General features: G+C 41.9%; 2 protein-coding genes across 2 annotated transcripts; both read right to left on the bottom strand.

Annotated features, from left to right (window-relative positions):
• Positions 1-19,100: 19,100 nt before the first annotated feature.
• LOC137544835 (keratin, type II cytoskeletal cochleal-like) lies at positions 19,101-39,833 on the bottom strand. The gene is made up of 10 exons (XM_068265927.1): positions 39,354-39,833; positions 39,010-39,230; positions 37,945-38,005; positions 34,585-34,680; positions 32,611-32,775; positions 29,790-29,915; positions 27,695-27,915; positions 24,763-24,797; positions 22,250-22,336; positions 19,101-19,884 (listed from the first exon to the last, which is right to left on the bottom strand). The coding sequence occupies exons 1-10, from the start codon at positions 39,831-39,833 to the stop codon at positions 19,712-19,714; spliced, it is 1,665 nt and encodes a 554-aa protein (XP_068122028.1). The 3' UTR covers positions 19,101-19,711.
• Positions 39,834-51,561: 11,728 nt separating this feature from the next.
• Positions 51,562-66,582, bottom strand: LOC137545707 (keratin, type II cytoskeletal 4-like). The gene is made up of 9 exons (XM_068267241.1): positions 66,094-66,582; positions 63,236-63,453; positions 61,722-61,782; positions 60,359-60,454; positions 59,322-59,486; positions 56,928-57,053; positions 54,129-54,349; positions 53,184-53,218; positions 51,562-53,097 (listed from the first exon to the last, which is right to left on the bottom strand). The coding sequence occupies exons 1-9, from the start codon at positions 66,571-66,573 to the stop codon at positions 52,742-52,744; spliced, it is 1,758 nt and encodes a 585-aa protein (XP_068123342.1). The 5' UTR covers positions 66,574-66,582; the 3' UTR covers positions 51,562-52,741.
• Positions 66,583-72,089: the final 5,507 nt, after the last annotated feature.

Raw genomic sequence — 72,089 nt, 5'->3', positions numbered from 1 at the left:
ACAACAAAAACATTCAACTTACTTTGTAAATGTTTAAAGATAACCTAAACTGAGAGGGATATGGATGTTTCCTTTTAAACAATACCAGTTGCCTGCCAGTCCTGCCAATCTCTTTGCTGCAGTAGTATCTGGATCACACACCTGAAACCAGCATGCAGCTAATCCACTCTGACTTCAGTCAGAGCACCTGATCTGCATGCTTGTTGAGGGGCTGTAGCTAAAATTATTAGAAACACAGGATCAGCAGGAGAGTCAAGCAACTGGTATAATTTTAAAAGGAAAAATTCATATCCTTTTCAGTTTAGTTCCCTTTAAATATAAAGGAAAAACATGGGATACTTATAGTCATTTTTAGGAGTAGGAGGATAAATATAATTGTTTATCTCATCAGTTCATTTTCACCTCAGGTTCACTTTAACCACTTGAGGACCACAGTCTTTCTACCCCTTAAGGACCGGCCACTTTTTTTCCATTCAGACCACTGCAGCTTTCACGGTTTATTGCTCGCTCATACAACCTACCACCTAAATGAATTTTGGCTCCTTTTCTTGTCACTAATAAAGCTTTCTTTTGGTGCTATTTGATTGCTCCTGCGATTTTTACTTTTTATTATATTCATCAAAAAAGACATGAATTTTGGCAAAAAAATGATTTTTTTAACTTTCTGTGCTGACAATTTTCAAATAAAGTAAAATTTCTGTATACATGCAGCGCGAAAAATGTGGACAAACATGTTTTTGATTTAAAAAAAAAAACATTCAGTGTATATTTATTGGTTTGGGTAAAAGTTATAGCGTTTACAAACTATGGTGCAAAAAGTGAATTTTGCCATTTTCAAGCATCTATGACTTTTCTGACCCCCTGTCATGTTTCATGAGGGGCTAGAATTCCAGGATAGTATAAATACCCCCCAAATGACCCCATTTTGGAAAGAAGACATCCCAAAGTATTCACTGAGAGGCATAGTGAGTTCATAGAAGATATTATTTTTTGTCACAAGTAAGCGGAAAATGACACTTTGTGACAAAAAAAAAGAAAAAAAAAAAAGAATCCATTTCTTCTAACTTGCGACAAAAAAAAATGAAATCTGCCACGGACTCACCATGCCCCTCTCTGAATACCTTGAAGTGTCTACTTTCCAAAATGGGGTCATTTGTGGGGTGTGTTTACTGTCCTCGCATTTTGGGGGGTGCTAATTTGTAAGCACCCCTGTAAAGCCTAAAGGTGCTCATTGGACTTTGGGCCCCTTAGCGCAGTTAGGCTGCAAAAAAGTGCCACACATGTGGTATTGCCATACTCAAGAGAAGTAGTAGAATGTGTTTTGGGGTGTATTTTTACACATACCCATGCTGGGTGGGAGAAATATCTCTGTAAATGACAATTTTTTCATTTTTTTTACACACAATTGTCCATTTACAGAGTTATTTCTCCCACCCAGCATGGGTATGTGTAAAAATACACCCCAAAACACATTGTACTACTTCTCCCGAGTACGGCGATACCACAGGTGTGGCACTTTTTTGCACCCTAACTGCGCTAAAGGGCCCAAAGTCCAATGAGTACCTTTAGGATTTCACAAGTCATTTTGCGGAATTTGATTTCCAGACTACTCCTCACGGTTTAGGGCCCCTAAAATGCCAGGGCAGTATAGGAACCCCACAAATGACCCCATTTTAGAAAGAAGACACCCCAAGGTATTCCGTTAGGAGTATGGTGAGTTCATAGAAGATTTTATTTTTTGTCAAAAGTTAGCGAAAAATTAATTTTTATTGTTTTTTTCACAAAGTGTCATTTTCCACTAACTTGTGACAAAAAATAAAATCTTCTATGAACTCACCATACTCCTAACGGAATACCTTGAGGTGTCTTCTTTCTAAAATGGGGTCATTTGTGGGGTTCCTATACTGCCCTGGCATTTTAGGGGCCCTAAACCGTGAGGAGTAGTCTGGAAATCAAATTCCACAAAATGACCTGTGAAATCCTAAAGGTACTCATTGGACTTTGGGCCCTTTAGCGCAGTTAGGGTGCAAAAAAGTGCCACACATGTGGTATCGCCGTACTCGGGAGAAGTAGTACAATGTGTTTTGGGGTGTATTTTTATACATACCCATGCTGGGTGGGAGAAATAACTCTGTAAATGGACAATTGTGTGTAAAAAAAATCAAAAGATTGTCATTTACAGAGGTATTTCTCCCACCCAGCATGGGTATGTGTAAAAATACACCCCAAAACACATTGTACTACTTCTCCCGAGTATGGCAATACCACATGTGTGGCACTTTTTTGCACCCTAACTGCGCTAAAGGGCCCAAAGTCCAATGAGTACCTTTAGGATTTCACAGGTCCTTTTGCTAAATTTGATTTCCAGACTACTCCTCACGGTTTAGGGCCCCTAAAATGCCAGTTCAGTATAGGAACCCCACAAATGACCCCATTTTAGAAAGAAGACACCCCAAGGTATTCCGTTAGGAGTATGGTGAGTTCATAGAAGATTTTATTTTTTGTCACAAGTTAGTGGAAAATGACACTTTGTGAAAAAAACAATAAAAATCAATTTTCCGCTAACTTTTGACAAAAAATAAAATCTTCTATGAACTCACCATACTCCTAACGGAATACCTTTGGGTGTCTTCTTTCTAGAATGGGATCATTTGTGGGGTTACTATACTGCCCTGGCATTTTAGGGGCCCTAAACCGTGAGGAGTAGTCTTGAAACCAAATGTCGCAAAATGACCTGTGAAATCCTAAAGGTACTCATTGGACTTTGGGCCCCTTAGCGTACTTAGGGTGTAAAAAAGTGCCACACATGTGGTACCGCCGTACTCAGGAGAAGTAGTATAATGTGTTTTGGGGTATATTTTTACACATACCCATGCTAAGTGGGAGAAATATCTCTGTAAATGACAATTGTTTGATTTGTTTTACACACAATTGACCATTTACATAGAAATTTCTCCCACCCAGCATGGGTATGTGTAAAAATACACCCCAAAACACATTGTACTACTTCTCCCGAGTATGGCAATACCACATGTGTGGCACTTTTTTGCACCCTAACTGCGCTAAAGGGCCCAAAGTCCAATGAGTACCTTTAGGATTTCACAGGTCCTTTTGCTAAATTTGATTTCCAGACTACTCCTCACGGTTTAGGGCCCCTAAAATGCCAGTTCAGTATAGGAACCCCACAAATGACCCCATTTTAGAAAGAAGACACCCCAAGGTATTCCGTTAGGAGTATGGTGAGTTCATAGAAGATTTTATTTTTTGTCACAAGTTAGTGGAAAATGACACTTTGTGAAAAAAACAATAAAAATCAATTTTCCGCTAACTTTTGACAAAAAATAAAATCTTCTATGAACTCACCATACTCCTAACGGAATACCTTTGGGTGTCTTCTTTCTAGAATGGGATCATTTGTGGGGTTACTATACTGCCCTGGCATTTTAGGGGCCCTAAACCGTGAGGAGTAGTCTTGAAACCAAATGTCGCAAAATGACCTGTGAAATCCTAAAGGTACTCATTGGACTTTGGGCCCCTTAGCGTACTTAGGGTGTAAAAAAGTGCCACACATGTGGTACCGCCGTACTCAGGAGAAGTAGTATAATGTGTTTTGGGGTATATTTTTACACATACCCATGCTAAGTGGGAGAAATATCTCTGTAAATGACAATTGTTTGATTTGTTTTACACACAATTGACCATTTACATAGAAATTTCTCCCACCCAGCATGGGTATGTGTAAAAATACACCCCAAAACACATTATACTACTTTTCCTGAGTACGGCGGTACCACATGTGTGACACTTTTTTGCAGCCTAGGTGCGCTAAGGGGCCCAACGTCCTATTCACGGGTCATTTTGAGGCATTTGTTTTCTAGACTACTCCTCGCGGTTTAGGACCCCTAAAATGCCAGGGCAGTATAGGAACCCCACAAGTGACCCCATTTTAGAAAGAAGACACCCCAAGGTATTCTGTTAGGTGTATGGCGAGTTCATAGAAGATTTTATTTTTTGTCACAAGTTAGTGAAAAATGACACTTTGTGAAAAAAACCCAATAAAAATCAATTTCCGCTAACTTTTGACAAAAAATTAAATCTTCTATGAACTCGTCATACACCTAACAGAATACCTTGGGGTGTCTTTTTTTCTAAAATGGGGTCACTTGTGGGGTTCCTATACCGCCCTGGCATTTTACGAGCCCAAAACCGTGAGTAGTCTGGAAACCAAATGTCTCAAAATGACTGTTCAGGGGTATAAGCATCTGCAAATTTTGATGACAGGTGGTCTATGAGGGGGCGAATTTTGTGGAACCGGTCATAAGCAGGGTGGCCTTTTAGATGACAGGTTGTATTGGGCCTGATCTGATGGATAGGAGTGCTAGGGGGGTGACAGGAGGTGATTGATGGGTGTCTCAGGGGGTGGTTAGAGGGGAAAATAGATGCAATCAATGCACTGGGGAGGTGATCGGAAGGGGGTCTGAGGGGGATCTGAGGGTTTGGCCGAGTGATCAGGAGCCCACACGGGGCAAATTAGGGCCTGATCTGATGGGTAGGTGTGCTAGGGGGTGACAGGAGGTGATTGATGGGTGTCTCAAGGTGTGATTAGAGGGGGGAATAGATGCAAGCAATGCACTGGCGAGGTGATCAGGGCTGGGGTCTGAGGGCATTCTGAGGGTGTGGGCGGGTGATTGAGTGCCCTAGGGGCAGATAGGGGTCTAATCTGATAGGTAGCAGTGACAGGGGGTGATTGATGGGTAATTAGTGGGTGTTTAGGGTAGAGAACAGATGTGAACACTGCACTTGGGAGGTGATCGGACGTCGGATCTGCGGGCGATCTATTGGTGTGGGTGGGTGATCAGATTGCCCGCAAGGGGCAGGTTAGGGGCTGATTGATGGGTGGCAGTGACAGCGGGTGATTGATGGGTGGCAGTGACAGGGGGTGATTGATAGGTGATTGACAGGTGATCAGTGGGTTATTACAGGGAAGGACAGATGTAAATAATGCCCTGGCGAATTGATAAGGGGGGGTCTGAGGGCAATCTGAGCGTGTAGGCGGGTGATTGGGTGCCCGCAAGGGGCAGATTAGGGTCTGATCTGATGGGTAACAGTGACAGGTGGTGATAGGGGGTGATTGATGGGTAATTAGTGGGTGTTTAGAGGAGAGAATAGATGGAAACACTGCGCTTGGGTGGTGATCTGATGTCGGATCTGCGGGCGATCTATTGGTGTGGGTGGGTGATCAGTTTGCCCGCAAGGGGCAGGTTAGGGGCTGATTGATGGGTGGCAGTGACAGGGGTGATTGATGGGTGGCAGTGACAGGGGGTGATTGATGGGTGATTGACAGGTGATTGACAGGTGATCAGTGGGTTATTACAGGGAAGGACAGATGTAAATAATGCCCTGGCGAATTGATAAGGGGGGGTCTGAGGGCAATCTGAGCTTGTAGGCGGGTGATTGGGTGCCCGCAAGGGGCAGATTAGGGTCTGATCTGATGGGTAACAGTGACAGGTGGTGATAGGGGGTGATTGATGGGTGATTGATGGGTAATTAGTGAGTGTTTAGAGGAGAGAATAGATGGAAACACTGCGCTTGGGTGGTGATCTGATGTCGGATCTGCGGGCGATCTATTGGTGTGGGTGGGTGATCAGTTTGCCCGCAAGGGGCAGGTTAGGGGCTGATTGTTGGGTGGCAGTGACAGGGGGTGATTGATGGGTGATAGGTGATTGGCAGGTGATTGACAGGTGATCAGTGGGTTATTACAGGGAAGGACAGATGTAATTAATGCACTGGTGAATTGATAAGGGGGGGGGGGGTCTGAGGGCAATCTGAGCGTGTGGGCGGGTGATTGGGTGCCCGCAAGGGGCAGCTTAGGGTCTGATCTGATAGGTAACAGTGACAGGTGGTGATAGGGGGTGATTGATGGGTGATTGATGGGTAATTAGTGGGTGTTTAGAGAAGATAACAGATGTAAACAATACATTTGGGAGGTAATCTGACGGCGGGTTTGCGGGCGATCTAATGGTGTGGGTGGGTGATCAGATTGCCCGCAAGGGGCAGGTTAGGGGCTGATTGATGGGTGGCAGTGACAGGGGGTGACAGGGGGTGATTGATGGGTGATAGGTGATTGGCAGGTGATTGACAGGTGATCAGTGGGTTATTACAGGGAAGAACAGATGTAATTAATGCACTGGCGAATTGATAAGGGGGGGTCAGAGGGCAATCTGAGCGTGTTGGCGGGTGATTGGGTGCCCGCAAGGGGCAGATTAGGGTCTGATCTGATAGGTAAAAGTGACAGGTGGTGATAGGGGGTGATTGATGGGTGATTGATGGGTAATTAGTGGGTGTTTAGAGGAGAGAATAGATGTAAACAATGGATTTGGGAGGTGATCTGATGTCGGATCTGCGGGCGATCTATTGGTGTGGGTGGGTGATCAGATTGCCCGCAAGGGGCAGGTTAGGGGCTGATTGTTGGGTGGCATTGACAGGAGGTGATTGATGGGTGATTGATGGGTGATTGACAGGTGATTGACAGGTTATCAGGGAAGATAGATGCATACAGTACACAGGGGGGGGGGTCTGGGGGGGGGTCTGGGGAGAATCTGAGGGGGGGGGTGATCAGGAGGGGGCAGGGGGCAGGGGGGGGGGATAAAAAAAAAATAGCGTTGACAGATAGTGACAGGGAGTGATTGATGGGTGATTAGGGTAGTGATTGGGTGCAAACAGGGGTCTGGGGGGTGGGCAGGGGGGGGTCTGAGGGGTGCTGTGGGCGATCAGTGGGCGGGGGGGGGCAGATCAGTGTGTTTGGGTGCAGACTAGGGTGGCTGCAGCCTGCCCTGGTGGTCCCTCGGACACTGGGACCACCAGGGCAGGAGGCAGCCTGTATAATACACTTTGTATACATTACAAAGTGTATTATACACTTTGTAGCGGCGATCGCGGGGTTAACATCCCGCCGGCGCTTCCGTATGGCCGGCGGGATGTTACGGCGGGTGGGCGGAGCCAGTTGCCGGGGGAAGCGCGCGTCATCAATGAGGCGATCGCTCCCCCGGCATGCCTAAAGGACGCGCCGCCTGAAGGCGTATTGCGGTCCTTTAGGCGTCCACTTTGCCGCCGCCCATGGGCTGTGGGCGGTCGGCAAGTGGTTAATATCATTCCTAATATCAATGGTATTTTTTAAATTCACTGTAATTTGTGATTGATCAGATGTTTTATCTAATCGAATGTCTAATTGGGTCAAAAAATTATCTCTCCTTATTGGTTTATCTCATGCATTAGCTCTCCTTGCAATTAAGGTGAAAAATAAATAAGCTTTGTGAATCAACCCCCATATATCTTGCCTGACTTTACTGTTTTGTTTTTTTTTTTGTTGTTGTTTTTTACCCTTATCATCGTTTCATAGAAAAAGCTTTGCTTCCTATTAAAATGTATTTTTTTTAATAGACTGTTTTCCTGTGTAACAGTATTATGAGTCCCTGTTATCAGTATGTGGACCTCAGGCAATGAATTAGTTCCCCCTCCCAACACAGCACAGTTAGTCATAATCTGGATATGGTATGTGCAAGTCACATAAGGTAATCAACAGAAATAACATTGCTGTGAGCGAGGCTTTAAATTCTGACTAATGACTTCCACAGAACCCCATTTTTAAATCTAATAACGAATTAACTAATAACTGAAAAAGTAATAGGGCTAATTAGTATGAGGTCTCACCAATATGGATGGTCAATGAAATGTAAATAATTTTGAGTTGATGCAGGATTATGCAAATATTGTATGCACATGTATGCAGCTTGAAAATGGTCCAATCAAATTCCACCTTGGCAGGCTTCAATTGGTCCATTTTCAAGCTGCATACATTTCCATACAGAATTTGCATAATCCTGCTTCAACTCAGAATTAGCTGCATCTCATTGACCAAACCAATTTACCAACAGGCTTGCTTTTGCAAACCAAATTCAAGTCTTATTTAAAGGATACTTGCACTGCCACTGAGAGGAACATTGAGCTACTATAGGTATCTATACTATCTAACAAGCATGCATCCAACAGAGTCGAAATACCAGATCAGCATACTCGTTCTGGGTCATTTATTTACAAACTCTTAGAGGCAAAAGATCAGTGCAAGAGCCAGGTATGTAGAATTTCTTAAAGAGTCTGCATTTGGTACATGTAACAAGTACAGTTTGGAGCATGTAACATTAACCACTTCAGTACCAGAATTCTCTGGCCGCTTAAGGACCACAGACTTCTGGGTAAAAAAAAACAGAGCTCACTGGCATCACGGCACACGGACCCATCTCTCTCACTATTCACACCGCTCTCCCATTGCTGAAGCCCACTCACTCTGCTGTCAAAATGACAGCAGAGCTCCCTGACCCAATCTCAGGACCCGATTTCATTGGCTCCTGACCCTGTGATCACTGTGAGCCATTGTGATTGGCACATAGTTATCACAGGATCACAAGCCAATGAAATCGTCTCCTGGCTGGCTCACCAAGCTATGCTGTCATACCAACAGCAGAGCGAGTGGGATGCAGCAGCGGAAGAGCAGTGCAATCGGCAGTAGCATGCAGTGCGGTAATTGAAATGTATGCCCTGGCAGGGATAACACGTCCTACACAGGGCGTAGATTTCAATAGCCCAGTACGGAAGCAGTAAATATCAGTATGGGCAGTGTAATGTAAATTTGCAAGAAAAAAATGTTTTGTTATTATTTTATACAGCAAAATCATCTTCCATGGCACTATACAGATTAATAAAGACATACAAAAGTGGTGAACAAATATTACTGGTATTATAACTGTTATTATTATCTTTATTCTTTGCTTAAAACAAAAACATTTTTTGGCTTTATTCCAAGAGGAAATATACATATATACACAGCATGCTTAAAATATAGCACAATGGCCCGAATGCAATTAACGTTTTTCTCCTTAGTTTTCTCCTAGGTGATATTTTTAAAATTATCAATAAAATGCATTTTAGCAAAAGAACACTCAAAATCATGTTGATAGTACTCTCTTAACAATTTTTTGGTACTATTTCGATTACAAAGTGCTGAAAAGTTATTTTAAATAGAATATGAAAATGTATCACATAGGAGAAATCTCAGGAGAAAAAGTGAATTGCATATGGGCCAATGTCTTGAAGAACTCCAGGCTTTATAGGCATCTATGTCAAACACGTAAGTTAGCTCCTTAATGGGATGGAAGAAGCACAGATGAAAGAAGCCAAATAATGCATAAAATAAAATAATTGGTCTCTATTGCAAGTGAAAGGCCTTGCATAGCTGTGATTACGCACATATCTGTTGATGAATGACTCTAGTTATTACAATAATATATCACTAACATTCTTCAGGGTATTTATATCAGCAGCATTCATAACAAAAGCAAAAGTTGATATGGAATGTAAAATGTAGTTATATCCTAATGAGATGTTTTGCAAATCATTTGACTAACTGAAAATAGTACACATACAAAATATCAAATGTTTGAATTGTTTTATGAAAACTTTATAGCGGTACTCATTTTAAATTTGTTGCTAGCAACATATTTCTAAGAAGCAACACAGAGAAAGAAAAAGGTGACGCACACCAATTCTGATCCTGATTCACCAGGGTTAGAGTCAACACTTTTTACAATAATAATGTTAATAATAATGTTATCAGCTTCCTAGCCACTCAAAATAATAACAATAATAACAAAGCTCTAAGATTAGGCATCTCATAAATGTGGAATAATGCTAATGGTCTTACAAGAAGATGACGCAACTTGTGATAGTGCCTGACACGTTTCAAAGTCTTTGAACAGCTTCCTCAGAAGCATTTGACACTGTTGATAATATTCTCTCAACACTGGAGATCAAGGGCCTAGCACATTCCTGGATCAACTCTTACCTGTCTGGACATTCGTTCACTTTCTCCTATTCCAATAACAACTCCTCTCCGTGCCAGCTGTCTGTTGGAGTACCGCAAGACTTCGTCCTTGGACCCCTCCTTTTCTCTATTTACACTCATGGCCTGGAACAAATAATAAGCACTTCTGGTTTTTAATATCACCTCTATGCCGATGACACCTAAAATTTATTTTTCAGCCCCTAACCTCTCCACACTACTATCTAAAGTCCCCCACTGTCTATCCACTGTACCTACATTCATGTCATCCCGTTTCCTTAAACTTAACATGAGCAAAATAGAGATTGTGATATTTTCACCTTCTCTCTCTGTTCCACCTCCTATAGTCACCATCAATGTAGATAATTACCCAAAGGATCCAGTTTAAACTCCTAACACTATGATACAAAGCTATACAAGCTGTCGCCTTTATACATTTCATCATTAATCTCCCCATATCTCCCCACCCATAACCTTCTCTCCTCCCAAAAGATCCTTTTGTCCTCTAGCTTGGTCACCTTCTCTCACTCTCGCATCCTGGACTTCTCACAAGTTGCCCCTCTCCTTTTGGAACTCTCTCCCAACAGCATGTCAGTCATGCTCCAAGCCTGTAAATCTTCAAACAAACTCTCAGAACTCATATTTTCAGACAAGCCTATACGTTTCTATAGTTAGCATTAAAGATTCACTGCCTCACCCACTAACCTCTGTGTCTACTTCCCTATTGTTTCCACCCCACTACCCTCTAGACTGTAAGCTCACAAGGGGCAGGGACCTCCTCTGATTTTGCTGCAATTTACCATATTATTGTGTACCAATTTTAATGATATCTCAAGCCACACATTAACTATGTGTGTATTTGTACTTGTATTTCTGGATGTCATGACTATACAGTTTCTTGAACTTCTCATGTATATACGTTCCACAATATTTGTTTTGTACTATGTACAGCGCTATGGAAGATGTTGGTGCTCTATAAATAAAAAAAATAACAACAATAATTTGCAGCATGGTACACAACAACATATATATGACCTGGTGTAAGGAAAGATTGGGTTCCGTAAGGTCAAGAAAGTGCAGGGTCAATGTTTCACACCCCTATTTGTCTTTATAAAATGCCTGCTGTACCTCCTCATCCTCAATTTTGTCACATCAGGGCTGTATACCATATATGTTGTTGTGTTCTTTGCTGTACATTAGATTTCAGAACAACATATGCTGCTATCCAGATCATGACGTTTTGGGCATCCGAGGAAGCAGCTCAATGGACCGTAAAACATGTGTCAGGCACTACCACCCTTATGAGATGTCCCATGCTAGGGCTTTCATCATTGTGATTATTTTAAGTGGTTATGCAACAGATAACATTATTATTGTGATCAGTGTTTTAAAATGATATTATACAGATCAACACCACACTCATTGCATGATCAGCCCCCAAGCGCAAATGTGGTTGTTGCACTATGAGCTGTCATATGATCAGGTTAATGTACACTATTTACCATGCTTCCTGTACACATGCTTCATGTACAATTGGTTTACGGCCAGAGGGTATGAAAAAGACAATCTTGATCAGGCTTTAGTAAAGGTAAGGAATACTAAAAGAAGAGAGCTTTTGATGCCCACAGAAAAAAGTGAGAAAAATAATTTTGCAATGGTTTTTGATTATACCCCAATGTCTGAAAAATTAAATGAAATCATAAAGCGTAATTGGCAGATTCTTGAGCAAGATGTAGGTTTAGATCCCAGAGTGACACAATTTCCCACAATGGCCTTTAGAAAGGGATCAACATTGGGTTCCATGTTGACTGATAGCGAGTATATACCACCCGTAGGTCAAGGTTGGTGGAGTGGGAGCAAAATAGTGGGCACTTTTCCCTGTGGACACTGTCCTACATGTCCACATATTATTAAAACAAAAAATGTGCAGCTAGGCTCGGTTCAATTCTCCATTAGGGACTTTATCACTTGCGGAATCGAGTTTGTGGTCTATGCTCTCCTGTGTCCCTGCTCTTTTTTCTACATTGGAAAAACTACCCGCCCTATGCGGGAAAGGCTTGTTGAACACATTAGATTTGTCCGTAAGGGACGTGGGGGAGTGCCCAGATTGGTACAACATTTTGCAGAAGTACATGGGGGAGATCCCTCCTATTTGAAGATGGTTGGACTGATGGCCGTTGTAACCCCAAGGAGAGGGGGAGATCAAGATCGACTCCTGTCTCAAAGGGAGTCTTTCTGGATCTCGAAACCAGATGCTTTGGGTCCCCTTGGTTTTAATGACTGGAACGAACTAAGTGTGTTCTTAGAGAGATAGATTCAATCTGATGCCTTGCTCCCCCTTAGGAATTTCTCTGGTATGGGTTTTCCCTATGTATAAGATCTAAACAATCGAATTCCCTTCAGTGATAAATATGAATCATAAGATTAGTATAGGTGTATAGGCAATTCTATATTTTAAGAACTCCTCCTCTCTCTTTTCATATGGGTAATGTGGTTTGTTTGTATTTTCACTGACTTCAATGATTGCTTACGTAATGGGAAGTGTAGGCGTTAATTACTTTTATAATGGATGCTGAGTACGATATTGGTCCAGTTATGAGCTGCACTCCGAGCGCCTGGATCCCCCATCACTGTAAGTGGAGGCTCCCCCCCTTTTAGCAACCAGATCGGGATGCCTAGCGTCAGTCTCCTGTTTAAGTAGGACGGCGCTGGCAACTTGATTTCGGATAGTTTACCCGTTCCCTATGGTAATGCTGACGTCCGCAGCGGCGTCCTAGGCAGCCGGGATTGGTGGCTTAAAATGGGCGGAAGCGAAAGTGCGCACGCTTGTGACGCACACGCAGCCAACCAAGGAGCCCTCACATCATTGGTCGGACAAACAGATGGGCGTGTAGGATTGCCGTTATTAGTTCACGCCCCTCTCTTTGCAGCGTTGTTGGATTACCTCAGTGCCATTGAGACGAACCTTCCGTGATCAAGCACCTGAGGGTGTGAAACAATTGTTGGAAGATGGTGGTTCTGTGTGTGTGGAGATATCCTGGATGTGTGAAGTACTCAATTGGTTTTACCATTGTGACAATTGCTACTACTGTTTTTTACACTGCTGTGCAATAAATGTTTGCTGAAATGCACTGGTGCCAACATCTTTGATTTGAAAGACTTCCTGTACAAATTGTTTGGAGAGGGCTGACGTATGGGGAAAATGGTGGGAAGTAGGGAAAATGGCGGCTGCATATACTAGCAAGGGAGAAAATGGTCACTAATTTCTTACATGGAGGAAAAGGTGGCTACATTTATTTTGTGGGGTGGCTACCCTTCTTGGAAATGGTGGCTACTCTTATTTTTTGACCAAAATGGTGGCAACACTAGTTATGAGGGGAAAAAAATGTTGTTTGTGGTTAACAGAAAAGAAAGAAAACAGAACAGAAAAGCTGGCTACACTTGGGGAGAAATAGTGGCTACTTTTTTATTTGGGGAAATGGTGTATCTCTCAAATGGGGTAGCATATTGTACATGTGTTATATAAGGAAAATGATTCATGTATTATAAGGGGAAGATGATGGGTTATATGAAGGAAATGATGGCTGCATGTTATAATCCTAACATTAGTATAGCGCTTTTCTCCTGTTGGACTCAAAGCACTCAAGAACTGCAGCAACTAATGGCGTGCTCAAAGGACCACCCTGCAATGTTAGGGAGTCTTGCCCAAAGACTTCTTACTGAATAGGTACTGACCCTAGCCAAGATTCAAACCCTGGTCTCCCATGTCAAAGGTAGAGCCCTTGGCCAGTACACTATCCAGCCAGGAAGAACATGGTTACATGTGTTATAATGCAGGGAATACACTTGCAGGGGCGTTTTTCTCTGTGACTCTCAGGTCTCTCCCACAGTGCATTTGTTTTTGCGATTGTGTTTACCCCTAACTTTTTCATGTTTGTTCTGCGATTTTGCATATGTGTCGGGATACATTGTTGTTGCGAATGTGCGCAACGTGTGGGGGAAAAAAAACAGAAAGCTATATGATTTTAAAACACGCAAAAGAATGTGATTGCAAAACAAAAATGAATAGTAATGATGTGTTTTCTGAGCATAGCCTTTGTTTCAATAGCCAGTGGAGCTATACAAGTTTCTAGCAAGTGTGTTCCCTGCCTAAGGGGGAATCTGAAGGCAAAATGTGTTCTATGTGATAATAACAATTACATGAGTTTTACAGGAGAAATTATGTCTGCACGTTACATAGAATTAATGATGGCTTAAGGTTTATGGAGGAAATTAAGACTACACTTGTTACATGGGAAAATGGTGGTTAAACGTGTAAATGGGGTAAATGATAGCAGCATATTACATGGAGAAACAAAATACATGTTTTACATGTGAAAAATGATGACTACACCTACACATGTCATGTTATGTGCAGTTGGTGATGACTACATGTTGGATGGGAAAATTAGGGCTACAACATTGTATTGTTACATGTGGGAAAAATGGCTACATGACTCATTTACAGGAAATTAAGCCTTCATATGTTATATGGGTGAATGAGTGCTATATTTTATATTACCTTTTATACTTACGTATAAGCCTAATTTTTCAGCACAAAAAATGCACTGAAAAGTTACCCCCTCGGCTTATACGCGAGTCAGTGGAGCAGCACGGATGAGGATCATATTTTGTTACTGTCAGAGGAGCGTAAGGATCGTGCACCAGTGATCGTGCACTGCTCTTGCCAGTAGAGTGCGCTGCTCAAGACTACCTGTGTCCCCTAGCTTGTGGAGCGGAGCATGCAAGCAACGTGTCAGCGGTGCAATGATCAGGGATTCTTTTTGTGTGGCAATTTCTGTATCTCATATCTGTGACTCCATCTAGTGGTGTCTTTAGACACAGCTGTATCAACCTTGGGGTACATCTGATTATGGGGAAGGGGGCTGACTTGTACTGGGGCAGATCTGGCTACTGTGGAAGGGGCTATACTGGGGAATTGGCTTATACAAGAGTCAATCATGTTTTCCTGGATTCTGAGGGAAAAGTGGGTACCTCAGCTTATATAGGGGTTGACTTTTATGCAAGTATATACGGTATGTTGAATTGCTAAAACTAGAATGTGGGCTAAGGGTGTTATATTTTCAAATGATGCTTTCACGTGCTATAAAGGGAAATGTCAACTACACATGTTGTATGTGGGAGCTTAGGTTAAAACTAATTTATGTTCTGATGGCCATATGGTCAAATGGGTGGTGCATAGACCGCAATTATTATGCCAGCGTCTATATGGTAATTTGAGTGCCGGAGCTACCAAACTCCAGTGCTAGTGGCTATGGCCGGTGCTCGCAGCAGTGACATCAGAATTCAGACCAAGGGTTAGCATCAGTGGCCATATTTACCTGTTTTGAGGTGCTTACATGGTAATTTAGGCACCGGAGTTGCCAAAATGAAACTATGGCACTAGTGGCTATAGGCAGAGGCTATTTTAGATTTTTACTGCTTACTGTAAGTGATAGGAACATAGGAGAAAAGTAATTTATAGCACATTTTCACTTGGGTGAAAACTACGTCTTAAACACATGTATTTTTCACTTTACAATTTTTCATGATAGTGGTCCTTTAACATAGCAAGGGAGAGGAAAAAAGCTTGTGTCATCTGCCCCACACTACACAGCAAAGAAATCCCTTCACAGAACAGACCACAAAAGACCAAGAGACATGTCGACAGATTCTATTTTGATGTCTCTGATCTTAGTGTTCCAGTTGGTGTTCTATAGATGGCAATGAACGCTGTAGTGGGAACCCAGCCTTACTCTATGATGAACAATGTTTTCATTAGCAGAAATGCCACTTTAATCAATATTAAAAAAGGATGATAAGCAAGTGGAATATAGTAAATAGTGATGAATTACAATACTAAATAAATACCGTATTTTTCGGAATATAAGACGCACTTTTTCTCCCCCAAAAGTGGGGAGAAAAAGTCCCTGCGTCTTATAGTCCGAAGGTAGCAAAAAAAGTAGTATACATATTGCAAAAAAACCATAAAGCGTTGCTTACTATTTCCCTCTGAGGGTCTCTGGTGGCGTAGAGGAAACCAAACGCACAATAATCTGCTACATTACACCGCTGCCCATGCCGCCAACCATCCGCCTCGATACCGCCAATGTGGCCGCCCGCAATGATCCCCGTGTTTCTTCTATGCCTGCTTTCAGAAACTGCAGCGGCTGTCCTCCATGTATCCCGGCCAGGGCTGATTGCAGTGGATGTCCTCATCGGCGGGGGGGCAGGGCTAATTGCAGCGGCTGTCCTCCATGTATCGCGGTGGGGGGCCAGGGCTAATTGCAGCGGATGTCCTCCTCGGCGGGGGGCCAGGGCTAATTCCAGCGGATGTCCTCCTCGGCGGGGGGCTAATTGCAGCGAATGTCGTCATTGGTGGGGGGCCAGGGCTAATTGCAGCGGCTGTAATTTTGTAAGTTCCTGCGCAGCGGCGGGGGGCGTGACAAAAGACGGGAGATTGTAGCGGTAGTTATGACTACCGATGCCTCAGTACTTCCTTCCACGCATGAGCGTCGCACGTCATGACGCTAGTAAACAAGGAAGTACTGAGGCATCGGTAGTCATAACTACCTCTACAATCTCCCGTCTTTTGTCACGCCCCCCGCCGTTGCGCAGGAACGTACAAAATGACAGCCACTGCAATTAGCCCTGGCCCCCCGCCGATGAGGACATTCGCTGCAATTAGCCCCCCGCCGAGGAGGACATCCGCTGCAATTAGCCCTGGCCCCCCGCCGATGAGGACATTCGCTGCAATTAGCACTGGCCCCCTGCCGCGATACATGGAGGACATTCACTGCAATTAGCCCTGGCTCCCCACCACAATACATGGAGGACAGCCGCTGAAATTAGTCCTGGATCGCTCCTCTTCTGGCCCCTCACCACAATACATGGATGAGGACAGCTGCTGTAGGATGCCTGGATCGTGCCACTGCTTCCTTGCCACATCAAAGTCATCACAGCTCACATCAGAGGGACAGCTGGATAGGTGAGATCATACAAGTTGTAGGGTTTAGTTATTGTAACTGGTGATATAGATCGCTAAGCTGCGCTCACCATAAGTTCCTATTGTAATTGGTAGGGAGGCAGGGGTTAGTTTACTGTAGGGTGTAGTGTCACTAGTGGGGCAGCAGAGGTGGATTAGTGTAGTGTAGTAACTGGTGGGGAAATCATGGACTAGTGTAATGTAGTGTAGTGTAATGTAGTGTAGTGTGGTGTAGTGTAGTGCAAGGTTACTGGTGGGGCGTCAGGCTTTAGTGTAGGGTACTTAGTTTAGCTGGTTGGGGCAGCAGGGGTAAGTGTAGCTGGGCACTGAAGCTTAGTTATTGTAGCTGGAGGGGACATCTTGGGGGGAAAAAGGTCTACAAGACTCCCTTGTACCATGGATGCACCCAGGTTTAGTATATTTTTTTTCCCCCAGTTTTTTGTCCTCTAAACCTGGGTGCGTCTTATAGTCCGGAGCGTCTTATAGTCCGAAAAATACGGTACATAAAAACACTTATTAACAATTTTATTTCTGTGTATTTATAAAGCGCTGGCGTGACATCTTCTTTAGCACTTAACAGAGTTCATAATTTTATTACTAATGTTGGTGTTCAAATTTGTCACAGCGAAGCCAGAACACCCGAATACTCCCGACTGCCCATGTTCAGCAATGAACAAGAGGACAGGTTTAGAAGGAGTTCACTGATTGTGTTGACATGCAAGTCAGTGAACTCCTCCTGACCCTGTCAGCTTGTGCGGTGCTGCACAGTGGTAATCAAGAGTTTTCAGGTGTTCTGAATTATCCTATGCCGAAATCGAACACCAATACTACTTATTACCAACTGTCCCTCGGATGAGTCCAAACCCTACCATAGTCCAAAAATAAATAACAATAATATTTAGCACATCCTGAAGTCATCCTTTGATTATTATTATTATTATTATGAACACAGTTAAATGGAAAAAGAAAAAACATACAAACACACACATATACTAGTGCAGTGCAACACAGTTTATTTAATGACACGTATACAATAACAAGACTATGTTTGTATAGCAAATAGAATATAGGATACAGGACACGCTGTTGATCTAGATCCTAGGTTCTCAAAGTGTGGTACGCGTACCCCAGGAGGTACTTCTGATAGTTCTAGGGGGTACTCGGGCTTGATATACTTAACCAAAAATAAACAAATTTAGAGTTTTAGAAGATGATAAATCTTATTTAAACAAGACAAACTTAGTGTTTTAGCTAATTATATCAGATTATATTAAATATACTGTATATTTGTCAAGGGGTACTTAGGATAATGTTTACTATGCCAGGGTGTACTTGGTGAATACAGGGTTTTAAAAGGGGTACGTACGAACCAATAAAATGTTGAGAAACACTTATCTAGATAATCCTTAAGGCCTTTTAGTTTATCAAAGCTAAAGAACAGATTGCCATATCAGACAGAGATCTCCCTTACGTATATTATTAAAGATTTATAGGAAATACATTACCGTAATTATTTTATTAATTTCATTTTATAGTAGTAGCAGTAGAGTATTGTACCATGCTAGCTATCAGCAAAAGCAAGATGTTTTGAATCAAGATGATACCATTAATTAGCTAACTTAACTCAGCCACTTAAAGAGAGTCTGAAGCGAGAATAGATCTCGCTTCAGACCTCATAGCTAGCAGGGGCATGCGTGCCCCTGCTAAAACGCCGCTATAGCGCGGCTTAATGGGGGTCCCTGTCCCCCCAAACCCCCTCCGAGCAGCGGGGGAGCGCTTCCTGGTTGGGGCAGGGCTAACCGCCGCAGCCCTGCCCCATGCGCGTCTGTCAGACGCGTACCTCCGCCTCTCCCCCGCCCCTCTCAGTCTTCCTTCACTGAGAGGGGCGGGGGAGAGGCGGCGATGCGCGTCTGATAGACGCGACTGGAGGCAGGGCTGCAGCCGTTAGCCCTGCCTCCAGGAAGATCAGCTCCAGCGACCTTTTTCCGACCCAGGTTTGCGGGGGGTGGGTTGGGGGTGAAGGGACCCCCGTTAAGCCGCGGGATAGCGGCGTTTTAGCAGGGGCACACGTGCCCCTGCTATATATAAGACCTGAAGCGAGATTTAGTCTCGCTTCAGTGTCTCTTTAAAGAACTACTCCAGTGGAAAAAAAAGTAAGCAGCTAAAATCTGACACAACTGACAGAATTTGGACTAGTCCATCACCTCATCTCCTCATGGGGGATTCTCAGGGTTGTCTTTGTTTTTCAACAGCATTTTCTGAACGGATGTTTAACTGCCAAAACAGTAAGATACTCCCTACTCACTTGCACACTATTTTGGCAGTAAGGCCCCATTTACACTTCATTAGTTAGTCTGCATTTTTTTTTTCTCCATAGCGGTGCATTGTGAAAGATTTGAGTTTAAATGCGTTAAGTGTGAAAGGTGCCATAGGAAAACATGGGCATTACTTTGAAAATCAGTTGTCCTTTCAGTTATACCTGAGAGCAACTGATTATGTGTAAAACGGGCCTTAGACTTAGCAACTTCTATTCAGAAAATGCTTTTGAAATAAAAAAAAAAAAAACAGATAATTTCTCTTAAGGAGATGAACTGTTCGAAAACCTATCGGTTCTGTCAGATTTTAACTGCTTGCTTTTTTTTCACTGGCGTGGTCCCTGTAAAGTTGGCCAACATTTTATCATCCTGATTCAAAACGTCTTAATTTTATAGGAATGCTTTCTGTAATGTTTAAAGTAATAGAACAGGTGGATAAAATAAAAGCTTGGCCTTGCTGTAATTTGTTATATTGTCCTAATAGCTCTTTGGGTTGTATAGTTTGGTGGCTATTGGGTTAGTAGTGTATGCCACTTTGGCAATCTTATTGTCTCCTGCAGCACTGCCTCCTCTGCTGCCGACGCTGCACTTTCCTGTTCCACAAACAGAAGACCCAGAGACTCCAGCCTTCCCCAGGCTGCCGAAACCAGCTGTAATAAAATGCACACAGTCAGTGTGTACAGTCTAAACAAACATTACAATTAAAAAACAACAATGATAAAAGAGTCCTAAAAGTACATAAATGGTAGGTAGTGGTGTATCAATAGAGGATGTAGAGGTAGCAACTGGGTCAGGGACCCTGATTTTGAGCAGGGCAGGTGCTGCCATTCAGGCAAAAAAAGGCAATTGCCTCTGGGCCCCAAAATGGCTGCAGGGGCCCCTCACTGCTGGATCCCCCCAAGTGGTCTCCCCCCTGATGGTCCGCTGTAAATGTAGCTGCACAGTAATCACTCACCTGTCCCAGTGCTGCTCCGTCCATGCTGTCTCCAGCCATGCTGCCCGCCTCTTCTCTATGACCCGATGCAGGTTACATGTAATATGAGCTGGAGACAGCACCAATGGAGCAGCTCTGGGACAGATAAGTGATTAATCTGCAGCTACATGTGCAGGGGCCCAGTATGCTCAGCATGAAGGGCAGCTTTTAACACTTCCAGCCCATGTAAATGCTGCCATGGGCATGCAAGAGGAAAAACAGGAGTGAATAGGAGGCTTTGGGTTCATATTTTGGGGTAAAGATGAATTTTATGGCTTGTGGACAAGATAAGTGATGATTTTTTTTTAGGGGGAGGGGGGGCGGTGTTATAAAACTATGTTGTTGGTTTTTTTGTTTTTTAGTTTACACACTACTTCAGCAGGTTTTTTTAAAGGCTATAGTTTAATTTCTGGATCATTATTGATTTATGCCAAACTTACTTCTACAGCCACCCATCTATCTATCTACTTTACAGGGATGTCGAACTCCAGTCCTCAAGGGCCGCAGTTCTTACACATTTTTTGCACGGCTCTAATTAAATTCTGGGACTGGATCAGGAAAGGTATGGTTCATCAAGTAGAACACATTTCTCCATTTCTCAGTCCATCCTAAACACTGGCATGGATGCGGCCCTTGAGGGCTGGAGTTCGACGTTGGTGATCTACTAGGATTCTTGAAATAAAAGTTGGTTTGTTTGGCATCTCTCTTTCAAAAACTCATGCTTGTTTTTGTTTAGTACAGTGTTTCTCAAACCTGTCCTCGTGACTCCCCAACGGTGCATGTTTTGCAGGCAACCTCACCTATGAACAGATGTGGTAATTAGTGTCTCAGCTACATGGAATCCACCTAGCTGAGACACTGATTACCCCACCTGTGCATAGGTGAGTTTGCCTGCAAAACATGCACCGTTGGGGAGTCACGAGGACAGGTTTGAGAAATGCTAGATTAGGATATTCTTTAGTAACACATTCCATTATATGTTCCCTTGTTAGCAGCCCCTCACTTGTTTCCTACAGAAGACATTAAACTAGGTCTGTACAAGAAATAAAAATTGAACATTTTCCGGAACAAGTGGATAAACGGGCATGTCAACGGATTCCATTGATATGAGATCTGATGAGACATGTCCATCAAAATCTCATCTTGCACGGCTTTTTCTAACACCACATATGTTATGTATGCCAATGGACGCAGTAAATAATTTATATAAATTAACTACATACAATCTCACTAGTGCTGTTAATGTAAAAATGGGACATGACAAAAATATCTAAAATCTACCTGCACACCCAATTAGGTCTTTCTATCTGTTCTTTGTCAAAAAGAATGCTAAAGCCGACACTAACATATACATTGATAGACACAGCGGATTTGTTATTGTGGATAGGTGGAAATACCGATTTCCGATTCTGGGAAAATTCCGATTTCTGTCAATGACTATTACCAATTCTGGGGATTTCTGTTTTCTGATTTGGAATTCTAATGTCTGATTTTTTTGGGTCATTTTTGGCGTTCTCTGATTGGTCCAATGCTTCCGAGTTCTGTGACTGGGCTAAAATTACCGAGTTGTGGTAATGCGGTGTTTCAGCAGAATCCCATTTTTGTTTTCTGAATTTCCAATCGGAAATGCTTACATCCAATTGGAAATGCAGAAATTTCATTTCCGCAGAATTTGGATCAGCATCCCTATTCGTTACATCTGCACATACTGTATAAGTTGCATAGTGTATAGTGTGGACCTAGCTAAACATTTCTGTGACTATTGCTTGAAGATCTTGAACCCTGTATAAATACTGATATTATATTTTGAAAATATGTAAAACTGGATGACTCTTTTTCGTAATGAAGGGAATATATAAAGACTATTAATAAGCAAACAATTCTCCTAATAAGCAAATTTTCTTCCGATGCAGAAAAACCAAGACGGTATTTGTATTAACCAGCAGCTATAGACTTTGCATACTAGAAGAATTGGCTCACCACTAGTAAAGATGAATGTAAGGGAAGGAGATAAGCTCTCAGCAGAGCATGTGCATTCCTACCTGCTGTGGCGCTGCCTCTGCTGCTTGTGGCACTGCACGATCCTGAACCCACAGAACTGGCAACCTTCCCGGCACTGCTAAAAACAGCTATACAAATGACATAAGAAATTACTAATTATGAAGTACGTATTCCAAATAAACCTTAAAATAACAAATATATACAGTTACACTGATAAAATTAAGATCTATACTGTATATGTTTTAGAATCTCTTCTGTTACTGGCTCCCTTTAAAGTGGAATCCAACATTCTGTGATAACAATGCATGTCCATTAAAAATCTTCTATTCTTCTTACTGCCATTCCATCTTCTTCCCACTGCCACTGATGGTGGGAGGGACTGGCTGCAGCAGGGCTAAAAAAGACAGTGCTTTTAGCCCCGCAGCCTGCACCTCCCACATCCCTACCCTCACATTGGTACGAAGGGAAGGGTAGAAGTACCCGAATAGCATGGGACACCTAGCTATACTCATGTTGTTACGAATGGTGTGCATGGGCAGGTCACAGAAACCTCAAAGGAAGCTTCCACAGCCATAATAGTGGAAAGTGGTCGGCATGATGATCCATATTTCCGCTGTGTTGGAGGAGAGGCCAATAACATCAAGGGACAGCTGTAGGTATTTATCATGAATGACCATTTAGGTTGTGTACATACATTGAATGTAATCCTTATGTTTAGAGCTAGGAACTCAAGCACAGAGATTCTCCAAAGGAGTTCCTAGGAAATACGTACAAGGCTAGTTAATGATTCTTCATGACAATGCTAAACGTAGTGTGAAAAAATAATTTGTGAGGCTTGATCTTTAAAATTCCATACGTTTTTGCTACCATAGTGTTTTGTTTTATATATTATGGCAGTGCTGTCCAACTTCATGGGCAGGGGGTGTGTCTATCAACAGATTTTTCAGCTGGAGGGGGCAGAGCATCAATGTCCTGGCTCCAGGGGGTGGAGCCAAGTGCAAACTTAAGGTGGGCCTGCCAGAGAAGGGGGCCTGACACAAAAAAAGTAAGTGTGGCCCAGGGGCTTCATCCGTCCCGCAAATCGTCAGTTGGACAGCCCTGTACTATGGTATGTATAACTTAAGCCTGTCTTCCTAAAATAGAAGGTACAGTTTCAGGTACAGTTGTATTTCTTCTACACAAATTCCCTTAGAGGACAATGTATGCAGATGAATGTTTTAAGCTATAGAGGAAGCAAAAGTTTCTAATCATTAAGTTTAGTTCTATTTATTTATATTTTATTTAGTCAGAAATATGAGCTATACTCATTGGATCTTTTGAACCTAGGAACTGTTTTACTACTGTTTAGTGAAGATAAGTCTATGCAAGGCTTGATTTATACTTTTTCCACTCCTAGGCCATCTTTGTTGCTGCTCCCTATCCATCTATAACAGTGCTCCTCCCATTCCATGTGCAGCCCCTCTTCTGTGCGTAATATATATTTACATCAGTCTCTCTCTTTCATGTACAGCTCCCTGGAGCAGCACCTCTCCTTGTCTATATGCTGCTCTCCATTTGCAGCCTCCACTTTCAACTTGTAGGCTTCTCTTGCATATTCAGCAGAATCCTGTGAAGGTCCGGGCCTTTGTGGCCTTTACAGAAATCTGGCCCTGAGTCTTAGCTGCACTTGCCTTCTGTGATAGAAGCTTGTAAAACTACAGCAGTAAAGCAAGACCTCTCTCTGCTTACTAAACCTTCCTGTGAAGACGGAAGGTGGGGCATCAAAAGTGAGAACATGTGTGACAGTTTATACATTCCTAATTAAAAAAAATACAGTATATATATATATATATATATATATATATATATATATATATATATATATATATATATATATATAAATGATATAGCAAGAAGCATAATAAATAAAGTATTCAAGTAAAACATTGGGCTTGATTCACTAAGACAAATCGCATGCCTTATCAGAGTTAACACACCTTATCAAAGTTAACACGTCTTATCAGAATTAACCTGCCTTATCAGAGTTAACACACCTTATCACACCTTATCACAGTAGCATAGCTAGCGCTACGAATGTATGCCTGCTAATTAGCAATGATGAGAGCTCCACTCGTCCTGCCCTGAGCCCCTGCGGGTCCAATCACTTTAAAGGACATTATTCCCGCCTTTGATTGGCCCACTAGGCTGCCTGTCACATGACAGGAAACTTGACAGGCAGCCTATTGGGTCAATCAAAGTGCGAGGATAATGTCCTTTAAAGTGATTGGACCCGCAGGGGCTCAGGTCAGGACTAGTGGAGCTCTCGTCATTGTCAATTAGCAGGCATATGTTTGTAGCGCTCGCTATGCTACTGTAATAAGGCGTGTTAACTCTGATAAAGCATGTTAACTCTGAAAAGGTGTGTTAGCTTTGACAAGGCATGTTAACTCTGATAAGGCATGCTATTTGTCTTAGTAAATCAAGCCCATTATATTTAAGCACTTGCTCACCTGTTAAAATTAATAATTTATACCAAGGATTGCATTTTCTGCTAGGTCACAAAACATTAACTTACAGATTGTAACATTGTTGTCAACCTCTCCATGCATCCTGAAAAAAAAAAAAAAAAAAAAAACAGAACCAAAGATGTTAGCAAAACCGACAAATAATATAAAATAGTAATAGAAAAAAAACATCTATATGCAATATCTAACTTACAGAGGCCAGCAGTGATGTCTGTTGAATTGAACACGCAGCTTCACAATGCCCTGGGAAGGTGAGTTGTTGTGCCCCCTGACAGCAGAAGGGGGGAAAAATGGCAGCCTATGCCCCCCCCCTCCCAAAGCAATCAGTAGTTGGGGGGAGGAGCCTGTTACATATTCCTGCATTTTAGGCATTGCAAAAGGAAATGGTAAATGTGATGGCTCAGCTCCAATCAGGCTGAAGACCACCATGTCCAGCCTGCATGGTGAGACTATCTATCTCTCATGGATTTCGCTAGTTAGTACCTGTATAATTTTTAGTTAGTTAGTACCTGTATAATTATGTATCTTAAACTCAGTTCGCCAGCACACCAGCATGTAGTTTCCGCACTTTTATTATGCAATTATTCCACAGTTAGTTTTGAAGTAACTGTGGAATAATTGCACAATAAAAGTGCAGAGTATTTGGAACTACATGCTGGCGTGCTGGTGAACTGTGCTTAAGACTGTTATAGAAGTAACTTTGCCATAGTCACCTCACCAAGCACCCAGAACTTGATGGTGTGCCTGCCTCATTTGTAAACTATATAATTATGTAGCAACAAAAGGCAATAGGCTCCAGAATTCCAACCAACGACCAGCAGCATCCTACCCCCCCCCCCCCCACTCATGCCCCCAACATGGCAGAGATTAGATGGTAGGCTCCTCTGATGACAGTGAAGTGATGGCAAGAATAACATCATAAGCTCCTCTGAGGACAGTTAGTGACATGATGGCAGGGATTTTAATGTAAGCTTCTTGGTGGGCAGCACATTTGATGGTGAGTGACAGGCAGCTCAGAGATTGCTGTGTCTGTTCGCTGCCCCTTCCTCCCCCAAGTGCAAGATCCGGCTGTTAGTAGTCACCCACCACTATGTGCAAACTCAATGTAGCAGAATGAATGTTCAGCAGGCTAACTGCTATTACCACCCCATTGCCCACAGCCCGCTCCTAGCTTTCCTGGTGCCCTGGGCCATGGCCTATGTGGCCTTGCCTAAAATCAGGCCAGATACAACTGGGTTAAGAAGCTGTCTCTGTTGACAGTTGTTTCCACACCTCCTCAGGACAACAGGGCCTAATTGCCCACACCACCCCCATCCCTAATTGCCCTTAAAGAGGAAGTCCAGTGAAAATAATGTAATAAAAAAAGTGCTTCATTTTTACAATAATTATGCATAAATGATTTAGTCAGTGTTTGCCCATTGTAAAATATTTTAAAACTCTGATTTATATTCTGACATTTATAACATGGTGACATTTTTACTGCTGGCAAGTGATGTAGCTGCTGCTTGCTGTTTTGGCAGTTGGAAACAGCTGTAAACATCTATTTCCCACAATGCAACAGGGTTCACAGACAGGAAACTGCCAAGAGTACGTACTGAGAATTTCTTTGTGGGAGGGGTTTCACCACAATATCAGCCATACAGTTCCCCCTGATGGTATGTTTGTGAAAAGGAATAGATTTTTCATGTAAAAGGGGGTATCAGCTACTGATTGGGATAAAGTTCAATTCTTAGTCAGAGTTTCGCTTTAAACACAACTGGGAAGTGAGGCACTCCACCCATGATGGGGAGGCTAGTAGGCATAGTACAATTACACAGAGCAAAGAAAAAAAAACTACTTTTACCCGCAGGACACCTGCATTTCATTTTGGTCATTAAAGAGCAACTTTACTGAATGATAGTAGTAGGGAAAAAATGAATCAAGACATAGCAAAATGAGAATTAAACAACAGAAGGTGTATTAACACATTATTGATATTTGCCATGTAATTCCTTCATGTTTGATCATCTGTGAGCCTGCAGGTCAGTATCTTTAATGCCTGCTTGCATGAAAAATAAACTCAACAGCACAAAATGCCCTTATCTATAAATACGCCCAATAACAATGTGATAAGCAAAAAGCTTTTATTTTACGCACAGAAGGAAGTACTGCTTGCTTGGCAACAGCACATCATTCCCCACATTGCAATGAGGTTCACAGCCAGGAAACTGTCATAGCCTAGGCTAAAGCTTCACACTGTGGGAGGAGTTTCATCTCAATATAAGCCGCACAGATGTCCCTGATGTATGGTAAAGATTTCTCATGGAAAAGGGGGTATAGGCCAATAATTGGGATGAAGATCAATCCTGGGTTAAAGTTGCTCTTTAAAGTGGATCTGAGATAAACTTTTACTCATTGCATAATTGTGTTCCTTTCATATAGTTTATAGGGCATTCCTCAAGTCAAATACTTTTTTTGTTTTGTTTTAATATTCTGATTCCCTATAAACTAAACAAGCCACGCCCACAGCTCCTTTTGTGCCTTGGCACTGTAGCAAGGGCTTATGGGAGCTCAGTCGTGCAGGAGGAGGAGGAGGTTACTAGCCATTGATTTCAGAGGCAGAGGGGAGGAGGGAGAAGGAGAGGGGATTGAATTTACACACAGGCAAGCTGATAGCATCTCCAGCCCCCAGCTTGTGATAATGTGACAAACAGAACATGGCTGCCCTCATTGTATCACAGGAATAAATAATTGTACATTTTTTAAGCTGTATGCAGCCAGATTTGCTGTATAAACTAAACTTTAGATAAGATATATAGACAAGTTACTTGTTATAGTTAGTTTTTCATCTCGGATGCACTTTAAATCCTAGATTTACTATATAAATAGTTGTATATAGTGTATTTTAAGAAGAGTAGTTAAAAACAATGTCATCAAAATAGTACAGTGAAATTACAAAAGAAGGTAGCTTTGTTCAGGTCACCTCTGTTCTACAACACGTACCTGCTTTCTTCTCCCTCTAGAAGTGTCCTGTAGGTGGCAATCTCAATGTCCAGGGCCAGTTTCACATTGAGCAGCTCTTGGTAATCACGTAGCTGAGCAGCAAGGTCTTCTTTGGCTTTCTGAAGCGCACTTTCCAGCTCACATAATTTAGCCTTGGCATCCTTCACAGCAACCTCTCCACGTCCTTCAGCATCCGTAATTGCTGTCTCTATTGCACAAATCTTCAAGACAATAAGCAAAGTGAATACAGCTCAGTGAATAGTATATGGTTTATAAAATTCCTAAAACAACACGTTCTCCGGGCAATGTTACAGTTTAACAGTGTGCTGACCAGGAAGCTGTTATGGGGTAATGGCCAGCACGGTGGGCAGCACGGTGGCGTAGTGGTTAGCTCTCTCGCCTTGCAGCGCTGGGTCCCTGGTTTGAATCCCAGCCAGGGCACTATCTGCAAAGAGTTTGTATGTTCTCTCCGTGTCTGCGTGGGTTTCCTCCCACATTCCAAAAACATACAGATAAGTTAATTGGCCCCCTAAAAATTGGCCCTAGACTACAGTAATTACTCTACATAATATAGACATATGGCAATGGTAGGGATTAGATTGTGAGCTCCTTTGAGGGACAGTTAGTGACAAGACAATATATATATCTACACTGTACAGCGCTGCGTAATATGTCGGTGCTATATAAATACTAAATAATAATAATAAAATAATAATAATAATTTTCAAAATGGAGAATGGAGAATTCCCTTGATCACAGTGGACAAACAGGACGTAGGAGAGGAGAAAGTGATTGAGGAGTAGACTACACAGGAGGTAAGTATGACCTGTGTATGGTTATTTTGACTTTTAATTTTCAGTTCAGGTATTCTTTAAAGGATTTGTTGCTGTCTTAGTGCCAAATACTTAAAGAGACTCCGTAACAAAAATTGCATCCTGTTTTTTATCATCCTACAAGTTCCAAAAGCTATTCTAATGTGTTCTGGCTTACTGCAGCACGTTCTACTATCACCATCTCTGTAATAAATCAATGTATCTCTCTCTTGTCAGACTTGTCAGGCCTGTGTCTGGAAGGCTGCCAATTTCTTCAGTGTTGTGATTCTGAGATGCATCTCCCCCCTCCAGGCCCCTCTCTGCACACTGCCTGTGTATTATTTAGATTAGGGCAGCTTCTCTCTTCTCTCTTATCTTTTACAAGCTGGATAAATCCCCCTCTGAGCTGGCTGGGTTTTCACATACTGAGGAATTACATACAGGCAGAGCTGTCTGCACTCTGCAGGAAGAAACAGCCTGACACTTCAGTGGAAGATAGCAGCAGGGGGAAAGAAACACACAAATGATCTCTTGAGATTCAAAAGGAAGGGTGTATACAGCCTGCTTGTGTATGAATGTATTTTCTATGTGTGGACATACTGTACATCACCCTACTTCCTGTTTTGGTGGCCATTTTGTTTGTTTATAAACAAACTTTTTAAAACTGTTTTTAACCACTTTTAATGCGTCGAGGAGCGGCGAAATTGTGACAGAGGGTAATAGGAGATGTCCCCTAACACACTGGTATGTTTACTTTTGTGCGATTTTAACAATACAGATTATCTTTAAAGTAACACTGAAGCCACCTAAAAAAGTCAGATACTCACCTATGGAGAGGGAAGGCTGTGGATGCCATAGAGCCTTCCCAATCCTCTCTTCGCATCCTCGGCCCATCGCTGCCCCCTCCCTTTAAAGCTATTCAACCATCTGGCCAAATATGCCTTTGGGGATCCTTAAAAGGCCTTAAAAGCACACGTCTTCAGAAGGGAGGACTCCCAGAGGCAGCAAAATTGAAAGGCAAAGAGCAGAGGAACGAAAACACTGAGATAGGACCAGGAAGACTCTGTGAGATTCAGAGCCTTCCCTCTCCATAGGTAAATATCTGACTTTTTTATTTTTATGATGCTTCAGTATTGCTTTAAAGTATAACTCAGAGGTCATAGAATTTATGGCGGCAGAAAGGAACCTGCTCAATCTTAGGCTTTATTGTTTTGGCTGACAAGTCAATGTTTTCACAGTAAACAGGAAGATGGCATTGGTGGGAAGAGTGGGCTGGTCCATACCTGTTTCTTTACACATTCAATTTCCCCATGCAGTCTCTTGATTATGCAGCTCAGGTCTTGGATCTCATTCTTCTGACTGCGCAGACTATCTCCATGTTGTCCTGCTGTATCTTTCAGCTGCTGGAACTATTGTAATGAACACAGGCAACACCATTAGCTATAAGTAAGAGTTTATGCTACAGAGTCAAACTGGATGCTCATGACAAGGTGGAGCACAATTATTCTATGTCCTAATGTAACTTCTTGGCAAACATGACATTGTGTAATAATCACATTATTAGTATTAGCCAAGTGCCAAGTGTAAAACTATAGTTATTTAAGGGGTACATGAAGCAGCATGTGTCAAGATAAGATAATCATGTGCAGTCCCAATCCTACATAGAACAAGGCTGTGTTCTTTTATTCTCACTGTAAGGGTTAATAGCTCAGAACTGTAAATCACCGTTGCTCTGCAGTCAGACTCTTGTCCACCTTAGTGTAAACGATAACCAATTATAGCTGATAAAACGCTTCCATCTGAAAATGGCGCCTGTGAATAATGGCGCACAGTGTTGCCGCTAATCCGTTTGCCGCTTATCGCTATTTAACGTTAAAGCCTTATTGTTATTTAGCGTTAAAGCCTTATTGTTATTTAGCGTTAACACGCAGAACCCTCTCTGTACCTATCCCTAATCCCTAAACCCCCCGGTGGTGCCTAACCCTAACCACCCCCCTGGTGGTGCCTAATCCTAACCACCCCCCTGGTGGTGCCTAACCCTAACCACCCCCCTGGTGGTGCCTAACCCTAAGACCCCCCTGGTGGTGCCTAACCCTAAGACCCCCCTGGTGGTGCCTAACCCTAATCACTCCCTGGTGGTGCCTAACCCTAATCACCCCCTGGTGGTGCCTAACCCTAACCAACCCCTGGTGGTGCCTAACCCTAACCACCCCCCTGGTGGTGCCTAACCCTAACCACCCCCCTGGTGGTGCCTAACCCTAACCACACCCCTGGTGGTGCCTAACCCTAACCTTGACAGTGTTACATTAAATCCATTCATCGTTTTGCAGTTAAATAACTTCTGCAGTTTGGCTTATGTAGGGCGCTATTGATAAATAACGTTAGTGTGTGCCACTATTGATAAATAACGTTAGTGTGTGCCACTATTGATAAATAACGTTACTGTGTGCCGTTTTTCTTCTTTTTTTTCCCTGTGCGCCATTATTATGCAGTACTAACGATAAATAGCGATAAGCGTATCTTTTTAATGCGGCGCCATTTCTATGCATAGGCACTGTGCGCCATTATTCACTGATCCCGATAAAACACTTGTGTGTCTAATGCTGCTAGGTACAAACGACACAATTTTCTGACAGATTTACTTTCCACTGTTTTATTGTTGTATTTCCAACAAGTCCAATCTGATTTCTGTTCTATTTTTAGATCGATTTTCTATTCACTTCTATGGAAAATAGATTGGAAAATTGTATAATGTGTACCTAGCATAAGAAACACTTCAAAGTACAAGGAAAAGATACAATCTTCAATAGTTACAAAATTTTCCTGTATGGGAGCTGAACATTATTGAAAAAACTGCTGCCATGTACCTGATACAGTAAAAAGTTTTGATGGTCCATTACAACCTTTAAACGTAATGTAAAATAAGACTATGGGATTCCAGGAATAACCTACTTAGGATTAAGACAGTGGATAGACTTGTTTATCTCATCGGGTTACTTTTAATTAATTTTTGCTTTAAAGAGAAACTCCAACCTAGAATTGAATTTTATCCCAATCAGTAGCTGATACCCCCTTTTACATGAGAAATATAATGCTTTTCACAAACAGACCATCAGGGGGTGCTGTATGACTGATTTTGAGCTGAAACCCCTCCCACAAGAAGCTCTGGGACCGCGGTACTTTTGGCAGTTTGTTACAATGTAACAAGGTTCACAGACAGGAAATAGCTGTTTACAGCTGTCTCTAACAGCCAAAACAGCTAGGAGCAGCTACATAACCTGCCCACAGTAAAAATGTCACCATGTAATAAATGTCAGAATGTAAATCGGGGAGAGGAAAGATTTTACAATGAGCAAACACTGATTAAATCATTTATACATTATTATGGTAAAAATGAAGCACTTTTTTTTACTACATTATTTTCACTGGAGTTCCTCTTTAAACAACATTGATAGCTAAATAGTTGAATCCTCTGAAATGACCCAATGAATAATAGATACAGCAAACAAAATGCTTAATAACTGGTGTAACCTGGGGAAATACAAGATATGCTCTAGTGCAATCTTTACATTGCCTGAACAAATATTGAACTGAATCGTTATAGACTGCAAAAGAGTAGAAAACGAATGGTCTTAATCTCCAATTCCTAAGTTTAATTTCCAGCTAAGGAATCAGAATCATTTATTTCGCCAAGTACAACAGGAAGGGTTGTACCTGTAATTGGTTTGGCTCACACAGGTTCTGGAAGGAAGGGGGGGTGGGGGGTTGGATGATGAGAGTAAGGGGGGGAAATGTCTGAAAGCCAAGAGCTGAGGCTGCCATACTACGGTGCCACCAGTCGCACTTGGCAATCATCTGTTATCCCTATTCCCTAAGAAGACATCGAAAAGAGGGGAGGGGAGGGGGAAGGGGCAGAGGGGTGCAAAGGTTCAGTAGTAATAGCCTAGTTCTTCATGAAGGAACGATGGCTGTTTCCTGTCCTTGTCATTTCGGTTCTTGTGTCACATAGCTTACATGTATCTACTTTGATTTCATTATAAAAGTGAAGTCTTGATTTAAACCAGATACGATATACAATGAATGTGTCCACTGCCCACTGCTTACTTGTCTGGCGTAGCTGGCCTCAGTCTCAGCACGGCTCTTGGTTGCAATTTCTTCATACTGAGCCTTTACCTCAGCTATAACTCCATCCAGATCCAGGTCACGGTTGTTGTCCATTGTTAAGATAACACTGGTGTCAGAAATTCTTTCTTGCATTTCAGTCACTTCCTGTAACAACAAAGCAATAACAGCATTTATTGAGGCCCAGATGGAGGCATTGTTAATGTAGCAGTATATACAGAATGGAAAATGTAGTGGGGTTGGGATCTATCATAAGTCCTTTGCGATCTACCGGTAGATCGCGATCTACCTAATGGGCACCCCTATTGCTATTCATGACACTGATTGACCTCAAGCATGGAGGACTAAGGGCTTGATTCACAAAGCGGTGCTAACTGTTAGCACGCCTGTGAAAACCCCCTTAGCACATCTAAACAAGCTTTTCGCGCATAAAACTTTATGCGCATAAAACTTTACGCGCGTAAAACTTTACGCGCGTAAAACTTTACGCGTGCACTGCACAGAGCACAGGGCGCTCCGCGCGAAGTGCCCATTAAAGCCTATGGGACTTAGCGCGCATAAAACTTTGTGCGCGTAAAACTTTGCGCGCGCAAAGTTAGCGCGCGATCTGATTGAGAAATCCGGTGCTAACCTACTTAGTACCCTGGTTAGCGCATGTAAAGACTTTAGACGTGCTAAGCAGGTTAGCACCGCTTTGTGAATCAAGCCCTAAGACTACAAACGAGAATTTCATAGGAAATCACACCACCCTGGTCTTATGTGAACAAACATTTTTTAATGCGCCCCAGCCACACCTCCTGATCGGGCTCAGCCACACCTCCTGATTGGGCTCAGCCACACTTCATGATTGTGAAGTGTAGAGAAGGGCAACACAGCAATGCCTCTATTCCCACAAGGCACCACTGCTCCACTGTTCCACTAGACCTCAGGGACAAGGAAACTTTAGACACAACAGGGGTGTTTACTGCTAGATTTTGGCATTTACAGCATTTTTAACTAATTTAGTTTACTTGTAGGATTGAAAAGTGAGTGGCCAGGTAATACAACAGTGTGATTGGACAATGGCTTTACAATCCAAATATTGCAAGGAATAGTAGCAAACATTTTCTCAACCAGCTTCATTGTTTTTATGCGTACGTAAAATACACCCGTGTTTCAGTGTTCCTAAACCGAGCTTAAAGATGTGATTGTCAAAGCTTGATACCAATCAAAGTGCAGGGGTTGAATATGAGTTACGGTGCATACACACATCCAATCTTGATTGATAAAATGGTAAAATTAGCCAGTCATTGACCAATCAAAATTGGATGTGTGTACACAATCGCATCCAATTTTGCAACCAATTGCCGGTAGGACGAGCATTTCTGGTCAGTCTACCCAAAACAAAGTACTGTTAATTTGGTTGCAAAGAATTGCAATTTTTTTTGTTTACTTTGGAAATTGTTAGCCAACAGCCAAATTAAATGGAAAGATAATTTTTAATAACATTAAATGAGAAAAAGACTTGCGCTGCACTCATATGTTATTATACCAAATTTCTAAGAAGTAGAATTTCCCCTTCAGTGTATCCACATCCCACTCCTAAACAGACTGACCTCCAAGGCAGTTTTTAATTAGAAGGTGGATCGGCACTGTTAATAAAAAAAACATAGTTTGCTTCCCACAATATTTATGTTACATTTGTCTAAGAAGTACAAAGCTAAAATGTACTGCGGTATAAATTATAATTTACGTAAAGGTTGTGTTTGTGATGGGCTTTGATTCTGTTGAGTTATGGGATTAATTAAACAAACTGTTTCATACACCCTACAATTAAATCACACCATAAAATCATGATAGACACGCTGCTTCTCAAAGCAACTGCTGTGTAAGCATCAAAATTATGACTTTATCTCATATCTCAGATACATCCGACCAAGCACTGGAGTAACAGACAATTAAATGATGATTTAATACCGCATCAAACAAGGTCCTCAGGAAGTTGAGCTCATCTATCAAGGCTTCTTGCTTGCCATTCAGTTCAGTCCTTTGCATATATAAAACATCAACATCCTTTTAAAAAAAAATAATTAAATTAGGTTTAATTAGGATAAAGCGTTCTTAAGTGGAACAAACGCTCGCTCTAGTATTAAAATGTTGTCCATGTCTGCATAACTGATAAGTAACACAAGTCCCTGGAAAAGTGCAAGAAATACAATCTGCAAATACTAGAAAAAGGGTTCTGTAATGCATTATAGGGATGGTAGGAAATGCCGATTTCTGATTCAGCAGAAATACCGATTTCTGCCAATGCCGATTACCGATTCTGTGGATTGCCGACTCCAATTTCAGAGCAGTGTTTTGGGGGTAATTTTTTGCATTCTCTGATTGGCCAAATACTTACAAGTTGACTCTGCATTTTCTGATTGGTCCATTGCTTCCAAGTTGATCGGAAATGCTGATTTCCAACTGGAAATGCAGAAATTGAATTTCCACAGAATCCGAATAGGCATCCCTAATGCAATACATTAGAGCTCCCAAAATACATTTTTTTCAGAAGTATAGTAACTCTTAGGTAACCTCTGTCCTTCTTTCTTCCTCATTTGTTACTCTTTTAAGACTGTACAGATCTGTATAAAAAATATTTCTCTATAATTTACCTGGACTGTTTAACTCCAGTCCTTGAGGGCCATATCCAAGCCAATGTTTAGGATGGACTGAGGAATGGAGAAATCTGTTCTACTCCTTTCCTCCTTCAGTCCTCTCAATTAATTTGAGCTGTGTTAAAAATGTGTGGGGACCTCGGCCCTTGGGGACTGGAGTTGGACAGCCCAATTTAAACTCTATTTCTGTGACTCTAAACTTTATGTTTATCCTCTAATTTGACATATTTCTGATTTTCAAAAGCTAACATGAAGGAGAAGTAGTGATTATAGAAAGGACTACTTCAACTATGAAAATATGTCTCTACTAGGACATGAATTCTTTGTGGTATGTATGGGGTGTGGCAGGGGGCGGATAAGGGTGTGACAGGTGCATGTCTTGATGGTGTCTCTCTTTTGCATCTCAAACAGTTGGGATGTATAATACATCACTCAGAAGCAAAATTCAGAAAAATCTGTTTCCAAAGAAACAGAATGATGTGATTGTACATTTCTAACAAGTGGTTTTGAATAAAGTTAAAGAATGCTGATGAAGGATATAGTTTGTTTGTGGAAAATGTCAAAATCTGTTGCCTAGTAGCGGAATTACAGTCTGGTATAATACAAAATTAAAAATAAATGTTTCCCTACCCTTCCCAACCTACTTGAGTTTCTCCACAAGTAATGCAATCTATGTCAAAATCACAAATTCCAGCAGTGTTGCTAGGAACTACCATTGTGTGAATAGTACATCACCAATTTCATTCAGAAATCTCTGTGAGCATCTTTAGTTCACAGATCACTACCATTGACTTAACTTGTATAAATCTATCAGAACTTTACATTATCCTGTTCTTACTGGTACAGAAGTAGAGTAGTCACACACCCATGCCACCCACCTGATCAAACACCACCTCTACATTAGAGCAGAGAAGTGTCATGTGAGTGGAAAGGAGGTGTGGTCATACTCCACATTCCTAAATCCTTTACCTGCCCATTTTGATTGATACTTTCAACTTCCTCTTAAGCGTGATACACACTTTCAATTATGATTAGCCATTCACTGGCCAATCTTATCACCTCCATGTAGTATGAGGCTCAACAGATATTTAATACTATAAGCAGAAGTGTAGCTAAACATTCATACTACATTGAGGTGGTAAAACTGCTCAATGATTGGCTCAATCCTAATTGAAAGTGTGTACAAGGCTTTAAGGTGGCCACTAATGATCCAATCTTTTTCATCCAATTTTACCAAATTTATTTAGTATAAAGGTAACTTGGGTGAATAATACAATGAATGGATAATTTAGGCAGTTCCCTTATATTACATAGAAATGGTAAGATTAGATGAAAAAGATTGGATCATTAGTGGCCACCTTTAGAGTCTTAGGGCCATATCCTATTCAAGGTGATAAGTAGCTTGCAGATGCGAGCTACTTATCACCTTGCCATCGCGCGAGGATTACCGGCAAATCCTATTGCCCATATCCTTCGTGCGATGGCCGATCGTTAGGGAGCATTACTCAGGCAAAAGCCTGAGCGATGCTCCCTTTTACCAAGCGATGGGGAGTGAGGTTTACGCTGTGGTGCTGTACCACGGCCTCACTCCCCACACATGCGCACTCGCCCGCCGCCATCTTCCGCCGCCATCTTCCCCCGCTGCATCTTAGGGTCTCCTTTAATAAGGAGACCCCCAGAGCTCCCCGTCGGGTCGCCGCACAGTTTAGAAGCCCCCGCGCAGCTCTGCACCGGCACCCCTGTTGGCATACATACCGCCGCAGATCACCCGCCGCCTCTCGTCGCAAAATCCGTCGCGTAATTACAGTGTATCTAACACTGTAATTACTGTCCGCATAGAAGGAGCCCGGGCAAAGCATCTTTGAATCTGCAGCCTGGGCTCCCCATTGGTCCGCTGTCTGAGCCATTTTATTGGTTTAGACAGCGGACCAATGGGGAGCCCAGGCTGCAGATTCAAAGATGCTTTGCCCGGGCTCCTTCTATGCCGACAGTAATTACAGTGTTATATACACTGTAATTACGCGACGGATTTTGCAGTGAGAGGCGGCGGGTGATCTGCGGAGGTATGTATGCCAACAGGGGTGCCGGTGCAGAGCTGCGCGGGGGCTTCTAAACTGTGCGGCGACCCAGCGGGGAGCTCTGGGGGTCTCCTTATTAAAGGAGACCCCCAGATGCTGCGGCGACGATGTGCGTTAACTAGTAGACCTGCTTTTTGCAGGTCTAAGCTAACGTTCATGTCTGCCGGGAAGCATCGCTTCCCGGAGACATGATAAGGGTAAATGGATTCGGTGTTAAGAACTCGCTGGGCGATTATATCGCCCAAGCGAGTTCTTTTCCGCCTGGGGGGGCCTAAAGTTTAATTAGATTAGGCAATGCCCCCATCGCCTAAGTTAAGAACTCGCCAGTGCTTAGCGCTGGCGAGTTCAGCAATAGAATATGGCCCATAGGGTTAGACTGAAAAGCAGAAGCAGTAGACATAAAACCTATATATATCAAAGACAGAACTGCATTAAATAAACAAGCAAAGTACAAAATAATTATTTAAACATACAATTGTCTTGGAAGATTATTATTTGAGACTTTAGTTATAATAACAATAATATTTCAGATCACAGTAGAAAAGGTAAAAATCAATCTATATTACAGTAAAATCAGTCTCCCTGTTGAAATTTACCTTTTTCACAGCCACAAATTCATTTTCGGCACAGGTACGCTTGCTAATCTCATTTTCATATCTGTGAATACATTTAAGCATAGATTCTTTATTGAACGTCACAGAGCATTTTAAATATATTTTATTTTTTATATAAATCCCCATATCACTACATACTAGTAAGTACCGTATATTCTGGCATATAAGACAACTGGGCGTATAAGACGACCCCCCAACTTTTCCAGTTAAAATATAGAGTTTGGGATATAACATCATATACTGGTGCTATGTATGAACAGATACTGGTGCTGTACTGTATGCGGTACCCAGTATATAGGCGATTGACTGGTTGGATTGGTCAACTCTCCCTAAGTGGATTGGTCAGCTCTCCTTGTCTACCTATTTATCAGAGCAGTATGGAAGAATAGATCGCACTGTGCCCATAAAACACACCTTGTGGCCCACCCTTGTATTCTATTTACCTCTTTCTCTGCCTCTCAGATCTCGCACATGTGCGCCTGCACCGCTTCACTACTGTCCTCAGCAGCAAGATCTGAGAGACGGTAACAGGTCCGGGCGTATCACTTGGCACCAATGACATCAAGTGTATAAGACGACCCCTGACTTTTCAGAAGATTTTCAAGGGTTAAAAAGTAGTCTTATATGCCAGAATATACAGTATGTAATAAGATGCAGCATGACCCAGAGGTATATGTACCACTGGGGTTACAGTATGGAAGTACGGCATGTACGGAGGACCTGAAGTGGTATAGCGGCAGATGGACATTGTGTCCCGCTATATCGCAATCTCCAGGATGAGAAGAGGAGAGGAGGAGCTTATCCACAAGACCGTAGAGAGGGAGAGAGGAGCACAGTGGCAGGGTGGGTATTTGCTTCCCAATGCACTTTGCACTTCTTTTAAACATATCTTCTGAATATTTGAGGAAGAAAAAGTGCATCTTATATTGCAAAAAATATGGTAATTGTCATGTATTGCTACAAATTAATCCATCCAGCAAAGAATAACTGTAAAGTATTTTTTAAACAGTAACTATGGTTTGAAAGTTAGATTAAATTTATTCATACTTGGCCTTGAAGTCTTCCACAATTTCCTGGATGTTTTTCAGATCTCCATCAAGGTGACATGTCTCATTTTTGGAGTTGTCCAGTTGTCTTTGAAGACTGCAGATGTATGCCTCAAATAATGGTTTTATGTTGTCTTTCTTGTTGGCCAACTTTTGACTTTGTTCTTGTAAGAACTTCCATTTGGTTTCCAGAATTTTATTTTGTTGCTCCAGGAATCTAACCTAAAATAGTTTGAAAATAAGATTACAGCAAGAATCTCAATAATTGCAGAGACGCATATAAGTTTGCTAAGTATTGTAATTTTAAATATAGAGTAGATAAAAGATTTATGTTATTACACTTACCTTGTCTATAAAACATGCAAATTTGTTGTTAAGACATTTAATCTTCTCCTTTTCTTCACTTCGGACTTTCTGAAAATTTGGATCAATATCAACATTTACTGGTTGTAGAAGCAATTGGTTGACAGTGACATTTTGGATACCTCCAGGTGGACAAACGGGAAAGATTTCCCCTCTGATGCCAACTCCTTTGTTGCCCATCAAGTTCAGCCCTTTATTGACATTAGACATTATGGAAATTCTTTTGTTCCCTCCTAAGCTGTAGAGGCTAGCTGCACCAAATTTATTACTTCCACCACCAAGGTGCACAGAGCCACTTCCAGGTCTTCCAGAATGCATAAGAGAGGAAGCGGAGGAGAAATGGATCTTAGCTCCTCCATACCCACCACCTGTAGAGTAACTGCTGAAACTTTTTGTTCCACAAGAACTTCCAGCCTTGGCCTTTGCAGGCTTAACAGCACATGGCGTACAGCTTTGGCTCATTGTTGGTTTGTATAGATGTAAGAGCTCACAAGATCAAAAGCAGGCAAAATGAGAGAATGAACTTAACAGGTAAGGGCCGGGGTAGACATAGCCTTTTATATATTTTGTGATAAGGGCTTGGTTTCCTGAGAAGATGGGTATACTTTTAATACGAAAGTGGGTTTGGTTCTAGGCCTGGCATGCATAGCAGTGAGATATCTATCCTCACTTACTAAGTGTAGGTGTAGTATCTTAATAACATTGTGAAAATATAAATTGCTGTGTTTATGTTCCATTTCAATGCTGTTTAATCTCATTAAAGTTTATAGGCACTGTTATCTTTCAAGTAGGCCACTGAGCAAGTTTGTCTTCATCACTGCTAAAAAAAAAGCATCCAAATGTCAAGCCCATCTGTACATCCCTGCGTTCTACTGATTAGAGGTATCAACTAGGTCTTTACTTTGGTTTTGGGATCTCTCCATTTCATTAAAGCTACAGTAATTTGAATTTTAAATATATGTTTATTTCTTAATGGTTATTTCATAAAATATGTTTAGAGAATAGATTAAACAATAGAGAAATCTAATTTATAGCAAAATCCCCCCCCCCCCCCAAAAAAAAAAAAACTTAGCAAAACTGAATTGCCGAACTCAGAATATGACAAACTTCTAAATTTAGCTGATTCCAAGTTTGCATTACAAAATCGATAGCAAAAATAGAATTTATTGCAAATACATTTTCACACTAACTTTAAGATTTATGGCCACTATGACCTCTGTAAGATCGCAACCTGCAGCTGGGTCGCAACCAATTGCGCATGTGCAAGAGGTGTACCGTGCACCTCTTGTGATCACGCTCCTGTCTTTGTGAACTGCTCAAGCACAGATTGATCCCAGCCTTGAAAGCCAGACCACGAGAGGCACATGGGCAGAAAATCCCAACCCAGCCAAGGGTCGCAATCTTACAGAGGGTGTAGCATGAGTTTATGCCTAATTTCCCTTGATAAAATGCCCCTGAAATTATGTACCACTTTTATGGCATAAGTAATATAAAGTTATAGTGGTTGAACCAGTGCAGTGTCTTATTGACTTCACTTATTCAATTCACTGTAAAGCCCCCCTACTGCTATTGTCACCAGATTTGCTAGGTATGCCAGGATCAAAAGTGGGAACATGACAAAAAGATTTTTAAAAAGGCCTTGTAACTTTTGAAAAAAAAAAATAATTCTAAAAATTTCGGGAAAATTGCACATTAAACCCGGTGCAACAATGGATTGCAGCAGCTTTTGGCTCATTCATTTTTGCCATCTTTTAATCGTGGAAAAATTCAGAAAGGTGCATGCAGAATTCCCATGGATCAGTGTGAAATATGCCTTACAGCTAGAAGCATGGCAAAATTAATGAGACTACAGCTGCTGTAATACAACATTGCACTGTTTTTTTTAAAAATAAATTTCCTGCTCTTAATTGTAAAAATTATTTTTTTCAAAAACTATAACTTTTCCTTGTTCTTTGGTTTAGCCTTGATACAGATAACTGTCAATATCATGTGTGAGGACTTTGCAATCAGCTGTGAAAATCAGTCACATAGAGTTCAATGCAAATGTAGAAAAAATTGGTGAATTTTGAATACAATTTGGTGACATTTTTCCTAAGCGAAAATTAGCTAAATTTGCTGCAAATCCCTACTACTTGGTAGCTTCAAATTGGGTAAATATTTATTATTTCTCTAACCAGAAAGATCAAGAGATGTTAGACTACACTTATTAGTTAGTCTTAAGTGAAAATATTAGATTAGTTTAGAATTCCTAGTAGATTAGGAAATAGTTTTGGCTTAAGTAACCTTTAAAGGGTCCAAGTTAGTCAGATGTAGCTGAAAAAGGTTAGGGCTAGTATTAGGTATGTGAAAATGAAAGGAATAATATTAGGTGGGTGCTAGGCTTAAGATTATTGCTATCTTTAGGTATTGGTTGGAAAGGTGTCAATGTTAATGTTACACATAAGCAGTAGCGTCAGGTATAAAGAGTGAGATTAGGGTAAGGTTTATCTGGGATGTAGGGTTAGGCATAAGACAGGAATCTCCATCAGACACCAAGAGGGAAATCTGTTCTCCTGATACCTGCTGTCAAATTCAGCAAGCACCTGGAATGCCAGTATTAATTCATATGTACTGCTGACCTGGACAACTGTTACAAGTGATTTTTTTTAATCCAGACATGTTTAGTGGAATCATTTTCATTTATAATCTCTGATAATCTCCATCCCAGTGATGTCTTTCTTGGATTACCTCCTGGCTTTTTGTTATTCCCCACTGTCTATAAAAAAAAACACCGATGGGTTATTTGGATTCCATATAGACAACCTCGGTATCTTCATTTGCTTCTATACTATCTGTGAGATGGTGTTTACCTTATCAGGACTAAGAATTATCCAACTACCAGTTTTAAATAACCAGGGGCATAGCAATAGCCCCTGCAAGGGATGCAGGCGCAGGGGGGCCGAGTCCGCTAGGGGGCTCTGCCACGGCTGTTTTTAGCAGCAGGAGGTGGGTGCAGCACAGAAAAGGGGACAGTGGGCACACAGTGGTGGGGAGGGGGCCCAACTCCCCTCCTCCCTCCCCTATGGCCCCCCGGCAGTGCTCTCGACTCCCCTCCAGAGGGCGGGGGACCCATCCAAAGTTTTGCAGTGGGGCCCAGTGAATTCTAGTTACGCCCCAGTAAATAACCTACAGAATTACAGAAACAAAATCACAAAATCATGGAATGAAAACATAGAGCTAAGAATTATTTCTTCATTAGCTCTGTACAAAATACATAAAGGTGTTTCCTACTGAATTCTAACCAACCAGGATGTCCTCTCCTTTTCAGTGTGCTTAATCCCATAAATAGGAAAATAAAATGAACGACTATAAAACCTAATAAGTAGGTCCAAGAGGGTTTCAGGCTTCTCTTCACAGAGGTGGTAAAATAAAGCAGTAAGGGTAATAAAAGTGTGGGGTCAGATCTATAGGCATTTTTTTTTTTTTTTTTTTGTAGTTGCCAGACTGTGAGTAAAAGCACAAAGTTGAGCTGAATGAGGGCAAACAACAATTCTAGGAGTAAGTTTCAGTGTTAAAGAGGAGCTGTCAGCTATACTATCTCAGAAAAAAACATTTATTAACAGATAAATACTTGTTCTACTTACATAACATATGTCTATCTTGAAGCCAACCCTGATGTCATTTCCTCCCTTACTCTCCTCTGCCTGATTGTGTTTGCATTGCCCGCCCTCCTCCCAGTCTTCAGGCACTCCCACTCAGCTTGGCAATAGAAAGTGCATTGTCTCGGCATGAGAAATATTGGCCAATCAGAGAGGAACAGAGGTATGGGAGGGGAAAAGAGGAGGAAAAGAGGCTTCAGCCAATCAGGCTGCATTACTTAAATCTGAGAGGAAAGTAAAGAAGCAGAAAAAGACAACCCAGCATGCCCTACAACTGCGGTAGATGAACCAAATAAAGCCAGGGAAACTGGGGAATGTTGTCTTATGGATAAGAAAACTAAGAGTGATTTTAATTTTTGGATTGCCTGGTTAGCATCCTTAAAATAATTGATATTTTTTATTTTATGCCCGACAGTTACACTTTAACAAAAACTATATAATACACTACTATGTGGGCATTTTTCTAATGTATTCTTTTTTTTTCTTTATTCTTCTTTTTTTCAGATGTTCATTACGTGCATTACCTCATACATCATTAGCTGTACTAAGGTGGAAATTATAGCTGGGATTAAGATTTTTAATTACAAACAAAACTATAAAACAGATGTTGTAATTTCCAAGGAACGCAACTAACACCTCTCCCAAATCAAGTACTGCCCTGTAGGGAAGATAATAGTACACCTTCCTCCTTGTTCCCATTCTAATAAATTATATGTATTCTAATATAACTGTGAACCTTCATTCGTAAGCTTAATGTTTATTCAGAATGTTCATAGTTGCTTGTGCAGCATTGCAGTGTGGATTTCATGTGGTATGAATGGAACAGTAGCTTCTGCATAGAGCTTACTTTTTTAGTAAGGTTAAAGTGGTATAAAACTCTGCATCTCTTCTCTGCTCTAAAGATTAATTACAGCATAAAACCTACTAGGAAAAAATGGGAGCAGAACAGCATTCAAACAGTTAAACACAGCACTTTCTTTTTCAGTGGGAAGCTAAGCAACCTATGTGGATGAAGTGTTTACATTGTCTTTTGTTTACATTTCGTTGCCAGCCACAATTAGTAAACAGTCCTGCCAGTGCTTTACCTCATCTGCATGCTACACAGAAGCTGAAAAAGGAGAGAAATGGTCACTAGATAGTTTTTCAGTATAAGTATATCAGCTATGCAATAAAATGCAATGACAGCTTTAAGAGCAGATAAACTGTACTCTGAGAGCTTATAAAGAGAATACATTACTTGTGCATAAAAGCAAATATGATAACTACAGTGGGTTGCAAAAGTATTCGGCCCCCTTGAAGTTTTTCACATTTTGTCACATTACTGCCACAAACATGCAGCAATTTTATTGGAATTCCACGTGAAAGACCAATACAAAGTGGTGTACATGTGAGAAGTGGATCGAAAATCATACATCATTCCAAACATTTTTTACAAATAAATAACATATTTGTGGCAGTAATATGACAAAATGTGGAAAACTTCAAGGGGGCCATATACTTTTGCAACCCACTATATATGGTTATTAAAAAGTAGGAAAACATTTTTTTAGTTAACCTTTAGGGGACCGACGCAGTACGAATATATGTCCAGCAGGTGGCGCTGCCACTCTGACTGGACGTAGACTCTACGTCATAGAAAAAGCTGCATCCTGCCGCGATCGTGCACACCCGAGAGGGGAGATTAAGTTGTCATATGACGGCTGACATCTCCCCTCACTGACTAGGAGCCATCGTGTATGGCTCCTGGTCAAGTGATCACTACGATCGCCGGTGGATCGTAGTGATCCCTGTTACTGAGGCGGCGGTAGGGGGGGAAAGAAGAGGATCCACTCACCTGCCTGCCATTCCCCTGGCGATCGGCGCTCCCCTCCACTCTAGCCAGCATCCCTGCTTGCTCTGACGTCAGTGCCAGGTCCCAGCTTGATGACGTCATCAAGCCGCGACCCAGAACTGAGCAGCAGTAGGAGCAGAGATGCTGGACGGAGCGGAGGGGTCCGCTGCGGCTCATTGCTAGAGCCTGGGTGGTGAGTAAATGCTGCTGGCTACAGGGGGGACATCTGGAAGCAGGGGGGACACCATACCCAGCAAGTCCCAGCATGGATCCAGCTACCTGCCCCCCAAACGCACCCATCCCCTGCCAACATGTAAAATGCCTGGTCCTTGAGAGGGGTTAGGCAGCCGGTCCCCAAATGATTAATGTTATGTCAGTGTGTCATTCCCCCTTCAAAGCTGACCTCTGAGAAAATTGCCAAAAAAACAGCAATAGTAGCAGACTGGGTATTTTTTCTTTCCAAGACTAACTAGATTTGCAGTTATAAGTGGACACTGCAGAAACTCTTGTTGGCTTGTGTCCATCTGCACCATGCATCAAAGAGAAGTGTAGGGCAGTCTCCATGTAAGTCTTATTCCATTTTGAAATGCTAACATTTGTATAGTGATTTTCTCCGGCCAGACTAAAGCTGCTTGCCAGCTCTACCTCTCGGGGTCTGCTCATTAGGCCACTGTGGTGCATTAGGGGTTTCTGCTCAAAGTCACCTATCTGGTTGGGTAATTGCTCCAGCCAATATTCAAACAATGGCAATTACTATCGCGCAATGTGAATATACTTGTTACTTGTGAGAAGGTACCACAGGTGACAGAGATGAGGACTATGGTATGCTATGACTATTGTAAGGACAGTAGCATGCATGCTCCTTTGAGGGACAGTTAGTGAAAATAATAACTTGGTGCACTGCATAAAAAAAAAATCAGAACTATATAAATGCCTATTGCCTAATAATAATTACAATAATAATAACAACAACAGGATGATGCCATTTATTGGATAACTTTAAAAGATTCAGAGATAAAGCTAGCAACTAAATGGTATCACCCTAATTCAAATCTTCCTGCCTTAATTGATGGCTAGCATCATATTCTACCAATAAATAATAATAATATTAATAATAATTGCAGTATTTGTATAGCGCCTTTCTCCTGTCGGACTCAATGTGCTTGCGAGGCAGCCACTAGAGCGCACTCAGTAGGCAGTAGCGGTGTTAAGGAGACTTACCCAAGAAACTCCTTACTGAAATAGGTGCTAGCTTACTGAACAGGCAGAGCCGAGATTTGAACCCTGGTCTCCTGTGTCAGAGGCAGAGCCCTTAACCATTACACTATCCAGCCACATAATAATAATAATAATAAGTGTCAGTAACAAACCAGTTAATGATGAGCAGTGCTGCTCGGATACCCCTTTTCAAAATCCGAATTTGTATCCGGATACCCAGATATCCGGATCCGAATCGGATATCCGAATCCGAACTTTTTGGTATCCGAGTAAAATTGGATATCCGAACCCAATATCCTGGATAAACGGTCGGATTCGGATATCCGGGCAGAAATCCGGAAGTGGCCTGAAAATGGCTTAAATTACTTCCAAAATTCTCTCTCTCTCTCTCTCTCTCTCTCTCTCTCTCTCTCTTTCTTTCTCTCTCTCTTTCTTTATTTCTCTCTCTCTCTCGGACTGAATGCCGCCGAAAGGGATTTTTACCATTGAAGGGATTTTTGCTTCTGCTCGGATATCCTAACTAATTATTTGCCCGGATTTCGGATTTTCACATAGAAATCCGAATTTGCTCGGATGGTGCTATTCGGATTTACAAAGATATCTGGAATCCAATTCAAAGTTCGGATAGTGGAAAAAAAGTTTGGATTATCTGGGTAGTTCGGATACCCAAATATTGGATGAGCACCACTGATGATGAGCAAAAGATTGTGCAATGAGGGGAACAAGACATGGCAAAGAGATCATTATGGATTACATTGGGGGACCTTTATTAAATTAGTTTACAATCACAAACACTAACTATATATATATACACTCCTTTTTATGGGAAACAAAGATGTAGAGAGGAGGCTGTTGAAACATGGTGAGTTAACTGTGATTAAAAACAAAATTTGATATGCAGGTATTTACTGTAACACTGTTTATATAAATCACTTATTTTGAGTTGTTTCACATAAGGGCCCTTATTTAGTTCACTTCCTTTCCTATGTTTTCTCCAAGGCAATACTGTATTTTTTGGACTATAAGACTCAATTTTTCTCCCCTAAAAGTGGGGGAAAAAGTCACTGCGTCTTATAGTCCAAATGCAGGGAGTTCCTGACTTGTGAACGCCTGCCAATAGGAACCTCCAACCCGCTGCAATGTTGGGGACTTCCTGTACTGTGCTCATGCAGAGGAGGACACAGGGGGACAAACAGAGGACACAGGGGCACATTAAGGAGCATAAAGGAGGACACAAGGAGGACAGAGGCGGACACATGGGGGACACAGGAGGACACAGGGAGACACAAGAGGTACAAGGGGGCATGAGGTACAAAGAGGGCATAATCCACAAGATGCCCCTGCACCATGGATGCACCTAGTTTAGTATTTATATTTTTCTCCCCCTGGTTTTTGCCCTCTAAACCTAGGTGTATCTTATGGTCAGGAGCGTCTTATAGTCTGTAAAATACGGTACTTTCATGCCTTGTCAGTAAAATGCATTTTAAATTACCAACAGGCAAAGAAGTAATCAATACTAAGAACCATTTTGATAGTACTTTTTCACCCGATTTTTGGCAATGTAACTCTATGGGGACTTACACATTATGGCGCTGCGGTGCGATGTGACGGAAGTAGCAAAATCAATGCAGTGCATGGCTGAATGATCCATGGCTATTATACGGATTATGCAGCAATGCAAGTCTATGGCGACATGGGAAGTGTAAATACACAGTTGCAGCTGTTCAACTTCAGTGATGTACTTCCTGTCCAAAAGGGAGCATCTCACTGAGTGGAGGCAGAGCTATGCAGTCAGCACAGTCTGCTGCAGGGTAATATGCAAGGGGAAATGGTGTGGTGCTATTGTCCTGCCCCAGGCTCTCCTGCCACAGGACAATCACACTGCATCATACATGTCCCGTATGCAATTTTTTCCCTTGGTGATATTTTCACAGATGTTAATAAAATGCTTTTTAAACCACCAGCAAGAGTGAAAATACCCAAATAACTTCGATAGGCTTTTTCACCTAATTCTGGTATTTTTTTCAACTGCTAAGTGCTGAATGGTTATTTTAAAGAGAAGTCTAAAACTAAATTATTAAAATTTTAAATTAAATTATCTCCCAGGAGAAAACTCAGGAGAACAATTGAATTGAATATTGGCTATATATGTGAAACTAGCCTAAAAAGTTTCTCCCAAGAGAAAATGTAGATTTACTAAGGGGCCTTATCTATTTACTGTATCTCTTGAATTATCTCTCTTTACAGTTGGGGTGAAAAATACGTAAGGTGAAATAATTCAAGACAAAACTTTAGTGAATCAACCCTTTAGTGACATAACTCTGGAATCTATAAAGTGTTGTAGAATATGTGGAATATGTCAGCACTATTTAAATAATCAATAATAATAGTAATTATCCTAAGGGAAATGTATAAAGCGTAAAAATATTCACTAATCACTTCTATCCTAACAGAAAAAAGCCTCAATAACTAACTTCTTTACTATGTCAAGCCAGATTACTGTAACTGTCAGTCTAATGAAAAGTCTCTTCTCTGGATGCACTTTATGTTTCACATGAAGATTGAAGTAACGGATTCATGAAAAGTTTTTGTGGTGTATTTTTGTATGTGTCAATAAAGTTGAATGAAGTTTTTATATTGCAAGATTGCATCATAGCTCTTTCTTGGTCCTCTTCCTAAAGAAAAGTGTAGCCAATTGGGGTGTGGTGGCTTTGAGAGGCTCTTGTTTTCTTTTCCCTTCCATTTGTAAGGGGTTATACCCAAATAGACACTAACAGAAAACAAGTACTGAGGTTGAAAGCTTCTGGCTTTATCTCGTCAAAGATTGTCTTTGGAATTTTGTTTTTATTACTGTTTTTTATGGATTCTTAATGCAAACTAACAGAATGTGTGGTGGGGGGAGCTTTATTTATTTATTTATTGTATTTATAAAGCGCCAACATATTACGCAGCGCTGGACATTAATTTAGGTTACAGACACTATCTAGGGGTGACATACAGCAATATGAGCTTTCTGAATGTTTCCTCTTCAAGAAGAGTCACTTTATAAGCCGAGAAGCCACTGGAAACATTGAGAGGACCACATACACTAGAAGCTGATTGGCTAACTATTTGCAGAAATGATATAGTGATAGGTTGACATGGCCCCCTGAACTGCAGAAACATTCACTGCATTCTAATCATCTGCAAATGCGTTTGCTGTCCATGCAATTTGCATCCAAATGGTAGAGGAGCTTGAGATGTGCTTTTCATAGCATTACCAATTCACCAGAAATGACAAGTTTTATAGTCACAGCCTTTATTTTGTTTTACCAATATCACATACACCTGCATAAACCATGCACAGTTTATTGAACATAAATATAATGTTTTTTTCTTGATTAGCTAAAGCCCAACAGTTAATTAAATATATACACCAACACCAAGTTTGAAATTAGAATTTGTTTATGTTACAGAATAACTTGACTAGGGCCCTCAAATGATCACCCAAGAAAGTACCTGCCCGGGCAGTACTGATATCTGAATAAAACACTAGGCAATAATCTTGCTCATATGCCACAGTATTAGATTGATGATGTTAAGAACAACATTGCCAAGAAAAACAGTGAAGGACAACATGCTTTGTCTGATGTTCACCAAAATAAGGAGAGCTTGGTGGAAACACTGGAGGCTGCCCCAAATGTCGCATTTACTTAGTTTCTTGCTCTCTCTTAGCAGTGTTCCCCAACCCTGTCCTCGAGGCCCACCAACAGTGCATGTTTTGTGGAAATCCACAGAGGTAGTTGTCTCACCTCTGCTGAGACACTAATTACCCCACCTATGCATGTTTGTGGTTTTCTGCAAAACATGTACTGTTGGTGGGCCTTGAGGACAGGGTTGGGGAACTCTGTCTTAAAGCACTGAAATTGGAACTGAAAGTTCTCATTAGAAAGGAGCTGCCAATAGTGATGGTCATGTCTAGGAGAACTCATGGAGAAGCATGTGATCAGTTTGGTCTGATGATAGATACGCAAGTCTCTGATTTGCTAGTCATGATCATGTGCTAAAGCAGGATGTGATCACAGCAAATCAGAGCTTTGCAAATCTATCAGCTGATCAAACAAATCACACGTTTCTCCATGAGTTCTCCCAGACATGACCATCACTAGCTGCCAATTTTGACAAACGTGATTTGACAGTGAACAAACCATCTAACTTAAAAACAAAAATGACACATCATCTTTACCAAGTGGGGTCATTCTGCAAAAAAAAACATTATAGCAAGTTGGAATGAAGCAGGCACAGTAAGTCAAATACCCCCAGCACTCTGCCATTTTGCACAAATTGGCAGCGGATCAGCAGTACAGCCAGGAAAAATGCATTGTTTACAAGGAAATAAATATGTCAGCCTCTATATGTCTCTCACCACAGGTTCCCTTTAACCTTTTAGTAGCCAAAACTTTATTTGACCGCACGGGCTATTTTTTTCTGCCGCTGGAGAAGTGTGCCTTCCCAGGCCTGGCAGGGTATTCTGAGAGGGTGGATCAGCTCCTCCTTTTCATCAACCCCCCCCCCCCCTGATACACCCCCGACATCCTCTTCTGCCTTACTCCTGATCACATGTTATTACATGTGATTGGGCCTCAGAGGATAGTGTCAGCGGTTCAGCGCCACCCGTGGTGGAAGAGAGGTAATGGAAGAGACTCTTGCATCACCCATCTTCCACCATCAGGTGGCACTGCACTGCTAACACTATCCTCTGAGCCCCAATCACATGTAGTAAACTGTGATTGGAAGTCAGAAGAAGATGTCCGGAGAATATCACCGTTGGTAGATGAAGAGGAGGACCCAATCCAGCTGCCCGGAACAGGTAAATATTAAAAACCTCACTGCACTACTCTGCATGACCTCAGTAGGCAGAACAACAAGTTCTAGAGGTTAAAATGAGTGTAGCATCTTCAAATGAAATATTTCCTTTGAAGATGCTAACGGGTTAAAGCCAGACCTAGAAATCAGACTGTATTATTGTATTATTATGGAGGGTTCTAATGCCAGGTCCCAATTAAACCCTTTAACCACTTGCCGACCGCGCACTCATACCATGCGTCGGCAAAGTGGCAGCTGCAGTACCAGCGACGCAGTTCTGCATCGCCAGCTGCAGGCTAATTAATCAGGAAGCAGCCGCTCGCGCGAGCGGCTGCTTCCTGTCAATTCACAGCGGGGGGCTCCGTGAATAGCCTGCGGGCCGCCGATCGCGGCTCGCAGGCTAAATGTAAACACAAGCGGAAATAATCCGCTTTGTTTACATTTGTACAACACTGCTGACAGTAGCAGCGTTGTACTGGATCAGCGATCCCCGGCCAATCAGCGGCCGGGGATCGCTGTCACATGACAGGCAGGAGCCTGTTAGAGGCTGCACAGGACAAATCTGTTCCTGTGCAGCCTCGGATCTCCGGGGAAGGGAGGGAGGAGAGGGAGAGGGGGAATCCTGCGGTGGAGGGGGCTTTGAGGTGCCCCCCCCCCCCCGCCAGCCACACACAGGCAGGAGCGATCAGACCCCCCCAGCACATCATCCTCTAGTGGGAAAAAGGGATGCAATCTGGTCGCTCTGCCTGGTGTTTGATCTGTGCTGGGGGCTGTAGAGCCCACCCAGCACAGATCAGCAAAAACAGCGCTGGTCCTTAAGGGGGGGTAAAGGCTGGGTCATCAAGTGGTTAAAGTGTACCAGAGATGTCATGTGACATGATGAGATAGACATGGGCATATACTGTACAGTGGCAAGGATACAGACACTTATGCTGTGCTTCTTTTCTTTTTTTTCCCTGCCTGGACAAGTTTATAATTAGCTATGGAACTGACAGTTTTTCTCCAGTCTGGACCCAGTGGGGCTCACTGGTAACAAATTACAGCTATAAAACACTTTACGAGGCAGATACCTGGGCTTTTTACTGTGAGAGGAAAAGATAAAAAGGACAATAGTTCATGTATTTTTACTCTGGGACTCTTGAGACACTGCAATTGAGCAGAGACTATGAAACATTAAATCTGCTGTGTAAATGATCATACATAAAATAAAACCTTTACATATCTGAAAGGGTCATTTTTAGGAGGAGAAGGACAGATCCAACAGTTTATCTCACTAGTTTATTTTCATATCTGGTTCACTTTAATGTTGCCATTGACCAATGCATCCTGCTTGAAAGTGGAATTTTAACTTAAGTTGAAATTTTCCAAGCAGACACAATCAGTTTTGCTTAGAATTATAATGAGTTATATCCCACTGCAGTACAAATAATTAAAGTTCCAAAGATTCTTAGTAATTTCTTTCAGTTTTACTTTAGAATGTGCTGGATGGTATGGTCCATGCCTTTCTCCGTCTAGTCTCAGAATCTTACAGTTGCATTCAGGCAGACGTAAGTGGTCTTCAACCAAATCTGCCAACTGGAAGTTTCTGAAAATACATGGCTTTTTTTAGCTCAGATTAAGCACTATAAAAAATAGGACTGCCATCTACATCACACTTAAAGCAAACTTAAAGTAAACATTTTAAAGCATATTTATTTGTGCTACAATGTGACCTGGAAGCATATTTAAAATATCACCTTTGGTGTAACAATCCTATAAATGAAAAAGCCTGCAAGCAAGCCGATATTAAAGGAAAAAAAGAGCACTTTGGCTTGTGGCTCAAATTAAAATGGCAATTTCTAGTATGCTTTCTTCACGATTGTAGCAGTTGATGTTGCTGATGTCACTGGACTTGTGGTCACATGGCGGTTGCTGTCATTGCTGCCGACTAAAGTAGAACTTTGAAAAGAACTTTGTTGCATTCTGCTGCTTGAACCAATATCATGTGCTCTTCCGCTAGCAGAGCTGCTTCCAGCGGAGCTGTAGCCTCTTCCAGCAGAGGAACTGGCATTAGCTACATATCCTCCAGAACCTCCACCAGCAGCACTCCCTCCACTGCTGGTAAATCCACTGGCTGCCTTCATTCCCCCTGTTCCAGCAGAAGAAACATAACCTCCACTGCTGCCTGAAGACACGTGGGAAGAATTAACCACAGCTGAAATTGAAAACACAGGTATTAATTCTGGGATATCACAGATGACAGTTTCCACTAATGCACCAGCTGAAGCAATACACACTTACATATATTCACATTGCTCACTATATGTCCAGACATCCTGTGAGAAAAAAAGAAAAAAGATTTTTATATAAACAATATTTATTTAGAACTTTCATGTAAAGGATTGCATACATTTCTAAAAATACATGTTAAATGATAAAACATTAAAGAAATATGGTAATAATAAGTGACAATGGGCCTGAAGCAGTAAACTCCGGTAAAGTTGCGGTGCGCATTTTAACATTACTGGTGCAGCGGGATCACTGGTCGCTAAGTCTTAGCGCCACCTGCTTTACCACAGTAACTCACACATTGCAATGGTAATGAATATTATTGTGCGCGTTACCATAGCATTTTGGGCTTTAACCTTGTAACGCGTGTGGCGCTAAGGATTAACGACCGGTGCTCCCCCTGCACTAGTAATGGCCAAATTGCTCTAGAAGATATAGATACCAGTTCAACTGGAAAAATGTTTATTCAAAAAGCAATCAGACAACATGTTTCATGGGTCTAGACCCGCTTCCTCGGGTTAGTACGAAATGCCTTGATAGCATAGGGGATAGAGTGAAGTACTGAAGTACTCGAAGACCCACAAAAATGACCGGAAAGGCTCTAAGGAATCCAGAGCCTTCCCTCTTCTTACAGTGAGAATGTCACTTTTTCCCCCTGGTGGTTACAGGTACCCTTTAACCTGATTTTGACCATGAAAGTTTGAGCAGTTACAGTATTAGCGAAACATATATATATATATACATGTTAAGAGATGGATCATACCACCACTTATTGAAGTCTTTGGCCATCTGAAGTCCCAACTATGATCTCCACTATTTTAGATAACTGTGCTGTGTCTTTTCAAACAGCAAAACAGACTAAAATATAATTTAGCGAGATGCCAATTATGTGTGTAACTTTCATCTGTAAAAAGCTAAGAAGTCTTTAATTTATTGTAAGAAAATATGTAGACCAACCTCTCCTCTTCTCCCTCCAGAAGAGCTCTGTATGTGGCAATTTCAACATCAAGGGCAAGTTTTACATTCATGAGCTCCTGGTAATCTCGCAGTTGGCGAGCTAGGTCTTCTTTGGCCTTCTTTAAAGCAGCTTCAAGTGCAGACAGCTGCTCCTGGGCATTTTTCACAGCAAGTTCACCACGTTTCTCAGCATCGGCAATGGCTGCTTGTTGAGCTGCAACCTGTAATTGAAAAAAACATTTAGAACTAGGAACTTAATCTTTTTTTCTCAATACCTTTGGAGCCAGAGCCTTCTGTCATGCTGCCCCTACCCTTTGTAACTCCCTATTACACTCAGCAAAACAGCCCCATCCCTGGAGGTATTCAAACGCAGAGTGAGGCTCTATTCGCAAGCATTTTGCAATTTTGTGCTTGATTTTTTTTAGCACATCCCGGCGCTAGCCTGCGCATTGCAGTTTTTTAAAGCACTTTTCTAAATCGCTTTTGCAGAGCGATTTTTTAATTCACTCCATGACGCAAGTCAGGAAGTGAACTCTTTTACTCGGAAAATAATAAATACAATGTATTTATTCTTAAAATCACAATCACCGCACAAAGCAATTGTGTGAGCATTTAGCGCTCTTCCTATACCTTCCTTTAGAGCAAAATTGCCCCAAAAATGGTACAGGCACCACTTTGCGGAGTGCAAAGCGGACAAAATGCGTTGATATGAACCTTCTCATAAAGAATCATTGCACAAGTGTTTTGTGGGCAATTTTGAAAATCGCCTGCGCTTGAAAAAAAGGCAGAAAATGTCCTTAGTGTGAACAAGCCCTGAAATGTCATTTGTTTAGTCTAGCATTTTTGCACACTCTATACAGGAAGTCGCGTCAGAGACTAGAGAGAGGAACACACGCTGGAGTGCACGGAAGGTATGTAGCTGCCGCTGCCCAGACACTGCCTGCCGCTGCCCAGACAGTAATTTAATTTGGAGGGGAGCGCAGAGGGAGACCCCCGAGGTGAGGGAGGGGGGGAACGTCCCCCCTCCCCGCCGAGTGTGTCCATGGCTTTCCCCTTATGCTGCGACCCCTCGAGCCCCCCAAAACAGCCCCGAGTGAGCCCCGGGGGGGGGGGGGGGGGCGGCTCAGAATTTCTGCAGGGTGGCCCAGTGGGGCCTAGTTACGCCCCTGTTCGCATGCTAGTAATTTCACAGTGAAATTCACAAATACGATGGGAAATCATAAAGTGAATTTAAAACTAATGCAAATTTAGTCTTGCATGTAATCATGATTAGAATGTGTAATTTTGCATTGGCTTGTAATTTTGTGAAATATTCCTCTGTGTAAATGCCCATTGACTTCAATGCATTTGGTGAAAATGAATTTTCACATGCATACCCATACATTTTTGCAAATATACTCATTTATAATAAAATATATATAAATGACATCTGTGAACAACATTTTGCGAAATCAAGATTACATGCAAAATCGTAATTACGTCCAAGATCGTGATTTTATGGAAATTACCCAAAATTTCACGAAAGCAAATATAGCCATTATAATCCACACTTCTGTCAACTATGGCATAATATGCCAAACCAATCAATTTCAATCTGACTGGAATTTGATTGGATAGTGATCGATGCTGACCCTACACAGCATACTCAGTCTTTATAGATTCTAGCAGAAATCTATTTAGCATCAATTCAACTGTAAGCATTTGAGTAATGTGTTCATTCTCCTGCCTACAAAATGGCATTTGACAGCTAAGAGGAAGATGTTCTATACCGGAGCATGAAATTTGGCCGTCTGCGGCTAATGGACGATTTGGGTGCCCCATAGGCGAAAATGTAAATATCGGCTATAAGGCACCGAAAGCAGAAAATTGGGCTCTCGTCTTGAAAATTACAACATTATAGTTTTTGACCTTTTTTTATCATTTAAAAAATTCGAGCGTTATGGTTTTTGACATTTTTAATGTTTAGTATTCAGAAATTATTCATTTTTGAAACTTATTGTTTTGAAATATATCATTTTCAATATTATAAGGTTAAGAAGAGCGGACTTAGGGTTAGGCATCAGTAAGGGCGGTCTTAGGGTTAGGCTTCAGGAAGGGGGGGTCTTAGAGTTAGACGTCAGGAAGGGGGGTTTTAGGGTTAGGCATCAGGAAGGGAGGGTTCTGTATGAGAGTAGGGTTAGATCAAGTTGTAATAAAATATTGTTAATAGATACCAATATTTTATTACAATAATTTATACCATTTACACTTTAAAATGAAGAATATCGGTAGATATTAACAATGATTTTATTGACGAAAATGGGAACCTTGTTAATACAAGAGGTTAGAATTTATGTCCAGTAATTGCCTATGGCTGTAGTGCTGAGCAATACAGGTGTTACCCATGCTAGATTCATAACTGAGAATCTAGTATGTAATGAAGTATCCTCCATACTTTTTTTTAAGTTCTTGTGCGTCTGGTCTTTAAACAACAGCAACTACCAAGTACACTTTTCTCCTCTTTACCCCACTTGCCGGAAGTGTCTTCCTCGTGCACCATGTGGTCTTCCCTCCTCCCACCTCCATAGAAACAGTACATGTGGCTTAAGTAAATCCCAATGATATTTCTGTACAGAATTTGTTGCCTGCAGTGTTACCTAAAAGATTGAGCTCAATCCTTGCAACACATATTGAAGACATGTAACTGTGTGCAGTTACAACCATGGAGTTCAATTCTTATCAAAAGCACTGTCTGCATGGAATATACACACACCCAATGTTTAGTTGGGTTACCTCTAACAATCCTTGAGACACACTTACTTGTTTTTTTATATTCTCAATCTCAGATTTCAGCCTTTGGATTTGTCGGTTCAAATCAGCAATTTCCATCTTGGAACTTTTCAGATTATCTCCATGTTGACCCGCTGTGGCCTGCAGTTGCTTGTACTTAAGAGTAATACAAACATTACTTCTAAAAATTGAATAATGCAATGTTTATAACGGAAAAGATATGCACATTTATGTAGCAGGAAGGTATCCTTCAGAGTATATATATATATATACGGGGGTCGAGCTAAATATTGGAAACACCTAACATTTTGGCATCATAATCCTTGAACATGTTTTAAGCAATCAAAACTTGACATATGTTAAATTTTTTTGTTTATTAATTTTGTTGTTTGATATGTTTAATTAAAATAATTGTTTTTTACAGATATTTAAACCAAAGTTGGTTATAATTTATAAAAATGGCAGATCTCTCAAACTTTCAAAGAGGCCAAATTGTTGGTGCTCGTATGGCAGGCGCTACTGTAACAGAAACTGCCCGAATGCTTGGCATTTCAAGAGGTACTGTCTCAAAAGTAATGACTGCCTTTAAAAGAGAAGGAAAAACATCCTCAGCAAAGCACAGTTGTGGCCAAAAGTCGAAGTTGTCTGAGAGAGACCGTTGGACTCTAAATCGAATTGGTAGAAAAGCTCGCAAGACCATGGCTCCTAAAATCACTGCAGAGCTGAATGACCACCTACAGAACCCAGTTTCCACAAAAACTGTTCATCGGGAGCTGCACAAATCTGGATTCCACAGAAGAACTGCAATTAGAAAACCTCTGCTCTCAAAGACAAATGTTTGAAAGCGTTTTGAGTGGTGTAGAAACCACCAGAATTGGTCCCTCGAGCAGTGGAAAAATGTGATTTTCTCTGACGAATAATCGTTTACCTTATTTACGACCTCTGGCCGAGTGTACGTTTGGAGACAGCCGAAAGAAGCATTTCATCCAGACAGCCTTCTCCCAACCCTAAAACATGGCGGGGGTTCTGTGATGATCTGGGGTGCTATTTCTTGGAAATCCGCCGAGCCAATGATTTCCCTTCATGGAAGAATTAACAGCCGAGACTATATAGGAATTTTGGGCGACCAAGTTCATCCTATGGTTCAAGAACTGTTTCTGGAGGGGAATGCCATCTTTCAAGATGCAAATGCCCCAATCCATACAGCTAGAATTGTTAAAGAATGGCACAAGTAACATTCTAATGAAGTTGAGCATCTCATCTGGCCACCACAATCCCCAGACCTCAACATTATTAAGCATTTATGGTCGTTATTAGAGATGCAAGTAAGAAGTCGATTTCTGCTGCCATCGTCTAAAAAAGAACTGGAGGGTGTTTTAACTGAAGAATGGGCTGAGATTCCATTGGAAACAATTTACAATTTGTATGAATCAATACCTCACAGAATTGAGGCTGTAATTGCCGCAAAAGGTGGACCTACACCATTTTAAAATAAATTTTGTTGATTTTCAAGGTGTTTCCATTATTTTGTCCAACCCCTGTTTATATATGTTGTATGAGGAAATTACACTGTTGTTCAAGGACTGCCTTACAAAAGCACTCTAGGAAACTGATGTGATCTACCGTATACATAACATGTAAGCTATGCATTAAAGGAAAAGGACATAGTGCTCACTGTGGGGTAGTAATTTGTGCTGCGTTTGGCCAGTGAGGAGTGAGAAGGTTGTTTGGGTTGCAGTTTCTTCCTTTAGATAGTAACAGTAAATTAATTAAATTATAACTACATTTAAAAAATCTTTTAAGAAATCTATTGTTTCTTCACTCAGCTGCTACATGTACTGTCCTCTCCCTCCTCTGTAGCCTGTATAAAAAGCTATAAGATTTGAGTATTTTAAATGTTCTCAGATCAGCAAACCCCACTCACATAAGGGCAGCAGGAAATAAGATCATTATTAGTTAGTGCAGTTAATTTTCAATCATCGAGTTTCTTAATCCACTTTGAATAACAACCTAAAACTATTTTCTGACCCTTAAAAGTGTCTTGGCCTCCTCAAATGAACTTACCCAAGGAGTTTCTATTACCCCTACTATGTTAACCAAGATTCTCCTAGGTAAGGACTATTGTCCCTAAAGGTGACATCTAGATCTGTCAGGCTAGCTTTCTCTTTGACTATTTCCTCCGCTAATTAGCTGCCAGGCATTGGCTTGATTGATGACTGAAGTGAAAGTCTGAACTCTAGTCAAATATTTTGCACAGATAACTTTTGAAGGACAAATAATAATGTTATTCTTATACCCATTCCAGTCACACTTTAAAATGTATATTTAAAATTCTCTTAAATCTGTCCAAAGCATTGTGCAAGCAAGCAGATCTGTTCACAAAGATGAAGGGATTGTAGAGCGGAGGGATGTTCTGAATCCTACCTTGTTGTCATAGAGAGCTTCAGCTTCTGCCTTACTTCTGGCTGCAATCTCTTCATACTGACTCTTCACTTCAGCCACAATGTCATTAAGGTTCAGGTGTCGGTTGTTATCCATGGACAGAACAACAGAGGTATCTGAAATATGTCCTTGCATCTGAGACAGCTCCTGTGATGAATTGATAAAAAAGGTTATGTCTACTGTGTCATGTGGAGATGAATCAATGTCCCTAGTTGGCTCTCTGTACGCTCTCTGTGGTCCATGCAGTTGTTGTCTCCCAGAATTCCTCTTCAGTACTGCTTTGGTTTTCGTGTAAGGAATGCATGTAAGAAAATAAGCCCTCATTCAACCTTGGTTTTTATACTGCAAACAAAGTCTTAAGCTACGTACACATGCATGATTAAAGTTGGCTGTGGCATGGGTGCGCAATCAAGGGGGGCACACAGCCTACAACACGCATGTGCAGTAGTCCACAACTGAGCCAAGACTTTACGGGGCTGACAATGGCATTGCGCTGCGGAAGATGTTGACGCTATATAAATACTAAATAATAATAAGAGTGGATAGGACTGAGAAAGCATTGAGTGAGCGGACAGACTACAGGGGGTTGGAAGAAGCCCCACGTAAGTGAAAATCCTTCTACCAAGTTCATCTCAAGTGGCTTTGTTACTTTCTGCATGATACTCGTACATGGCTTCAATCCACCTAACATATATGTGACAATTTAGCTTTATGAATGTCTTCCAGCTCTAAAAATGTGAGATATGTGTGACCAGCCATCTTTAGGTGCCCACTAATGATACAATATTTTTGTACACTCTTACCATTTCTATGCTATGTAATATGAGAAACTACCTATTATTATTGATTTATAAAGCGCCAACATGTTCCGCTGTACAAAGTACCTAAAAAATACATTCAACGTATATTCACTCAGGTTACCCTTCTACTACATATATTTGGTAAGATAGTACAAAAAATTATAATTAGTGGGCACTTTTACAGGTACAGTACATGTATAGAATAGAAAAGACTCTTACAGCATCATAAAGTGCTCTCAGGAAGTTGATCTCATCGGTCAGGGCAGCCAATTTGCTGTCCAAATCCACTTTGGTCATATACGCCGTATCCACATCCTGGAAAACAGTAAACCATTAATAATCTATTACAATGTGCTGCAACATAGTCCCAAGAGATGTTCCACTGCATTTTAAGGCAAGTAAGTTAGTTAAGACTCCTCTCTTTTTTTCAGCATTACACAGGTCAGTGGAAAACCTTTGTATAATCACTTGTGCTTGGTTTTCCGTATGGGCAGCTCACACGCAAGTGTTGCACAGAACAGCTCTGGCTTTGTGAACTGGGAAAACCCCATCAATTAGCACCTTGTAAAAAAGTAGCCTTGATGTTGCTTGCCAGGGGAGCATAGATGGTTGATTGACAGAGGCGTAAGCTAGATAGTGGGCAATCCTTGTCTATTTGGTTGAAGGTAAAAACAACCATTTTACACAATTCCTGTAAAGCTCAACAACACACATAAATTCAAAGAAGCCTTTCATTGGGGCTTTCTTCTCTCTACTATTGTCATTAGTAGAAATCTCAGTCATAACATCTTTGAATATGCAACAGTAATCCCCTATTGATCTGTTCACCGACCAATGAGATACATCAGCAGGAAGGAATCCTACTGGTTGTGGTTGGTGCATAATCCAATAGAAAACCCCTGCAGGGTTTTTGCATGGTCCTGTGTGTTATACACATTAACACCCCCAGGGCCGGTTCTAGAGTTTTTGCCACTTGAAGCAATACATTAGTGAGGATGCCCCCCGCCCCCCCCCCCCCAAAAAAAAAAACATATGTGCAAAGCCAAAAAAGAGAAGAGAGACACATCGGGCTGTGCATTGCAGATACTGGCACTACGCTTACCCCCTACTGCTTCCTCCAAGACAGCATCTCCTCCCTGCTGGCCCGCAGCATCCTGGCTCTGATCCCCACAATGCGGGGCATGTGCTGCACCAGCACCACATCACTCACCTGCTTTCAGCAGATAAGTGATGGAAAAACCAGGCACATATGAAGTCCTACTTCCTTTCTGACTACAGCAGCACCTCATGTGACCTGGCAGCACGTAACAGGTCACATAAGGCACAGCTGTAGCCATGGATTACAGGACACTGGATGGGAGGATGGAGATCTCATCGCAGGAACACTGAGAGCAGGTGAGGGAAGTGGGGCTGTGCATCTAGGGAGGGGGAGATGGGCATCTAGGGAGGGGGACATTTGGGGAGGGGAACTGCCTCTTGCTGCCCTTCAATTGTTACCGCTCTGAAGCACATTATTTACCTTAGCTTCATGGAAGACCCACCTCCAAGCATCTCCAACCCAGACTGAAAAATCTACACTTACCTTCTTGAGAACAACAAATGCATTTTCTGCATCAGTATGCTTCTTAATTTCATCTTCATAGCTGTTGAGAAAACACACATAGTAAAACAGCTGTTGCAGTTGTGCGCCTGATCTTCTCTTTCTGCCAAACCTACCAGCTTCATATTGAGGATTAGATTAGTTCAAGTTTCTGGATAGCAATGCTGTTTTCCCTGGTAGTTCTACATCCTTTGCCTTAGCACTACCACTCATGATAAACCCCCTTTTCCTGATGCTTAACTTTAACAACCCCACTCACAGTAAAGCCCCTTCTTACCAACATTCCCTTCTCCCTTGATTACAGTTTTAGTACCCAATCCACGGACACCTCCACCAATATTTTCTTGGGTGGCAGATGGCAAAGTCAACGTTATTTTTGCATCAACCTTGGGTGAAGCAGATGGTTTTGAGTAGGGTCAGCACTGAGTCCACCTTCTTCACCTTCTTCTTCTGCTGCTGGATCTGCCCTTGTATTTCCTATCCAGAAATCCCACTGTTTGATACTGCCTCAAATACATTATGTCATCTGATTAGATGTTTGATGTGAGCACAGCCAAGGCTCATTCTTCTTAAATGGATATTCATATTTTATAACTCCAGTGTGTATTCAGTCTCGAGAGTACCAACGATATTCACTAAAAATGTCAATAATAGACTCAACAGAAATGTGTTTTGATGGTGTTGAAGTGGATTCCCAAGCACATTTTAAACTTAAAACGACTACTCTCCTCCCTCCCATTTAGTGCAAGCTAACAGGCTTGAAATAATACACATGATCTCTACCCGATATTGTCAGTTCCTTGGTTTAGGAAAGTCTGATTAATTCCAATATTAATGACCATAGTGCATTGAGTCTTTTGAAGGGGCATGTGCTTCATTGTCAAGGCCCAAGACCCTTACAGTCCAGGACCAAGGCAAGCAACCCAAGCAAGAAAGGAGTGGCCATGTCAAGCCTGCAGAAAAAACGCATTTCTGGCTTTATGCAACTTGACTTTTGTTTGCATTGTGGCAATGGGAATGCTTAATTTACTTTCTAAACCATGTCTACCTTGAGGGTATATTCCAGATAATTATTTTACGATTCTGCTACTTTGTTGCCCTATATTTATTCAAAAAATTACATACTTTAGATTCTGCCTAAAATCAGTCTTTATAGTGACTAGCCATCCTTCCTTACATGATAATACATAATTATACTGAAGGTCCAGCACCTTTCAATAATCAGCCTGTAATACCCTGCAGAGTGCTGATATCAGACATGGGGCCAAAAAAGGAAGTTATTCATCCAAGGAGAGAGCTACAGAAACCAGGAAGACACCACAGGAAATGGTGGAGTCGCAAATCCTCAAAAGTGAGACCTTAGCAGTGACTTGTGTAAATGATTTCTACACAGAATTTGAAACATCTTGATAGGAAAACTGTTCATAGATATATCAACTGTATATATTTTTGTGCCTTAATAACATAAAAAATATTGGTATACAAGGTAAACATACTTTTTCTTGGTTTGACCAACCATGTCCTGCATGCTCTTCAGTTCATTGTCTAGCTTCTGTTTATCATTGGTCAGACTATCCAGTTGTCTCCTCAGATTGTTAATGTAAGCCTCGAAGAGTGGTTCTATGGCTGGCTTCTTGGCACCACCCTTCTGTTGCTCTTGTAATAATCGCCATTTTGTCTCTAGGACTTCATTTTGCTGTTCCAGGAATCTAACCTGTAGGGAAATGTAAATAAATGACTACATAGTCTTCTTTGTAGAGGTTTGCAAAGATATATATTGTGATTCCTGAAACTTCTCATGCTACCAATGGAGGGATGCAGCATATTTTGGTGCCAAGACTACATGCATGCACTCGACTGTGATGCCTACATTGCTAGCAATAACATGGCATGGATTGGGCACCATATTTATAGCCAATACAGGTATTAGTGGCATACCTACCTACTTGTATGCAAGGGGGCATAATTTGAGCTCTTGCACTTTTTCCAATGTCAGAAACCAGGCACTTTAAAAGGTCCTGTCAATGTGGACTCAGTGTCAGGGATCAAAATGCCAAAAGATGAGTGATGGATAGGGTTAGTTATCCTTTAGGATGACTAATTACTGGGACATATGGTAGGGGAAAACAATGGCCTCAATTCACTAAGATCATGCTGGCGATAATAAGGCAGGACTAAACTTACCACCACAAATGGATCTTGCCTGATTAAGGTGTAGAGATAAGTTTGCACAGTGAGAGAGTTATCTTATCACTTCAGTCCTTAAGTTACCTCCTCTGTAGTTATTTTCACATGCAGGTAATTAACAGCCTGTCTTTAACTTTAGAATTCTGGAGTTATTTTAAGGATTGAAGAGTTAACTTTAGAGCTCTCACCCTAACTTAAAGACAGAAGAATTAACTTTAGGTTTGCCTGGGGTAAAATGTTTCCTGAATACTACATGCCTTATCACCAGGAGATAAGCTTAGTGAATTGAGGCCAATGTTTAGATGCTTGTTAGTATTACAAGTTTGAGGCTAGGTTATAGGAGGAAGAACTTATCACTGGGCTGTAGATTAGCATTATGTGTAACAAATGGGTGGAGCTTTGGCTTAGGCATTTCAAAGTGGATAACATTTAAGGGGAAGAGGATAACATTAGGCATCAGCAAAGAGTTAACACTGGCGGTGAGGTTAGGTTAAGATATCATGAAGGAGTTAACATTGGGGAAGATTAGATTTATGCTGGGCATACACGGCTCGTTTTTTATTATTAATCGAGCCGCTGATGGCTCGATTGATAATATACGACATGTCCGATCACCTCGCCAGATCAATACCGCGCTCGATCCCCGCTGGCGGACAATGGAAGAAACGAAGCGGAGATAAGGAAGTGCTCGTGGGGACAAGTGGGAATCTATCCACGCACCCGCACGGACGAGCGGGGATGCGCCGGCGCGCACAATTGCACCGTGTATGCCCAGCATTAGGCAAGAGGGACAAGAGCTAGTGAAAAGCGGATTGGTTAGCGGATAAACAGGGGTGGGGCCACCTTGGAAGACAGTGTGGTGATTGGTGACCATCACAGGCAACAGACTCACATGTACTGGTCCGGAGCACAAATCAGTTTGAGGCCTAGAACCCACTACAAAACACTATCACTAATCGCAATCGCTAGCGTTTTTAATGAGCGGTTTGTAAGCGATTTCATGAGCGATTGCTGGCGATTATGGTAGTGTTTTTAAAAAGTGTCAGCTTTTTGCAAGCGATTGTGTAGCGATTAGTGTTTTAAATTCTGATTGGTCCTTTCAATTAATTTTATTTATTTTGCAATGTGCATTAATGTAAAAATGCTAGCACAATCGCTCTGTGTAGGTTTTGACGAGTGATTATGTCAGCGTTTATATACTTTACCTTGCAGAAACACTAAAAATGGTGCATGTCCTGCAATTGCGATTTCGGTAATCGCAATCACTCCAGTGGAATTTGGCCCATCCATTAACTCTAGCTGAGCATTTAGGGAAATTGCTAGCTTTTGAATCGCTCCCTAAACACTCACAAAATCGCTCTAGTGGGTTTGAGGTCTTAGCATTATTGTGGATACAGGAAGATATTAAAATGTGTCCACATATCAGCACCATTTATAGTTTAGTCTAATTTGAGAATCACTGTGCTTGGTAGATATTTTAAAGCTTATACAAAACCACCATGGGGGCGGAAAACTTTGAAAAAGATCAGATCGCCATGCAGATATTGGAAAGGTGCCTGATGAGTAAGCTAGTAAAGGGCTTATTCCCACCTATGATGTCATATGCTTAACTGGATGATATATTTTACTTAACATAAGTTGCTCCTCTCAAGCAATTAAGGCATGAACCTACAGTGACTGGAATCAGTTAACAACTCGAGATGATGGAATAAGAAGTAAGGATAGGAAAGTGTGATGGAGACCCCAGACTCAGTTATCAATTTACTGGAGATAAACCAGGAAAATATTATATTTCCCAACTGCCAATTGTCGGAATCCAGCAAAGTTATTGATTTACTTATTACTACCATTCATTGCAATTTCAATGAAAGGAAAGATTTGGGGCCTGATCCTATTAATTTTTTTCTCCTAAGCTTTCTCCTATGTGATATATCACATCAATAAAATTACTTTTAAGCCACCAGCAAGCAAGAATATACTCAGAATATTTTTGGCAGTACTTTTTTGCCAACTTTTTGGTATTTTTTTTCAGTTGCAGAGTGCATAAATGTGATTTTAAACAGAAGATGAAAAATATCTCTTTGGAGAAAACTTAGGAGAAACAAAGTGACTTGGATTGGGTCCTTTGTGTTTACAAATACCATTGTTTTGTTACCCTCAACCTTACCTTGTCAATGAAAGAAGCAAATTTGTTGTTCAGAGCTTTTATCTGGTCTTTTTCTTCTGTCTTGGTTTTCTGAATAGCTGGATCAATTGAGATATTGACTGGCTGCAAAAGGCTTTGGTTGATCTTGACCTCCTGGATTCCACCAGGTGGACATACTGGGAAACCAGGAGCACTTTTGAATGCATTAGAAGAACCTACAAGTCCACCTGAATTGCCACGCCCTCCTATGCTTCTGCCATATCCAAAACCAGAAGGTGCACCGAATGTTCCATGACCACCTGCAGCACCATAGCCTCCTCCATATCCTCCAGCACTTCCACTGAATGCACTAACAGAGGTTCTCTTATTTCCAGCTGAGCTTCTGAGGCTTTGAGACCCAAAGTGACCTCCAATTTGTGCACCTACAGCTAGACGTCCTCCACCAAGTGAGGAGGTGCTGAATGTCTTGCCACCAGCACTCTGCTGCTTGGTAAAAGCCATGGTTCTGCCAGGAATAAATTCTAAGAGATATGTAAGAATTCTGAACACAAGATCAGAATAATAATGGTAGATGATCAAGTTTGTTGCTTTTTATGTGTTCCAGGAGCTGGGTTTGGTTGTATGTCAGTGTTTTCTTTTGAATAGAGGGCTTGGCAATTATCCATCAATCTGTAATACTGATCACACCTAACAAATATTGTAGTTCATGCAGTTCTTAATTCCACATATTTCTGTTTCAGCCCATCAAGTCATGAAGATGCTGATTGAAGAATGATCATTACTTGACAATTAAATGTCCCTTGCAGTATTCCTATTGTAATATGTCACACTAAAATGTATTTAGGGATGCACCCTAATGTATTTATTAATCATCAAAGTTCTCTGACATTTGTCACTGAAGCTGTAATTGTTTTGAACAAGTGCACACAAAGACTAAACTGTAGCTATATTTCAAACAAAAACAAATCTGTATTAATTGTTAACTAATTTATCTAGTTCATACACCAATTGATAATACATTATTGTGGAGCATGTTTATTAAGTTCAACCAAGAACAAACTAATACATTGCACCTTTAGGATTTCTTGCAGATCCTGATGAAGATAGAAATATTAAAACGCATGATCCAAATTGCTTTTCATAGAAAATGTTGTTAGTTTTTAGAAAAAAAAAAACCCTCTGATTGGCTCCCTCATTGCCAGCTAAGCCACTCATTAGCTTTGATGCTGTGTACAATTGGTGGCTTAGCTTACAACAAGGTGGCCAATCAGTGGCCTTGTTCACCTGTTAAGATGCACCCCTAGGTGAAAGGTTCCCCTAGGGGTAGGGTTGTATAAAAGTAGAGGACCTTTAATATGCCAGCATTGTGTATGGCTTTAATGATAGATCTGAAAACAAGGACATTTTCAAAATGTTTTTACAGTGGCTGCCCTGACCTTAAAGTGGCAGTATTACTAGAGTGTGTTGCTTTCAGAGGAAATGTCATTGGAGGAAGTTATGAAGCAATAAAGTGTGTCTTAATCCTGTTTACAGAGTTTCACAGTAGCAATATATGGACACTTCACAAAGTGGTACTAGTGTCTTCCGGAGGTGTGAACCATGATTTCACTGCAGTAGATGCTCCACAGTGGCTTCTGGGAGGATGCCATGGTCCATGCAGGTGTTGGTTGCTCTGGGGCAATGTGTTATGGGATGGGCCCAGTCAGCTACCATAACTTGTCTCCCATTGTTTCCTATGGCAAGAAGGCAGGGAGAGATTATTGTAGTTGAGCACGGGGGACTTCAAAGATTTGTAGCTGTTTGTAAAGTGGTTTTCACTTTCCTACTAACTTCAATCAATTTTAATTATTTTAGCTAAAAAATGGCCCAGACTCTGGTAATGCCACAAGGTTGTGAGTCTCAGGGGCAAACACAGGATTTTCAAAGGGGGGTTCCTGAAAGGTCCCCCTTAGCCACGTATGTAACACCCCCAGAGTGCTTGAACTGTAAAGAAATCCTCCAGACACCAATCAAGTTCTTTTTAAGAAATATTTGTTTTAAATACCCTGCATTTCAACTTTGCTCTAAAACATTATTTACAGCATATTATATGCAACCAGCATTTTTTTTTTACTAGACCAGCTTTGGAAGGGTTACACACAGAGTTTTAAAGTTCTGTGGAGAGAGCTGCTCCCAGCAGCCGAAGTTTAAATCGATACATTTCAGTAAACAAAATGTAGCATGTGGTGAATGTTACACACTCTTTGGCTGTCCTCCAGCTCCTGCACAGTCAGAGAGAGTGAGTCACATTCCACAGTTGTTACATTTTGTTTTGCTGAAATGTATCTATGCAAGCTTCGGATGCAGCAGCAGTTCTCTCCATGAACTTTAAAGCTGTGTGTTTAACTCTTCCAATGCTGGTCTAGTAAAAAAAAAAATGCTGGTTGCATATAATATCCTGTAAATAATGTTTTAAAGCAAAGTTGAAATTCAGGGTTATATTCCGCTTTAAATCATAAAATAAAAAGTTCAGAGACAAAACACATTCATAAGCTTCTCTTTCAGCAGAATGAGTATAGGTAGGCCTATTATATATCTTCAGCCTGCTAGGATCAGGCCTAGTTCAAGAAACAAATATGCGATACAGTTTATTAGCATTAACTTGCAAGAATTTTCCTCACACACCACTCTGCTGTCTGCCAGCTCTTCACCACTGTCTTTTTAAGGTTTCTTCACCGCTGTCTCCTCAGAATCTTGTCTGCCAGCTGCTGTCACACAATCTCTCCAGACACTGCACTGCAGTCTTCACTCTTTCTCTTTAATCCTGTCACTTGCTTCTCTGCTGTGCTGCTGTCAGGGCCGGCCCTAGACTTTTTGCCGCCTGAGGCAAATTTTTAAAAAATTGCCATAGCCCCCCCCTCCCCCCCCCCCGTGGGGGGGGCCGCCGAGCTGGATGGGTAGCTGGCAGGACGGGGGTATTGGGCCTAGCGGCGGGGAGGGGGGTCGGACCCCCCCTCCCTCGCCTGGGTCCCCCGTCCTCCGCTCCCCTCCAGCCTTAAATAGAAGCAGTCGCTATGTGTAAGAGGAACGGGCGAGGAGGACACTCACCTCTCCCCAGCGTGCGCTCCACTGACGTCACTTCCTGCAGCGTTGCAGGAAGTGACGTCAGTGGAGCGCACGCTGGAACGAGGAAGAGGTGAGTCCTCCCCGCCCGTTCCTCTTGCACATAGTGGCTGCTTCTATTTAAGGCTGGAGGGAAGCGGAGGATGGGGGACCCAGGCGAGGGAGGGGGGGGTCCGACCCCCCTCCCCGCCGCTGGCCCAATACCCCCATCCTGCCAGCTACCCCTCCAGCTCGGCGGCCGGCTCCCCGCACCCACGGACGGGCGGGTGCCGCCCCTGGAAATTTGCCGCCTGAGGCAAAAGTTTCACCCCGCCTCATGAGCGGGCCAGCCCTGGCTGCTGTCTCTGTGTCACTGTCGAGTCTATGCTGTTTTCTATTACCTCACTCGGTTACAGGTAATTTTTATTTTCCTGGTCTTTTCCTGTTTATGCCTCACTATTTCTCTTCTGGCTTATCTCTCCAGTATCATTGCTCTTTATTGACCTGTAGTTGTGAGTGGTCGTCGCTCTCCTCTCCTGTAATGTCTGCAGGTCGCTTTCTCTTCCTTGATTTAGTTTTAAGTTGTGCTCTCTTATCTGTGGCTGTGCTCCCTTGTCTGTGGCTGTGCCTTGCTCAGTATAGGCCCATACACACGTCGGATTTCCGCGAACGACGGGTCGTTTGAACGTCCCGTCGTTCCGTCGTTCGCCCGCTAAATCGGGCGTGTGTACAGACTGTCGTTCACTTGATAAGGGTGAGTTTGAGCGACACGCCCGATCTAGCGGGCGAACGACGGAACGATGGGACATTCAAACGACCCGTCGTTCGCGGAAATCAGACGTGTGTATGGGCCTTACGTCTCACAAATCGCTGCTCTCTTTTTGTGCCTCTCCTCCATATCATCACACATCAAGCTCATTTCTTGCTGCATCCTCAACTCAGTCCCAACAGCTTTCTAGGCTCCTCCCCCTCACTAGCCTTCAACTGCCAAAACAAAACTGCCATTTCCCCCTGCACATGTCCAGCTTCTCTCGCTTGTTTCCTGCTCATGGGCTCCCCCTGGGGGCACCTGCAGGCTCCCTTTACAGCGGCACTTCACACAAAAAAGTAATTGCATATTTAACCCTTGGTGTGAGTGTCCATTGCAGTGACACACATGCACCAGGTTACACGTACAATACAGTATAATAGGTATAATATGGTAGAACATCATGCTGTGTACACATAATGCAATTTCCCATCCAACTGACAGGATCTGACGATTATTTTCAACAACAACAACAACAAATAACATTTGTAAAGCGCTTTTCTCCTGTAGGACTCAAAGCGCACAAACATGGGCCAGACCAATAATTGGTTCGACATATCCAATCTGCTCCCAATTGACAACGGGATCGATCAGGAGCAGTATGGATACAGATAAAAATAAGGACAGCCAACATTGCTAGTGAAGGGGAAAATAAAGCATTTGCACAGCAGGGCTGTGCTCATACAGGGCTCTGTTAAGTTCCCCAGAGCTGCTCCATGCTCTGTACATGCGCTGCTGTTCTATTCAAAGTCAACTGTAGCAGGGAAAGAAAGGGGGCAGTGCTGTGAGCTGCAGGATACCTGCAGATATTCTGATGTCACAACTTGTGCCTGTCCCCAGACACTGCACCAGCCCTGGTCTGAGGGGGGATTCTGGGCAGGTGTAATCCCCCCCTGCGTTTGCCTATGAGTCTCACTGGGGGATGGGTGGTGAGGTGATGTGAACTGCTGGATCTTCTCTATAAAAGCCCTGTGAAAATATGTCTGCACTATATAAATTCATGATAATAATAATTGTTTCTGCCTTTTCGATATCAATGCCACCTTTAGCTGTATCTCTGTTACTGTCTATGACACTCATTGTACTCAATTTTTCATCTTAATTATTATGCTCCCTGACCATTTCCTTCTTTGCCACCCTCATATTTCCAGTTTGTCATCTATGTGTTATCATTGAGATTATTTTTAGAATAGTATCCTTTGCACCAAAGCAGCAGGCCCTTTTAGTATTTATATAGTCATTTGAATAACTTGAATAGACTATACAGTCTAAAATAAACATCATAGGTATCCTGTCCACATAAAAGTTATCATGGCTTGCTGGGTGTTTTTTCTGTAACTCACCCCACAAGGCCCGTGTGCGGCATCTTCCGGCACATAGACCGCCCCCTTGCAGAGGAGTGCCACGGCACTTTCTGTATCCAAGATAGCCAAGATATCCAAGATACAGAGTGCAATTAAAGTGCCACAGCCCATCTATCCAAGGTGGGTGGGACTTTGTACCGGAAGCCAGCACACACGGGGCTCAGGGTGAGTTCGAGAAAAAATACCCTTAGAGAAAAAATAGTCCTTACAACTCTTTCTGAGAACACAATACATGCAATTTTTATTTAAGACTGTATAGCCTCTCTAACTTTTTGGCAGCCAAATAAAGTAAACCTTTATTTGGCTGTAGGGCCAAATTTTTCCTGCCACTGGGGAAGTGTGCCTTCCCCAGCCTGGCAGGCTAGCAGGCAGGCCCATATTTACATCACTGGAGCCTATAGACACAGATCTCCTGGCACCCTAGACTTCCCCCTCCATGAACCTACAAACACTTGCCAAACTGCACCGCAAGTGTGCTGGCTTCCCAGCTGTCACTTCTCCCTTACTTCCCTAGGCTGTCATGGGTAGCTACCAGTGGTGCTATCATGAATGGTCGTGATCACGGGTACGCGTGATTCACGGCCGTTTTTACGCATCACGAAGGCCGTGATCCGCATGCCGTGATCCGCATGGATCACGGCATCGCGTCAAATCCGGATCACGGCATGCGTACAAAAATGGCCGTGATGCTGATTTTTCCCAAAACATGTCACTGGGCCAATCAGAGGCCCCTGACACAGGCTAGAGCAACCAATCACAGGAGG

Source organism: Hyperolius riggenbachi, chromosome 2 (genome assembly GCF_040937935.1).
Source record: "Hyperolius riggenbachi isolate aHypRig1 chromosome 2, aHypRig1.pri, whole genome shotgun sequence".
Taxonomy (NCBI): domain Eukaryota; kingdom Metazoa; phylum Chordata; class Amphibia; order Anura; family Hyperoliidae; genus Hyperolius; species Hyperolius riggenbachi.
The sequence above is the reverse complement of the archived record's forward strand: the minus strand, read 5'-3'. Positions and strand labels throughout refer to the sequence as shown.

Bases quoted from the DNA above. Each gene is read 5' to 3' on its own strand.
- LOC137544835 (XM_068265927.1), bottom strand. From the start codon at position 39,833: ATGAGCCAAAGCTGTACGCCATGTGCTGTTAAGCCTGCAAAGGCCAAG. The intron at 38,006-39,009 runs GTATGAATAAAT...ATGTATTCACAG, and splicing joins GTGGAAGACTTCAAGGCCAA to ATATGAAAATGAGATTAGCA. The intron at 19,885-22,249 runs GTAGGAATGCAC...ATTTTATTACAG, and splicing joins CAGAGGCAGCGCCACAGCAG to CTGGTTTCGGCAGCCTGGGG.
- LOC137545707 (XM_068267241.1), bottom strand. From the start codon at position 66,573: ATGGCTTTTACCAAGCAGCAGAGTGCTGGTGGCAAGACATTCAGCACC. The intron at 61,783-63,235 runs GTATGTTTACCT...TTTTCTCAACAG, and splicing joins GTTGGTCAAACCAAGAAAAA to CTATGAAGATGAAATTAAGA. The intron at 57,054-59,321 runs GTAGGATTCAGA...ATTACTCTTAAG, and splicing joins AAGCTCTCTATGACAACAAG to TACAAGCAACTGCAGGCCAC.